The sequence below is a fragment of the Amia ocellicauda genome, unplaced genomic scaffold (assembly GCF_036373705.1).
Source record: "Amia ocellicauda isolate fAmiCal2 unplaced genomic scaffold, fAmiCal2.hap1 HAP1_SCAFFOLD_35, whole genome shotgun sequence".
Taxonomy (NCBI): Eukaryota; Metazoa; Chordata; class Actinopteri; order Amiiformes; family Amiidae; genus Amia; species Amia ocellicauda.
Genome location: NW_027102920.1, coordinates 73,921 through 146,009, shown reverse-complemented (window position 1 = coordinate 146,009; position 72,089 = coordinate 73,921). Strand labels below are relative to the sequence as shown.

General features: G+C 40.8%; 9 non-coding genes and 15 pseudogenes across 9 annotated transcripts; 23 read left to right on the top strand and 1 right to left on the bottom strand.

The window, feature by feature from the left end:
- Positions 1-473: 473 nt before the first annotated feature.
- LOC136733137 (uncharacterized) lies at positions 474-592 on the top strand (annotated as a pseudogene).
- A 224-nt stretch (positions 593-816) lies between these two features.
- Positions 817-935, top strand: LOC136732811 (uncharacterized; annotated as a pseudogene).
- Positions 936-1,161: 226 nt separating this feature from the next.
- Positions 1,162-1,280, top strand: LOC136733035 (5S ribosomal RNA). The gene has a single exon (XR_010810085.1). It is a non-coding gene; the product is annotated as a 5S ribosomal RNA (ribosomal RNA).
- A 221-nt stretch (positions 1,281-1,501) lies between these two features.
- LOC136732914 (uncharacterized) lies at positions 1,502-1,619 on the top strand (annotated as a pseudogene).
- A 544-nt stretch (positions 1,620-2,163) lies between these two features.
- LOC136733068 (uncharacterized) lies at positions 2,164-2,282 on the top strand (annotated as a pseudogene).
- A 214-nt stretch (positions 2,283-2,496) lies between these two features.
- LOC136732842 (uncharacterized) lies at positions 2,497-2,615 on the top strand (annotated as a pseudogene).
- Positions 2,616-2,833: 218 nt separating this feature from the next.
- LOC136732782 (uncharacterized) lies at positions 2,834-2,952 on the top strand (annotated as a pseudogene).
- A 208-nt stretch (positions 2,953-3,160) lies between these two features.
- Positions 3,161-3,279, top strand: LOC136732900 (uncharacterized; annotated as a pseudogene).
- A 214-nt stretch (positions 3,280-3,493) lies between these two features.
- Positions 3,494-3,612, top strand: LOC136732801 (uncharacterized; annotated as a pseudogene).
- A 544-nt stretch (positions 3,613-4,156) lies between these two features.
- LOC136733120 (uncharacterized) lies at positions 4,157-4,275 on the top strand (annotated as a pseudogene).
- Positions 4,276-4,499: 224 nt separating this feature from the next.
- On the top strand, positions 4,500-4,618 carry LOC136732724 (5S ribosomal RNA). Its single transcript, XR_010810005.1, has one exon. It is a non-coding gene; the product is annotated as a 5S ribosomal RNA (ribosomal RNA).
- A 210-nt stretch (positions 4,619-4,828) lies between these two features.
- LOC136732941 (uncharacterized) lies at positions 4,829-4,947 on the top strand (annotated as a pseudogene).
- A 221-nt stretch (positions 4,948-5,168) lies between these two features.
- LOC136733017 (uncharacterized) lies at positions 5,169-5,287 on the top strand (annotated as a pseudogene).
- Positions 5,288-5,497: 210 nt separating this feature from the next.
- Positions 5,498-5,616, top strand: LOC136732838 (5S ribosomal RNA). The gene has a single exon (XR_010810067.1). It is a non-coding gene; the product is annotated as a 5S ribosomal RNA (ribosomal RNA).
- Positions 5,617-5,831: 215 nt separating this feature from the next.
- On the top strand, positions 5,832-5,950 carry LOC136732944 (5S ribosomal RNA). Its single transcript, XR_010810077.1, has one exon. It is a non-coding gene; the product is annotated as a 5S ribosomal RNA (ribosomal RNA).
- Positions 5,951-6,161: 211 nt separating this feature from the next.
- LOC136733134 (uncharacterized) lies at positions 6,162-6,280 on the top strand (annotated as a pseudogene).
- Positions 6,281-6,498: 218 nt separating this feature from the next.
- LOC136732846 (uncharacterized) lies at positions 6,499-6,617 on the top strand (annotated as a pseudogene).
- Positions 6,618-6,835: 218 nt separating this feature from the next.
- LOC136732736 (5S ribosomal RNA) lies at positions 6,836-6,954 on the top strand. The gene has a single exon (XR_010810016.1). It is a non-coding gene; the product is annotated as a 5S ribosomal RNA (ribosomal RNA).
- A 223-nt stretch (positions 6,955-7,177) lies between these two features.
- Positions 7,178-7,296, top strand: LOC136732731 (5S ribosomal RNA). Its single transcript, XR_010810012.1, has one exon. It is a non-coding gene; the product is annotated as a 5S ribosomal RNA (ribosomal RNA).
- Positions 7,297-7,511: 215 nt separating this feature from the next.
- On the top strand, positions 7,512-7,630 carry LOC136732959 (uncharacterized; annotated as a pseudogene).
- Positions 7,631-7,841: 211 nt separating this feature from the next.
- LOC136732826 (5S ribosomal RNA) lies at positions 7,842-7,960 on the top strand. Its single transcript, XR_010810066.1, has one exon. It is a non-coding gene; the product is annotated as a 5S ribosomal RNA (ribosomal RNA).
- A 208-nt stretch (positions 7,961-8,168) lies between these two features.
- Positions 8,169-8,287, top strand: LOC136732878 (uncharacterized; annotated as a pseudogene).
- A 6,425-nt stretch (positions 8,288-14,712) lies between these two features.
- On the top strand, positions 14,713-14,827 carry LOC136732699 (U5 spliceosomal RNA). The gene has a single exon (XR_010809983.1). It is a non-coding gene; the product is annotated as a U5 spliceosomal RNA (small nuclear RNA).
- Positions 14,828-41,561: 26,734 nt separating this feature from the next.
- On the bottom strand, positions 41,562-41,676 carry LOC136732694 (U5 spliceosomal RNA). The gene has a single exon (XR_010809978.1). It is a non-coding gene; the product is annotated as a U5 spliceosomal RNA (small nuclear RNA).
- Positions 41,677-72,089: the final 30,413 nt, after the last annotated feature.

The following is a 72,089-nucleotide window of genomic DNA, read 5'->3' as shown; positions in this document are numbered from 1 at the left end:
TACACGTACCCGGCTACTTTCAAAACCCTTTGCTGCACTGATATTTTTCCCTCCATTTTTCTTTTTTCTTTTTTTTTTTGCTGGAAGTTCCGTCAATACCCGCCAGCCTTAAAGAGACATCATGCAGCCGGGCCTCTCGGCTTTCGGCCACACCGTCCTAAACGCGCATGATATCGTCAGATCTCGGAAGCTAAACGGGGCAGGACCTGGTCAGTACATGAATGTGACACCTCCTGGAAATACCTGGTGCTGCAAGCTTTTACGTCTCCTGGGTAACTTTATCGTAGCTCTTAATACTCTCTATCTGTCTGGAGGAGATATAATTGAAGTATTGTACACGTACCCAGCTACTGTCAACACCATTTGCTGCACTGATATTTTTCCATCCATTTTTCTTTTTTTTTTTTTTTTTTGCTGGAAGTTCCGTCAATACCCGCCAACCTTTAAGAGACATCATGCAGCCAGGCCTCTCGGCTTGCGGCCACACCATCCTAAACGCGCCCGATCTCGTCAGATCTCGGAAGCTAAACGGGGCAGGACCTGGTCTGTACATGAAAGTGAGACCTCCTGGAAATACCTAGTGCTGCAAGCTTTTACGTCTCCTGGGTAACTTTATCGTAGCTCTTAATACTCTCTCTCTGTCTGGAGGAGATATAATTGAAGTATTGTACACGTATCCAGCTATTGTCAACACCCTTTGCTGCACTGATATTTTTCCATCCATTTTTCTTTTTTCTTTTTTTCTTTTTTTTTTTTGCTGGAAGTTCCGTCAATACCCGCCAACCTTTAAGAGACATCATGCAGCCAGGCCTTTCGGCTTTTGGCCACACCATCCTGAACGCGCCCGATCTCGTCAGATCTCGGAAGCTAAACGGGGCAGGGCCTGGTCAGTACTTGGATGGGAGACCTCCTAGAAATACCAGGTGCTGCAAGCTTTTTATGACTCCTGGGTAACTTCATCGTAGCTCTTAATACTCTCTTTCTGTCTCCAGGAGATATAATTGAAGAATTGTACACGTACCCGGCTACTGTCAACACCCTTTGCTGCACTGATATTTTTCCATCCATTTTTCTTTTTTCTTTTTTTTATTTTTATTTTTTGCTGGAAGTTCCGTCAATACCCGCCAACCTTTAAGAGACATCATGCAGCCAGGCCTTTTGGCTTGTGGCCACACCGTCCTGAATGCGCCCGATCTCGTCAGATCTCGGAAGCTAAACGGGGCAGGGCCTGGTCAGTACTTGGATGGGAGACCTCCTAGAAATACCAGGTGCTGCAAGCTTTTTACGTCTCCTGGGTAACTTCATCGTAGCTCTTAATACTCTCTTTCTGTCTCCAGGAGATATAATTGAAGAATTGTACATGTACCCGGCTACTTTCAACACCCTGTGCTGCACTGATATTTTTCCCTTCATTTTTCTATTTATTTATTTTTTATTTTTTGCTGGAAGTTCCGTCAATACCCGCCAGCCTTTAAGAGACATCATGCAGCCAGGTCTCTTGGCTTGCGGCCACACCGTCCTGAACGCGCCCGATCTCATCAGATCTAGGAAGCTAACGAGGCAGGGCCTGGTCAGTACTTGGATGGGTGACCTCCTGGAAATACCAGGTGCTGCAAGCTTTTTACGTCTCCTAAGTAACTTTATCATAGGTCTTAATACTCTCTTTCAGTCTGTAGGAGATATCATTGAAGAATTGTACACGTACCCGGCTACTTTCAAAACCCTTTGCTGCACTGATATTTTTCCCTCCATTTTTCTTTTTTCTTTTTTTTTTGGCTGGAAGTTCCGTCAATACCCGCCAGCCTTAAAGAGACATCATGCAGCCGGGCCTCTCGGCTTTCGGCCACACCGTCCTGAATGCGCATGATATCGTCAGATCTCGGAAGCTAAACGGGGCAGGACCTTGTCAGTACTTGAATGTGAGACCTCCTGGAAATACCAGGTGCTGCAAGCTTTTACGTCTCCTGGGTAACTTTATCGTAGCTCTTAATACTCTCTTTCAGTCTGCAGGAGATATAATTGAAGAATTGTACACGTACCCGGCTACTTTCAACACCCTTTGCTGCACTGGTATATTTCCCTCTATTTTTCTTTTTTTTTTTTGCTGGCAGTTCCGTCAATACCCGCCAGCCTTTAAGAGACATCATGCAGCCAGGCATCTCGGCTTGCGGCCACACCATCCTGAACACGCCCGATCTCGTCAGATCTCGGAAGCTAAACGGGGTAGGACCTGGTCAGTACATGAAAGTGAGACCTCCTGGAAATACCTAGTGCTGCAAGCTTTTTCGTCTCCTGGGTAACTTTATCGTAGCTCTTAATACTCTCTCTCTGTCTGGAGGAGATATAATTGAAGTATTGTACACGTACCCAGCTACTGTCAACACCCTTTGCTGCACTGATATTTTTCCATCCATTTTTCTTTTTTTTTTTTTTTTTGCTGGAAGTTCCGTCAATACCCGCCAACCTTTAAGAGACATCATGCAGCCAGGCCTTTTGACTTGTGGCCACACCGTCCTGAATGCGCCCGATCTCGTCAGATCTCGGAAGCTAAACGGGGCAGGGCCTGGTCAGTACTTAGATGGGAGACCTCCTAGAAATACCAGGTGCTGTAAGCTTTTTACGTCTCCTGGGTAACTTCATCGTAGCTCTTAATACTCTCTTTCTGTCTCCAGGAGATATAATTGAAGAATTGTACACGTACCCGGCTACTTTCAACACCTTTTCCTGCACTGATATTTTTCCCTCCATTTTTCTTTTTTTTTTTTTTTTTTTTGCTGGAAATTCCGTCAATACCCGCTAGCCTTTAAGAGACATCATGCAGCCAGACATCTCGGCTTGCGGCCACACCATCCTGAACGCGCCCGATCTCGTCAGATCTCGGAAGCTAATCGGGGCAGGGCCTGGTCAGTACTTGGATGGGAGACCTCCTAGAAATACCAGGTGGTGCAAGCTTTTTACGTCTCCTGGGTAACTTCATCGTAGCTCTTAATACTCTCTTTCTGTCTCCAGGAGATATAATTGAAGAATTGTACACGTACCCGGCTACTTTCAACACCCTTTGCTGCACTGGTATATTTCCCTTTATTTTTCTTTTTTTTCTGCTGGCAGTTCCGTCAATACCTGCCAGCCTTTAAGAGACATCATGCAGCCAGGCATCTCGGCTTGCGGCCACACCATCCTGAACGCGCCCGATCTCGTCAGATCTCGGAAGCTAAACGGGGCAGGACCTGGTCAGTACATGAATGTGAGACCTCCTGGAAATACCTGGTGCTGCAAGCTTTTACGTCTCCTGGGTAACTTTATCGTAGCTCTTAATACTCTCTATCTGTCTGGAGGAGATATAATTGAAGTATTGTACACGTACCCAGCTACTGTCAACACCCTTTGCTGCACTGATATTTTTCCATCCATTTTTCTTTTTTTTTTTTTTTTTGCTGGAAGTTCCGTCAATACCCGCCAACCTTTAAGAGACATCATGCAGCCAGGCCTTTTGACTTGTGGCCTCACCGTCCTGAATGCGCCCGATCTCGTCAGATCTCGGAAGCTAAACGGGGCAGGGCCTGGTCAGTACTTGGATGGGAGACCTCCTAGAAATACCAGGTGCTGCAAGCTTTTTACGTCTCCTGGGTAACTTCATCGTAGCTCTTAATACTCTCTTTCTGTCTCCAGGAGATATTATTGAAGAATTGTACACGTACCCGGCTACTTTCAAAACCCTTTGCTGCACTGATATTTTTCCCTCCATTTTTCTTTTTTCTTTTTTTTTTGGCTGGAAGTTCCGTCAATACCCGCCAGCCTTAAAGAGACATCATGCAGCCGGGCCTCTCGGCTTTCGGCCACACCGTCCTGAATGCGCATGATATCGTCAGATCTCGGAAGCTAAACGGGGCAGGACCTTGTCAGTACTTGAATGTGAGACCTCCTGGAAATACCAGGTGCTGCAAGCTTTTACGTCTCCTGGGTAACTTTATCGTAGCTCTTAATACTCTCTTTCAGTCTGCAGGAGATATAATTGAAGAATTGTACACGTACCCGGCTACTTTCAACACCCTTTGCTGCACTGGTATATTTCCCTCTATTTTTCTTTTTTTTTTTTGCTGGCAGTTCCGTCAATACCCGCCAGCCTTTAAGAGACATCATGCAGCCAGGCATCTCGGCTTGCGGCCACACCATCCTGAACACGCCCGATCTCGTCAGATCTCGGAAGCTAAACGGGGCAGGACCTGGTCAGTACATGAATGTGAAACCTCCTGGAAATACCTAGTGCTACAAGCTTTTACGTCTCCTGGGTAACTTTATCGTAGCTCTTAATACTCTCTCTCTGTCTGGAGGAGATATAATTGAAGTATTGTACACGTATCCAGCTACTGTCAACACCCTTTGCTGCACTGATATTTTTCCATCCATTTTTCTTTTTTCTTTTTTTCTTTTTTTTTTTTGCTGGAAGTTCCGTCAATACCCGCCAACCTTTAAGAGACATCATGCAGCCAGGCCTTTCGGCTTGTGGCCACACCGTCCTGAATGCGCCCGATCTCGTTAGATCTCGGAAGCTAAACGGGGCAGGGCCTGGTCAGTACTTGGATGGGAGACCTCCTAGAAATACCAGGTGCTGCAAGCTTTTTACGTCTCCTGGGTAACTTCATCGTAGCTCTTAATACTCTCTTTCTGTCTCCAGGAGATATAATTGAAGAATTGTACACGTACCCGGCTACTTTCAACCCCCGTTGCTGCACTGGTATATTTCCCTCTATTTTTCTTTTTTTTTTTTGCTGGCAGTTCCGTCAATACCCGCCAGCCTTTAAGAGACATCATGCAGCCAGGCCTTTGGACTTGTGGCCACACCGTCCTGAATGCGCCCGATCTCGTCAGATCTCGGAAGCTAAACCGGGCAGGGCCTGGTCAGTACTTGGATGGGAGACCTCCTAGAAATACCAGCTGCTGCAAGCTTTTTACGTCTCCTGGGTAACTTCATCGTAGCTCTTAATACTCTCTTTCTGTCTCCAGGAGATATAATTGAAGAATTGTACACTTACCCGGCTACTTTCAACACCCTTTCCTGCACTGATATTTTTCCCTGCATTTTTCTATTTTTTTTTTATTTTTTTTTTGCTGGAAATTCCGTCAATACCCGCCAGCCTTTAAGAGACATCATGCAGCCAGACATCTCGGCTTGCGGCCACACCGTCCTGAACGCGCCCGATCTTGTCAGATCTCGGAAGCTAAACGGGGCAGGACCTGGTCAGTACTTAAATGTGAGACCTCCTGGAAATACCAGGTGCTGCCAGCTTTTTACATCTCCTGGGGAACTTCATCGTAGCTCTTAATACTCTCTTTATGTCTGGAGAAGATATAATTGAAGAATTGTACACGTACCCGGCTACTTTCAACACCCTTTGCTGCACTGGTATTTTTCCCTCTATTTTTCTTTTTTTTTTTCGCTGGCAGTTCCGTCAATACCCGCCAGCCTTTAAGAGACATCATGCAGCCAGGCATCTCGGCTTGCGGCCACACCATCCTGAACGCGCCCGATCTCGTCAGATCTCGGAAGCTAAACGGGGCAGGGCCTGGTCAGTACTTGGATGGGAGACCTCCTAGAAATACCAGGTGCTGCAAGCTTTTTACGTCTCCTGGGTAACTTCATCGTAGCTCTTAATACTCTCTATCTGTCTCCAGGAGATATAATTAAAGTATTGTACACGTACCCAGCTACTGTCAACACCCTTTGCTGCACTGATATTTTTCCATCCATTTTTCTTTTTTTTTTTTTTTTTGCTGGAAGTTCCGTCAATACCCGCCAACCTTTAACAGACATCATGCAGCCAGGCCTCTCGGCTTGCGGCCACACCGTCCTGAATGCGCCCGATCTCGTCAGATCTCGGAAGCTAAACGGGGCAGGGCCTGGTCAGTACTTGGATGGGAGACCTCCTAGTAATACCAGGTGCTGCAAGCCTTTTACGTCTCCTGGGTAACTTCATCGTAGCTCTTAATACTCTCTTTCTGTCTCCAGGAGATATAATTGAAGAATTGTACACGTACTAGGCTACTTTCAACACCCTTTGCTGCACTGATATTTTTCCCTCTATTTTTCTTTTTTTTTTTTTGCTGGCAGTTCCGTCAATACCCGCCAGCCTTTAAGAGACATGATGCAGCCAGGCATCTCGGCTTGCGGCCACACCATCCTGAACGCGCCCGATCTTGTCAGATCTCGGATGCTAAACGGGGCAGGACCTGGTCAGTACATGAATGTGAGACCTCCTGGAAATACCTCGTGCTGCAAGCTTTTACGTCTCCTGGGTAACTTTATCGTAGCTCTTAATACTCTCTATCTGTCTGGAGGAGATATAATTGAAGAATTGTACATGTACCCGGCTACTTTCAACACCCTTTGCTGCACTGATATTTTTCCCTCCCTTTTTCTATTTTTTTTTTTTTTTTTTTGCTGGAAGTTCCGTCAATACTTGCCAGCCTTTAAGAGACATCATGCAGCCAGGTCTCTTGGCTTGTGGCCACACCGTCCTGAACGCGCCCGATCTCGTAAGATCTCGGACGCTAAACGGGGCAGGACCTGGTCAGTACTTGGATGGGAGACCTCCTGGAAATACCTGGTGTTGCAAGCTTTTACGTCTCCTGGGTAACTTTATCGCAGCTCTTAATTCTCTCTTTCTGTCTGGAGGAGATATAATTGAAGAATTGTACATGTACCCGGCTACTTTCAACACCCTTTGCTGCACTGATATTTTTCCCTCCATTTTTCTATTTTTTTTTTTTTTTTTTTTGCTGGAAGTTCCGTCAATACCCTCCAGCCTTTAAGAGACATCATGCAGCCAGGCCTCTTGCTTGCGGCCACACCGTCCTGAATGCGCCCGATCTCGTCAGATCTCGGAAGCTGAACGGGGCAGGGCCTGGTCAGTACTTGGATGGGTGACCTCCTAGAAATACCAGGTGCTGCAAGCTTTTTTCGTCACTTGGGTAACTTCATCATAGCTCTTTATACTCTCTTTCTGTCTGGAGGAGATATAATTGAAGAATTGTACACGTACCCGGCTACTTTCAACACCCTTTCCTGCACTGATATTTTTCCCTCCATTTTTCTATTTTTTTTTTTTTTTTTTTTTTTGCTGGAAATTCCGTCAATACCCGCCAGCCTTTAAGAGACATCATGCAGCCAGGCGTCTCGGCTTGTGGCCACACCGTCCTGAATGCGCCCGATCTCGTCAGATCTTGGAAGCTAAACGGGGCAGGGCCTGGTCAGTACTTAGATGGGAGACCTCCTGGAAATACCAGGTGCTGCAAGCTTTTTACATCACTTGGGTAATTTCATCGTAGCTCTTAATACTCTCTTTCTGTCTGGAGGAGATATAATTGAAGAATTGTACACGTACCCGGCTACTTTCAACATCCTTTGCTGCACTGATATTTTTCCCTCCATTCTTCTTTTTTCTTTTTTATTTTGCTGGAAGTTCCGTCAATACCCTCCAGCCTTTAAGAGACATCATGCAGCCAGGCCTCTTGCTTGCGACCACACCGTCCAGAGCGCGACCGATCTCATCAGATCCCGGAAGCTAAACGGGGCAGGGCCTGGTTAGTACTTGGATGGGAGACCTCCTAGAAATACCAGGTGCTGCAAGCTTTTTACGTCTCCTGGGTAACTTTATCGTAGCTCTTAATACTCTCTTTCTGTCTGGAGGAGATATAATTGAAGAATTGTACACGTACCCGGCTACTTTCAACACCCTTTGCTGCACTGATATTTTTCCATCCATTTTTCTTTTTTTTTTTTTGCTGGAAGTTCCGTCAATACCCGCCAACCTTTAAGAGACATCATGCAGCCAGGCCTTTCGGCTTGCGGCCACACCATCCTGAACGCGCCCGATCTCGTCAGATCTCGGAAGCTAAACGGGGCAGGGCCTGGTCAGTACTTGGATGGGAGACCTCCTAGAAATACCAGGTGCTGCAAGCTTTTTACGTCTCCTGGGTAACTTAATCGTAGCTCTTAATACTCTCTTTCTGTCTCCAGGAGATATAATTGAAGAATTGTACACGTACCCGGCTACTTTCAACACCCTTTGCTGCACTGGTATATTTCCCTTTATTTTTCTTTTTTTTCTGCTGGCAGTTCCGTCAATACCCGCCAGCCTTTAAGAGACATCATGCAGCCAGGCATCTCGGCTTGCGGCCACACCGTCCTGAACGTGCCCGATCTCGTCAGACCTTGGAAACTAAACGGGCCAGGGCCTGGTTAGTACTTGGATGGGTGACCTCCAGGAAATACCAGGTGATGCAAGCTTTTTACGTCTCCTTGGTAACTTCATCGTAGCTCTTAATACTCTTTATCTGTCTGGAGGAGATATAATTGAAGTATTGTACACTTTGTCTTAGGGACAGTCTGGCTAGCAGTGACTGAGTGGTTGACAGACGACAAGCAACGGAATGTACGTGCTCTGTGATGTCATAGCAGTCAGCTGAGAGAGGCTCGTGATGTCATCGCTGAGCTGTCTGTCTGTCTGTCTCTCTCTCTCTCTTTCTCTCTCTCTCTCTCTCTCTCTCTTCCTCTCAATTCAATTCATTTGTATTGTCAAAGCAATTGGACATACATACATACATATATATATATATATATATATATATACATACATACATACATCCATACATGCTAGAAAGTCATTACTATGTTATCTTAAAGGCTAACTAAGCAGAACATATATCATTATAGAACAGAGTTCATAGGTCATACCGTTTGACAATGTCTCCAAGGTTCTCATCATAAATAACAAACAGAAATCAAACTATCTTCTGGGCTGACCTTCTAGCTTGACCGTATCTTTCTTAAGTATACAAGAGAGAAAAACAGGTGTAAGAAAATAATTTCTAATTTTCCTTCTACACATATATACATACATACATACATATGTAGCGTTATGTTGGGTGTATTTGGATAAGAGCATTTGGGCTCTGAGCTGAAGCACTGATCTAAAGAAGACCTCTCCCCCCCCAAAGTTATCAGATTTCCTTAGCTCATCAGCTTGGAACTGGTTTGCATCAAAGTGACAGTTTTGGGGAGGATGGCACCGAGAAGAGGCCAAATAGTTTGGAATTCTGCTATGAGATGTCTGGAGAAAGGGGCCTGTAGGTGATAAAAACTCTTTGAAGTGGATGAGAGCCGAAATCCCGACATAGAGCTACGAACCCAGGCCAACCGGCATTTCCAAAAGATGGCATGGATTGACATCAGTCATAAATAAAGCCTCCCTCCAATAGGACACTGGGGGCTGAAACCGAAATCCAATCTCAAGAACTCAGGGACCAATCACCTACTGATCTGACAGACTATAAGGAACAGCGGACAGTCTTTCTCTCTCTCTCTCTCTCACCTGAACCAGAAACTCGCTGCCACAGCTCAACCTGTAGCTCTGTTGCCAGAACCAGAATCAGAAACCAACCAAGTCTTTGCCGGCAACAGAAGAGTTAAACTGGGAGAAGGAGATTGAGCCGTACGAAGAATTCTTTTAAAGGACTTTATTAAATAAATAACTTCACAGACCCACCTGATCAGTGGAGTTTTACAGCTGGACAATTGACTAAGTCGACTGAATACGAAAGTGTCAGTCACTTAAATAGCTATTTGAGTTTTAAGAAACTTGACCCTTGGAACAAACAGGGCCCTGCTTTCCTCAAAGACTTCGTCTTCAAGTAACTACGGTGGAACCATGCTTACAAAGAAGATTTTGTGCACAACCTTGGAGCCTTCAAACCAATGGAAAATCTGTTTGGAAAAGACTCTACATTCGCGAAACCCCAACTTCCAGGTGCATCGACTGAGTGGAAGTTCTTGCACAAAGCCGAACCGGACTGCCTTTGTTCCAAACCACACGGACCTCGTGCCGTGTGCTGTTATCTGAGCCCGAAGCCAGAGAGGCCTCTCTGCGACGAAGTTCACATAAGTTTAACAGTTTGGAGTTTGTGATTCATGACATTTGAGAAATCAATTAGAAATGTTAATCTGTGATTCATAACTCTAGAATGTGTAATATCATTTAGTTTTCTTAAATATAAATGTGAGTTGCATTAAACTGTTTTGTTGATAATTTTAGAAATAAAATCTGTCAACGCCGAGAAATATCTTCTCATTCCTGTTTAACTGTTTAGTCTGAAATTGACACAAGTTAATAGACATTAGATTATTGGTGGCCCTGCCTATCCTTAATCATTGAATAATAATCAGTTAAGGGAAATTGTGGTAACAAATAGGATCTTTCTTGGCACCTAAACGTAAATGAGACTGATATATATATAACGAGAAGTTACCTGACATAAATACTAACCTGCGTAGTTATTTAATGTCTGACTAATAATACTAACGAGAGACTCACCTTCGTCTTACTAACCGGTATTGTAGTCAATGTGTTTATAACCTTTTTTGTTTAACGATTTGTTAAACGGAATGTACGTGCTCTGTGATGTCATAGCAGTAAGCTGAGAGAGGCTCGTCATGTCATCGCTGAGCTGGCTGGCTGGCTCTCTGTGTGTGTGTGTGTGTGTGTGTGTGTGTGTGTGTCTCTGTCTGTCTGTCTCTCTCTCTCTCTCTTACTCTCTCTCTCTCCCTCTCAATTCAATTCATTTGTATTGTCAAAGCAATTGGACATGCATACATACATACATACATATATATGGAAAATAAACAATATGTGTACATCTCTTTCTGCATTAGTGGTGCCCTCACAGATGTGCAAGTTACATGACAGACAGACAGACAGACACACACACACTTTCACACACAGACAGACAGACACAGACACACACAGACACACACACACATACTTTGACAGACAGACAGACAGACACACGCATATTATGGGTCTTTGTTGGGTAGTGAAATGGGTAGCATCAGTCGCAGTGTGGGTAATGTCAGGGAGCCAATCATAGTCCCCGTTATTTGCATATTGCGCAAAGCATTCTGGGAAAAGCAACTAAACACGTTTAGTCATGTATTTGTCCATAGTTTACACATGAGATGAAAGAGACAGTATGACGTGTTGAGCACCTAGGATTCCTCATGTGTATGTGAGGGGCAGAGGAACCGGATCCCAAGTGTGCGTCCCAGGTGCTATAGGTTTCAAAGCATGCAGGGGAATAGGCACCCCACCCTGACACCTATAGAAGACTGGATAGGGAGATATAAATAGCAATGGGGAGACTCTTGTACTTGGTGTGGCTCTATCCATATAGTGGGGCCAGCAGGTGCAGCAATAGAAGCTCAGCCTGGGGAGACTGGATTTAGCATTTCCTCTCCATTTTGATAACTATCCATAATCATTTCTGCAAAATACTTCTATGATACCTATGTATGTTTTTTACTTGTACTATATTATACTATCAAGTATCAGTGTACACATACAATGTGACCTGTTACATTAATACAGAGGCCACGGAAGGCCAGATCACTAATAGCCACTGTCCCCTGATATTACACTTTTTTACAATCACTTTGGCACTCATTTCAGAATCTTGATGTCATTTTTCAAAACTCTAGACACTAAACTCACACCCGATGATCAAAATGCACATTTTTCAAAACTCTAACACTTTTTTACAATTGCTTGGATACAATACACATCAACCTCAGATCATTTGTTCATTGAACTAAAATGACACAACTTAACATCAAAGTATTACCATTTCAAAATGCAATTCACACATTACATCTGAGATCACTGTCTATTCATTTCATTACAAAGATCTAACTATCAATTGATACAGCTGCTCAAAATGATAAGTGACTGTTGCATTACTCTTAATGCATAATTTTATGGAAACTGACAAACAATATTCCATGTTTCGATCATGAAAGTTTCAGGATAATGAGATCCATTGACATCAATAAACGAGGAGCATGAACCAGTTGGACTACATTATCTATGGATGTAATATTTCATCATCATTCATCATCATGTAGCACTTTTCCACACCATGTTTGCAGTGTGGAAGGAAAGTTAGAAATTTTTTCTCTAATACCTGTTTTTCTCTCTTGTATACTTAAGAAAGATAAGGTCAAGCTAGAAGGTCAGGCCAGAAGGTAGTTTGATTTCTGTTTGTTATTTACGATGAGAATCTTGGAGACAATGTCAAACAGTATGATTGAAGTGCCTGCTCCCTAATCCATGTGTTGATCTATGAACTCTGTCCTATAATGATATGAATTCTGCTTAGCTAACTTTTAAGATAACATAGTAATGACTTTCTGATTATAACCAGCTCTTTGATTTTTGTGTATAAAAGCTCTGACTGTTAAAATGAAGGCAGAGCGACTTTGGGATCTACTTGAGTCACTGTTCCTCTCCACGCTGCGTGTATTAAAGGCATTGCAACTAACGCTCCAACCTGGTTGAAGATGATTGTTCTTCCACATCAGATTTGACATTACTGTATGTATGCAGGCCCTTGTAATTGCTTTTCCAATACTGCCAACTGGTTATTGATGATTGATTTCACATTGTGGTACGAGTATCGAGTGAAATGAGTGCTATCCACCCCAGCAACACAGTGATAACATGGAGCCGGCAAGTCATCCAGGTCACAATAGAGGTCAAGCAGTGGGAGGAGGAAGACGTGGTGGTCAAAGGAATGGAAGGGGACATGCACCCCTTCTGAGAGGTGGTCGTGGGCCTCGTCATAGAGGAGGGCTTAGGCCTCACCAGAGAGGCAGCCATGGGCCTCATTTGAGAGGTGTTGGGGGAACGTGGTAGAGGACAAGGCCACGGACCAGACAGCGGCAGCAACAGCAAATAGTGTCCAGTGAAATCCGAGAAATAGTTGTAGAGCATGTTGTAAATCATGGCATGACCATGACTGAGGCAGCTACAATGATTCAATCAAACCTCAGAATCAACTCAGGATCAACTGTAGCCTCAATCATCAGAAATTTCCGTACTGAGAAGCGGCAAGTCTTCAGCATGCACTAAACATTAGGCTACTCTCAATTGTCAAATGACTGTATACTGCATACCAATGTGTAGCACAGAGTATAGTGTGCCTTTTGAAAGAAATGCAGACAGAGTGAAGCAGCTGATGACTGAGTATGTTCAGGTATGTTCAGTTTCAAGATGCCTCTTGTGAAAAATGGTTGTGAGAACCTGAACCTGAACACAGGGCTGATGGAAATTCAGAAGTACAGTAATCAATCCTTTGTTTTACACTAAGCCAGTTGAGGAACACTGCAGTTGACATTTTACTGTAGTTTTGTTCTTTTTTGTAGCTAATTATTGTTGCATGGCTTCAAAGAAACCTATGGTGTGATTTGATTGTATTGCATCAATACATTTCAGATTTTGTTCAATGATTCCACTGTGTCTGTAGTATTCTCTCTACTAGTCCTTTTACAGTGATGTATTTATGTGTAGTACCATAATGAAACATGTATCACATATTTTGTACTACAATATTTAATGATTGTACGAACAACTACACAGTGAAACTATCGGTATCTTCTGTGTGGGTGATCTAAATAAATGTTACTATGGTATTTCATGATAAATGAATTATTTGAACCAACAAGTCTGCAAGTGCAAGGTTTCTTTAAAGATATGAATGCACAATGCAATGTTTTGAACATTGGACAGCCTGTGTTACAAGTGATGACCGTTTTGAGTTTTGTGTCTAGAGTTTTGAAAAATGACATCAAGGTTCTGAAATTAGTGACAAAGTGATTGTAAAAAACTGTATATTCATCCTATTTAATGTGCTCTTTTAAAATGTACTTTTCTTTTTTATGTTGCCATTTCTGTTCTACCAATGTTTCAGTTGTTAGCCAAAGATTGACAGAGTACATCTCATACACACAGGCCAGACAGCAAGGATTTCTTTTTGAAATTCAATTACAAATGCTGCATGAACTCATCAATACGATTAGAGCTCCTGAAAGCAATATAACTAACTCACTCTACAGCATCTCATTAGCAGTGAAAAGAAACCAAGAAAGTTGGGACAGTCGACTGTTTACCACTATGTAACATCACCTTTTCTTTTAATAACACTTATTAAGCACTTGGGCACTGAAGACACCACTTGGTTAAGTTTAGCAAGTGGGATTTCCCCCCATTCATCCATTATGCATTTCCTCAGCTGCGCAACTGCACAGGGCCTTCGTTGTCTTAATTTGCACTTCATAGTGCGCCACACATTCTCAATTCGGAGACAGGTCAGGACTGCAGGCAGGCCATGCTAGCACCCGCACTCTCTGCCTACGCAACCATGCGCTTGTAATCTGGGCAGAATGTGGTTTGGCGTTATCCTGCTGAAAAATGCAGGGATGTCCCTGGAAAAGACGATGTCTGGATGGCAGCATATGTTGCTCCAAAATGTGTACATCTCTTTCTGCAAAAATGGTGCCCTCACAGATGTGCGAGTTACATGACAGACAGACACTCATACACACTGTCACACCCACACACACACACACACACTTTCACAGACAGACACACGCACACACACTCACTTTCACACAGAGACAGACACACAAACACAGAGACAGACACACACACACTCACTTTCACACAGACACACACACACATACATACATACATACATACATATATAAGGAAAAGAAACAATACATTTAAAAATCACAAAAATATGTAATAAAGTACAGAAAATCTAAATGTAATAAAATGTGATCTTTAATACACACAAATATGTATGGCTGGTCGGATGCGTCTTGGACTCGGGTTCCTCTTCATTACGTATAATGCTTTTGCCTTTTGCTATAGCTTTCCGTGGAGGGGATCGTGGGTGAGTTTGTACCATTCTTGGGAGGCTCTGCCTTGTTGGGGCGGAGCTGTGATCCAGGTGAACAGCAGATCGGACATAGGTGGGCATGTGGGCGGAGGAGGAAGGCCGGTCAAGCAAATAAGCTTGCTAAGGTACGCAGCAGCAGCAAGCAGCCCCACCATCCAGTCAGCCAGCCAGTCTGGCTGGCAGTGACTGAGTGGTTGACAGACGGCAAGCAACGGAATGTACGTGCTCTGTGATGTCATAGGAGTCACCTGAGAGAGATGTTTGTGATGTCATCGCTGAGCTGGCTGGCTCTGTGTGTCTTGCTGGCTGTGTGTGTGTGTGTGAGAGAGAGAGAGACTTTTTGACTTTTATCAGACTTCATTGCCTGTTTGCAACACGCAATAATTCATACAAAAGAAAATAAATAAATAAATAAAAAATAGTGTTCCCCTTTGTTTGTCTCCCCCCAACAAGCATTAACTCCGCCACTGATCTGTACACTTTTAAAGAAAGCAACCCAATACACACAACAAAACAACCATCAAATACTAAACCCTATAAATGAATTACATAATAAAAACCAACTCCCCGTCATACAATTCACAAAGGGCATCATTAATACACCAGACCTGTTCAAAACTCTCCAAATCATTCATCAGCCTGTAATAGTTAAACTCTAGTCTGACTCTGCACTTGACCAGCATGGCAAACACTCTCACTGCATCCTCACTGCCCTCCCCACACACTCTGTTCTTCCTAGTCTTATAGACGGCCATTTTAGCCTGGCCCAGCAAGAAGTTTACCAGCTGGTCCACATGTTTGGTCTTTCTGGTGTATCGCGCCCCTAAAATAAAAACCTTTGTGTTAAAAATCAGGTTAAGATCAGTAAAAAGACGAGTTAAAAGACTAAAAATGGGTGACAACCGAGAGCAAGTGCTGAAACAGTGAAACACGGTCTCTCTCTGAGCACAGAATGGGCAGGCGTCGGACACAGCAGGGTTAAGAACAGTAATAAAAGAATTGACAGCAATAATGGTGTGTAACACCCTCCACTGCAGATTGCCAGCTCTCTTATTGAGGGGGGCTTGTACAGGCTTCTCCAGGCAGGCGCAGTGTCTTCCCCCAGCCCCAGCCTGTAAAGTAATTTTAGGAATCACAAAGAAACAGTTGAAAGTGCTAAATAAGTATTTTGATGCACCATATTAATTTAGGAAATTTACATGTTGTTTTTCATCAGCTTCTGTATCTGATGGCTCCACATCACTGGCTGGATTGACAGCAACGACACTCTAAAAAAAGAAGTGTTAAGTTTGAGCATTCAGGACTTGTTTTGAAGATCCTGAATATCACTGGTCCACAATTTATCTGTGAAACTATGGGTTAATCTCCATATACAAAATACTTTTCACACACACTTTAAATTTACAACTAAATTTACATGTTGATGTCTTTCGTCAGCTTCTGTATTTGATGGCTCAATATAACTGGTTGCATTAACAGCAACGGCACACTACAAGAAAATAACATTATATTTAAACATTCAGGACTGGTTTAGCATCACCTCGAATATCCCTAGCCCTTGAGGTCGATTGTTATTGTGGTCTTCAAGACCAGTGCTTCTCAACCTTAGTCCTGGAGGAGGCCCACTGTCTGCTGATTTTCATTACAACAACATTGTAGGTTATATCAGTGACTGTGGTCCTAAAGTACCCCTATGCCTGCTGTTTTTTTTCCAGTTGAGCTCTTAATTACCTAATTGGCTTAACTGAAGCCATTTAACCCTTTTCCCAGGTCTTTGGTTGTTGATGAGTTACAAAGAGCTGGATTGTGGCCCGCCATGACTGGAAGTGAAGAACACTCACTCTAGGCCTTTAACTTAATGTTCATATGTAGGGGCCTATCCATCTGATTTGTTTTTGCACATTTATTAACAGAAAAATTTATGGTACGTGAAATCATCTGAGCTGAAAAATATAATGTTCCACCAATAATAAAATAAATGTATTAATTAAAATTATAGAGATAATAGAATGTTCACAGATTATTAGTTCAGAAAATAAAATGTTTTTTTATATCTTAAATAGAATTAACACTCAAATCAGTTGTAGGGTAAACAAGGTCTATTTTTTGGATTGATTTTATAATTATACATGTATGGCTGCATGAAGCTTACCTGAGAATCTGATATTTTAGTAACTTTGTTGCTTCTTGTTGGGTAGTCCACGTTTGCCGCCGTTCTTTTTCTGTAAATGTAAATCAAAAGGCAATAATTACATACTGTAATTAAAATACAAAAAGTATAAACATTGTATTATTATTTTTGTATCCTGTTTCTCCATCTCGATGCTGTTCTTTTTGGAATTGCATATCTAGGTTTACTTAAATACTGTTTATAAGATTGTAAACTCATCATCCAAATTTCTTCATTTGCCAAACTTTATGTAGTGCGCTTGCAGTTTCAGAAGATGAAAAAAAACTGTAACAGATGGGATATGTAGTACTTTATACTCGAGTGGTCTATGCGATTACACCCTGTTGGTGTTATTAAGAACGCCAAGTACCAGAATGCAGAGCGGGACTGTTTTTTGTGCCGTGACTTGTCGGGGGAAAAAGGCGCAGAAAAAACAGACGAGAAGGTGAAGGTAGTATGGCGGTGATGCACGCGTTGGTGAAGTGGGAAAGTGGGGTCGACAAAGACTCTTACAGCGTGATTCCCACTGCTTGCTTTCGCAATTTTGATTTATTCAGCATTGCTGATGATGACGAAGAGACGACTCGAAACTTCAGAGCAGAGTGGAGAGACACGAACAAACCTCCAAAAGGTGGATGGCCTGTCCATGAAGCGCAGATCATTATGACTGGTAACAATGTTTATTTAAAAAAAAAAAAACATTAAAGTCTTTACATGCTATTTGATATATACAATCACAGTATATTTGAAATGAATGTTTAAGTTATTAATGTGTTGTACGTCTAACATACTCTTATAACATGGTAGGTGGTGGTGAGGGCGCTAAAAACTCGTCATACTTGACTGGCATTTGTAAGAACGATTTATTGTGTGTTGTGCTTTACAATAAAATCCCCCAAATCACAAAATAAATTAAACCAGATATAATTTAACTTCAGTTTTGATTCAGTGTTGGCTGTTCATCTTAATTTGTATGGTCAAAGCACAGTATTTTTATGACAAATAAATATAATCCCCAAATATCTGTGGACATAATGCAGGGTTTTATTTATTTTATTTTTATTTTAGGAAAAGAAGGCGAACTAAGAAGAAAACTTAATGACCTAACAAAAATGCCCTGTCCTAAAATGAAGAGAGTACCTAAACCAAACAAAAAACTTCAAATTTCAGATGATAGTGACCTTGATGAACCACAGTTACCGGTGAGATAATTACTGCAAATATTAAATAAATGTATTGCAGGATTGTTTTTTTTTAATCATATTCATATATATATATATATATATATTTTCATTTTAAACTCTTTTCCTCTCTGAATACAGCACAAAATAAGAAAGAAAACCGATGGAGCTTCAAGAATTAGATCCCGTCATATTCTACAGACATTTAAAGAGTCCAGTGAAGTTGAGCTACAGCAAAAAGTTAAGCAGCTCGAAAAGGAAAACACAAGACTTAAAAATGAAAACCAATGTCTTCGAAACCGTATGGTTGATGGTAAGTTTTTTTATTTATAGCAAATAATTCCTTACCTTGATAAATGTTATTCTTCAGTAATTTAGATTCCAGAGTAATGTATTATAGTTGATCATACTGAAGTAATCTAGAACCACAATACAGACTCTTAATGTGCACTGTCTAATAGTTTAATAATACTGATTATTAAATAAAGTTTTTCAACATAACTTCATAATCCTACATTAATGACTATATGCATTACATTAGACCTGGTAATTCTTGTATTTTATCTTTTTTATTTTTTTTGTAGCTAATGTTAATGACCCACAAAAAGGTCAGTTTGCCAATAACATAGAGCAAGTCTCTCAAGTATAATTGCAGGCATTGATGGTTTTGTTTTCACTTTGCATTAAATATATTACTAGAAATGATTATCATTTAATACTAAGGTTTTTTTCTCCAGAGATTCCAGACCTTTTGGACAATCTGAAAAAAATTGTAACAAAAGCCACATTTATCAGCAATGAAGACAAAAGTCTGTCACCATCAAGTGGTTCTGACAGCCCCACAGCAAATTGTTCTGAATCTGACAAAGAATCACCAAAACAGGTATAACACTCTTGGTCTACAATATTACAAAGACAAGGTAAAAATATATATATTGAAAACAAATATTGGTTGTAAACAATCTAATGATGCTACATTATCAGTTATATTCATAGTTATAGTTGATAATAAGAATGTAATTGAATTATGGGTGTCACAGATTCACTGACTTTATTATGTCTGTAAATTAATAAACTTAGAATTGAGACATACTGTGGTCTTTAATAACACATTTCTGTAACAAAATCACAGCCTTACTGATAATGTATTCCACTTAACATAATATAAGAATAGTTTGGGGATAAACTTGTTTTTTATTTACCATTGTCTTTTAGGTGGAAATATTCCCAGGCACTGGAGTTTACATTGACAAACTGTCCTGGATCCTTGCAGAGAGGTGCAGCACGAATACGTCATATGCAAGAACCCTGACGGTTGCTGTCTTTGACTTTCCAACATTACTAAAGAGCAATCTTCGTGGTGGTGGCAGCAAGAGAGATCCAACTTCGGAGACATTAAGATCCTCATTGATGTTATTGAGGATCATATACAGCTGCCTTCGGAAGGACACGACGTGTTTCAGTTGCGGGGCTTTGCAGCCCAGCGGGACCCTCTTAATGCCGGACATCAGCTGCCCGAGCCGGTGCGGATGAACGGAGGGACGTTAGACAGCGTTACCTTCCGGGCAGGAGCAGCGAGCGGCAACACCGGGGTGAAAGTGTCGTCTAACACTGTGCCATTAGCCACTAGCTGATTGAGCAGATCAGTGGTTTTTAAGAAGATAACAATGGCAGCAGACTTGATATTTTCACACCCTGCTACCTCCCCAACCGCTAACACACACTGCTCTAGGGGGCAGAACTGCACCGGAGCGATCTTGACTCCATGGCGTCGGGTCAGTTTTTCAAAAGACGCATTCAGGGGGTCCGACCCCCCGACCCGGGAAGAACTACCGGTACTCCCCCCTCCCCTCCCCTGTTCCCCCACAATAAGAAAAGCACTGAAAACAGAAGACAAAATAAACAAACTGAAAAAAGTAAAGCAACAAAAAAACGCAGCCAAAGGACAGAGCTCTCAGCAGCACTCCCGCTCACTGCAGACCCCTCCCACACACTCCCAGCTGAGAGAGAGAGAGAGAGAGAGAGAGAGTGTTAGTGTCTGTCTGTCTCTCTCTCTCTGTAGATGCATCATAGGGAACATATGTAACAATCTCTCTTTTTGTTTACCAAAAATGAGAATGAACGTATTTCAAGTGGGTGTTGCCTTGGTTGGAAACGTTTTAAGATTATTTATGAAGTGTAAAGTGGATTTGTCTCAGTTCTCCGTAGTTTTCAATGTATGTGCCATTCAGTAGCGTTCATGTTACAGATGTGCCCTATGCAGTGGTAGGGTCAATAAAATGTCAGTAAAACTTTATTTTAGCAATTATGGAGGGGAAGAACTGCAAATAGCGGGTCCCCACTAATTATCTAACTTACCAACAACGTTTAAAATTAGGTCTTGCGAAGCTGCCAAATAATGCTGTATAATCGTATGTGTCTTCATACACCGGCTGCTATAGTCTGATAGCTTTGATTATATATACATATTTTCTCGTGAACCACAAATGCTATTTGCTTGATTTTTACAGAGTATGTTATAAATACCATTGTTATGAAGCCTGACAAATTGTATGCTGTAATTATGAATATTTTCAAATCATTTGTTTGTTTTTCCTAACATGTTACAAATGTTCCCTATGTGAAAGATGCATTATATCTTAATAACGTCTAAACAATTAAAGATATACAGATTATTATTTTCGGTAAAGTTATAACACATTGCTATTAACTATGTGTGTCAGTAAAAGTTTAAAAAATCCTAATAATTTTTTATTGATCCTGCAAAATAGGTGTTTAGGGAACATTTGTAACATTAGGGTTACGATTTGCCATAGACGCGGAATGAGTTTGATTGTGATGTTAAATGGGGTTTAAAGACGCAGTCGCCTCGGTGCTGATTACTATTGCTGTGTTTCTCCACTTCTACTCCATGCTTGGGAATGCCCACATCCAGTGACGTCAAAACCGTTGGAAAAGCGGGCCGGTTCAAAAAAGATCAGCTGGATCCCAGGCCGAGCAGCAGCTCCGGCTCCAGCACCGGCACCATGTCGCTGGAAAAGCGCTAAGTGAGCTCACAGTGAGCTCAGTGTAATGTCTGCTCTGGTGAGCTCACAGTGTGACCTAGTCGTTAGTTCACGTCTTCACTGGGTAGTCCATGACAACTTAATTGACTCAATTCTTGGGCTTAATTGGTCAAAATGACCATTGGTTGAAGGTACTCAGGGACTGATGTGTAGAGAGACTTATTAAACCTGCAGGATTGTGGTTTTCCCAGAACAGAATTAACCAGTGTAGCGTTATGTTGGGTGTATTCTGATAAGAGCATTTTAGCTCTGAGCTGAAGCACTGATCTAAAGAAGACCTCTCCCCCCCAAATTTATCAGATTTCCTTAACTCATCAGCATGTGAACTGGTTTACATCAAAGTGACAGTCTTGGGAGGATGGCACCAAGAATGGGCCAAATAGCTTGGAATCCCTGCTGTGAGATGTCTGGGGAAGGGGGCCTGTAGGAAATAAAAACTCTTTGAAATGGACGAGAGCCGAAATCCCGACACAGAGCTACGAACCCGTGCCAACCGGCATTTCCAATAGATGGCATGGATTGACATCAGTCATAAATCAAGCCCCCCTCCAATAGGACACTGGGGGCTGAAGCCGAAATCCAATCTCACAAACTAAAGAACCAATCACCTATTGATCTGACAGGCGTATAAAGGGTAACGCACGGCATCTCTCTCTCTCTCTCACCTAAACCAGTAACTCGCTGCCACAGCTCAACTTGTATCTCTGTTGCCAGAACCGGAACCAGAGACCAACTAAGTCTTTACCAGCAACAGAAGGGTTAAACTGGGAGAAGGAGATTGAGCCGTACGAATAATTCTTTTAAAGGACTTTATTAAATAAAGAAATTTACAGACTGCGCTGCCCGCCTGTGCCCAGCCATCCAGCTGGACAATTGACTAAGTCGACTGAATACGAAAGTCATTTAAATAGCTATTTGAGTCTTAAGAAACTTGACCCTTGGAACGAACAGGGCCCTGCTTTCCTCAAAGACTTTGTCTTCAAGTAACTATGGTGGAACCCTGCTTACAAAGAAGATTTTGTGCACAACCTTGGAGCCTTCAAACCAGTGGAAAATCTGTTTGGAAAAGACTCTACATTCGCGAAACCCCAACTTCCAGGTGCATCGACTGAGTGGAAGTTCTTGGACAAAGCCGAACCGGACTGCCTTTGTTCCAAACCACACGGACCTCGTGCCGTGTGCTGTTATCTGAGCCCGAAGCCAGAGAGGCCTCTCTGTGACGAAGTTCACATAAGTTTAACAGTTTGGAGTTTGTGATTCATGACATTTGAGAAATCAATTAGAAATGTTAATCTGTGATTCATAACTCTAGAATGTGTTATATCATTTAGTTTTCTTAAATATAAATGTGTGTTGCATTCAACTGTTTTGTTGATAATTTTAGAAATAAAATCTGTCAACGCCGAGAAATATCTTCTCATTCCTGTTTAACTGTTTAGTCTGAAATTGACACAAGTTAATAGACACCAGATTATAGGTGGCCCTGCCTATCCTTAATCATTGAATAATAATCAGTTAAGGGAAATTGTGGTAACAAGTAATGATAGGATCTTTCTCTCCACCTAAACGTTAATGAGACTGATATATATATAACGAGAAGTTACCTGACATAAATACTAACCTGCATAGTTATTGAATGTCTGACTAACAATACTAATGAGAGACTCACCTTCGTCTTACTAACCGGTATTGTAGTCAATGTGTTTATAACCTTTTTTGTTTAATGATTTGTGTGTTATCATATGCGATCCCATGGTCTTTGATTTGGTCACGGAAGTGATTTGTCTTTGATTTGTTGATCTAGAGTTGAATTTTAATTAGTTTTTCCCTTTTGTATAATTAATGTAGTGCTACATTTAGTCTTCGTTTTTGAATAAATTTGACAATTTATATCTTTGGAATTGGTGTCTGCGTCCAATTATTACAGAAATTGAGTTCTACAAGATTCCAGGATTCGTGATAAGGTGATACTATAAATTCACTTCTTTAATTGAATTTTATAAGTGTACCTTACGCTACACCTTTGACCACCACGTCTTCCTCCTCCCACTGCTTGACCTCTATTGTGACCTGGATCACCTGCCGGCTCCATGTTATCGCTGTGTTGTTAAGGTGGATAGCACTCATTTCACTCGATACTCGTACCACAATGTGAAATCAATCATCAATAACCAGTTGACAGTATTGGAAAAGCAATTACAAGGGCCTGCATACATACAGTAATGTCAAATCTGATGTGGAAGAACAATTCCTTTATCCCTCTGTTCTCCACCAGGGTTGTGCTGTTCGCCTCGATTGGCAAGTTTGCAGTGTGAGGAGTGGATCCATGTCGTCGTTCCTAGGCACTTCACAGCTGTGTGGGTGGTCAGGAGCACCTGGTAGGGCCCTGTCCACCTGGGCTGTTGGGAGGACTTTCTCTTGTGTGCTTTGATATACACAGTCACCTTGCTGGAAGGGGTGGTAAACCTGCTGGGATGGTTCAGTCTGGGCGGCTTTCATCTGTGAATGGACAGCTTCGAAAGCACGTGTTAGTCCCATACAAAAAGACAACATAGCATCATCCATCAAGTGGATGTCCATTTCCCTTACAGACAATGGAGGAGTGATGGAGAGTCTCATAAGTCATCCCATAATAATCTCACACGGAGAAAGACCTGTTTTTCTCAATTTGCTGACGATTTCATTGTCATTAGGACTATAGGAAGGGGATCTGGACGTTTGAGTCCTGTTTGTTTGCATATATTAGACAGCTTATTCTTTAATATCCCATTTTGTTTCTCCACTGCTCCAGCTGACTGAGCCTGATGGGGCAGTGAAAATGTTGTTTACCTCGCAGGGCTTTGCATAGTTCCTGCACTATTGTCCCAGTGAAGTGAGTGTTCCTATCACTGGAAATTTCCCTGGAATGCGAAATCTACATATAACATCCCTTAACTGTATTTTTGCTACTTTTACTACTTCAGCCTTCCTACGGGATAGGCTTCAACCCATTTAGAACACCTATATATTATTACAAGTATATATTCATATCCACAACATTTAAGCTTTTGAACACAATCTATTTGCATATTGCAGGATTATGAGCTTGACAAATGTGGCAAGTTCTACAATATTGCTAAGCTGTTACTATAAAACCTGGGGCAAACCAATTTAAAAGACTGATGCACACATCCCCCCTTTGCCCGTGTGGCCAACACCATGCGCCACATGGGCAAACCAGGGAAAGAGTGCCTGTGAGGCAACCAATGCATTAGCAAATGTTTGAGCTCTCTTATGGAAGGTGCAGTGGCCAGTTGCAATTTCCTGGAGCTTTTACAGTGCATCTCAAATTAAATTTCATCCAGCCCCAGGTCATAAAAGTCAAACCCTAGTTACGACATACATAACACATACATTTTGTTGCTTCAAAGAGAATACAAAAGTCAGCAAAACATTCTTTTTTACAAATTCAGTTTGTAAACTGTATTGTACATATATTTGTTGCGTTTTGATTTATAAACATTATACATTGTACAAATCTTAAGTGAAGGGCAATGGACTGATTCTGACTTCATGGCTGTCATTCTATTCATTTGAATAATGTGACATCTCCACTAATAGTACATTATAAATTAAACTATCAATAGAAGAATATGTGCTACTGCGGACGTCATCTGAGCAGTTTCACAATATATTGTAGATTCCTATAATCTGGAAAACCTTTAATTATAGTATTTTAACTTATTTCTCCACTGAGTCAAGCATCACTTCAGCGTAGTGGACCTCAGCATTGGTCTGTTCAAGTTGCTGTGAGGCTGTCTTTAAAGCCGCGCCCTCGGCCTACTGTGTCTCAACAAGAACACCAGCATCTTCTCCATATGGGTCAGACATCGGTTCCTTCAGGACACGATTCATAATATGCATATCTGCCATGTGGAATAAATCAGTCTGAAGACACAATGTGTGGTTCACACAACATCAGAGATCGTCCTTATAAAAGGCATCTCTATCACATTAGTTGACATTCGCACAATCTATAAGGTTTCTAGTAAAGGGACAATTCAAAATAATAATAATCTTGATTCCAATTTATCTCATTTATCAAATTATTTCAGTACAGCACTCAGCTGTCGTCAGCAGCATCATATCTCCTGTGTTTATTGAATCAGCTTTACTTCCTAGTGTAGATACTCTTTTTGTGTGGAGTTGTCAAAGTTTCAAAACAATGTGCTTATCTTTGTCCTTTTATCTAACTTAAATACCTGAGAACATTACAATAACTATTACAGCAGCTCCTTCAACACCATAGTTAATAGTAGTTGGGTAAATGATGGCAGTTATTAATCTTTGTTTCTCAATTCATTTTTTACCAATAAACCATAATTTGAAATTATTTCCATACTCCTATTATTCCTATTTTCATTATTATTAGTTTTATGCGGTTGTCATCTAGTATGTGATGTATTCGTCTGTATCAACATCAATATTATTATCATTATTAATACAAGCAGTGTAAATTACCATTCATTACACTCTTGCTCTGTTTGTAATAAGTTATGAACCCTTACACGTACTTACAGTCTCTGCCTTGTCTCTGACTTCTCTCTCTCTCTCTCTCTCTCTCTCTCTCTCTCTCTCTCTCTCTCTCTCTCTCTCTCTCTCTCTCTCTCTCTCTCTCTCTCTCTCATCTCAGGCTGCTTGTCTGCTCAGGCGAACAGGGGGAGCAGAGGAGCACATACGGCCCTTGCCCCCTGCCCCCCTCTTCCTAATTGATAGGGTATTTCTGTTTGTGAAAGGACTATTTCCAAACAGTTTTATAACTTGCCATGACTATGTTTCATTAAATTAGTTATGTTACACCTTTAGTTATACCTGTAGTAACTTCATTATTTTCCCTCATATTCCAGTCAATCACCATCAGAGTCTCTCGTGGCAGTACATTTGTCTCACACAGAACAAACTCTCCTTTCTCAACCGCTTTCAATTTTGGATAACATCGCACTGCATCCCAACAGCTGTTCTTTCTCCTATTCCTAATTTCTTACAAGAAAATGCAAGTTATATTTGATCGATTTGTATTATTACTATTTATATACATTTCACTACATTATTGTAGTTAATGAATGTATTTAATCTTTGGAAAATAAGCCTTTTCATTGATCTCAATAATGATGTCCAGGTACTTCAGGAAAGCACATTTTCAAAAAATGTGTCCAGTCAATGATTTCCCCAACTAAGAACCTGCGTGGGCACTAAGACTGTCCTCCTGCGCGGCTCATGTCTTTATTGTGTCACTTCCTCCTATTGAAGTCCAATCTACACCAGTACAGGTTCAGAAGAACTGTTCCCGAATCCAGATTGAACTGATCAATAGTTAATTTCTTACCTACACATTGTATTTAGGGATCTATTTCTAGGGATTTAAAAACTCTTCATTGTGGAACTCATAGCTTCCAAATGAGCACATCGTTAATTTCCTGGAGTATCTGGTTATCTATTTATCAATATGTAAGAAACCTTCACCGAATGTTTGTGGTTGCCTCGGATTCCTATTTCTAAATTTGGCTCTAATTCCATTTCTAACATGTTACTTTTAACTTCTGTATTCGTAAGACCTATTTAAATAACTTAATTTTGTATTATTATTTCTGTTTGCAATAGCATTCTGTGTACAGTTAAATGCTGACTTTCTTGTAGGTCTGTTATTACAACATATTTAACTGGCGTTTTTTAGCTATCATTCTGTAACTATTTGTGACTTATGACTCTCTTAGTCATATTCTGGACTATACAGTACATGAAAAAGTCAAAATATGGACATTTACCTTGCGCAAACTGAAAACGTACAAACATACAAAGAGACACATATTAATTTATATCCATAGTAAATTCAGATACCATGGTTTTGGTTGGCATGTTATATTGACCTGCAGTGTCTCAAACTACCCTTATTTATTACTTATCTAGTAATTTTCCTTCAGTATCTTGAGGACTGTCATTTATACTGAAAAACATATATATATATTTTTAATTTGTCTTCGGGGCATTCAGATTGAATTATGCCTGTTGTCTTTTCTTTCTTTTCTCTAACAAATGTTTTAAGATAGCTAGCTTTGGTTTCTCATTTCTTAATGCTTTGTATTCCTATTTTGCAAAACCGTTTTTAGGTGCTCAAGTCTATCTGAATCAAAAGTCCCATCTTCTGGAAACCTTAATTTTCTGTCACCTATTGTCCAGTCAAACGCACCGCTTCACTCCATAGTTATCATACATGTACCTTACATGTGTACCTTTAAGTGGCGGGTCGCCCGTCTTACTAGAGCTGTTCCCACACAGTAACACGTTTTCCCATTTTCTATGTATCGTTTTGTACACAACAACCAAGGCGTGCAAGCCCGCAAAATAACAATAAACGACAGGGGAGAAAACATAGCAAAAAACAAGAAAACACAAATAATACTAAATCCTATATAGGAATAACAACAAACATGCTTTTCAATGTTTGCATTTATAGAACTTGTATATAACTTAATGACTTTTCTTCATTTACCATAAACACTATAAACTTCTATAAACTATAAACACGTTATTTTATATTATCACCGGCGTATCAGATATTGAACAATTAATTAGCGCTCCTTTTTTTTTTTTTTTCTAATAGTAGGTCAAACCCACTTAAGCCTGCGGGAACCCAGACAGGAAAACACAGTCCTGTTCCTTCACAAACAAGAAGACACAGTCAAGTCTATGGTAACCCTAAGAAACCATGCTCCTCGGTTATTGGTGTCAATGGATCTCATTATCCTGAAACTTTCATGATCGAAACATGGAATACTGTTTGTCAGTTTCCATAAAACTATGCATTAAGAGTAATGCAACAGTCACTTATCATTTTGAGCAGCTGTATCAATTGATAGTTAGATCTTTGTAATGAAATGAATAGACAGTGATCTCAGATGTAATGTGTGAATTGCATTTTGAAATGGTAATACTTTGATGTTAAGTTGTGTCATTTTAGTTCAATGAACAAATGATCTGAGGTTGATGTGTATTGTATCCAAGCAATTGTAAAAAAGTGTTAGAGTTTTGAAAAATGTGCATTTTGATCATCGGGTGTGAGTTTAGTGTCTAGAGTTTTGAAAAATGACATCAAGGTTCTGAAATGAGTGCCAAAGTGATTGTAAAAAAGTGTAATATCAGGGGACAGTGGCTATTAGTGATCTGGCCTTCCGTGGCCTCTGTATTAATGTAACAGGTCACATTGTATGTGTACACTGATACTTGATAGTATAATATAGTACAAGTAAAAAACATACATAGGTATCATAGAAGTATTTTGCAGAAATGATTATGGATAGTTATCAAAATGGAGAGGAAATGCTAAATCCAGTCTCCCCAGGCTGAGCTTCTATTGCTGCACCTGCTGGCCCCACTATATGGATAGAGCCACACCAAGTACAAGAGTCTCCCCATTGCTATTTATATCTCCCTATCCAGTCTTCTATATGTGTCAGGGTGGGGTGCCTATTCCCCTGCATGCTTTGAAACCTATAGCACCTGGGACGCACACTTGGGATCCGGTTCCTCTGCCCCTCACATACACATGAGGAATCCTAGGTGCTCAATACGTCATACTGTCTCTTTCATCTCATGTGTAAACTATGGACAAATACATGACTAAACGTGTTTAGTTGCTTTTCCCAGAATGCTTTGCGCCACGATATGCAAATAACGGGGACTATGATTGGCTCCCTGACATTACCCACACTGCGACTGATGCTACCCATTTCACTACCCAACAAAGACCCATAATATGCGTGTGTCTGTCTGTCTGTCTGTCTGTCTGTGTGTGAAAGTGAGTGTGTGAAAGTGTGTGTGAGTGTCTGTCTGTCTGTCTGTCTTTGAAAGTGTGTGTGAGTGTCTGTCTGTCATGTAACTTGCACATCTGTTAGGGCACCATATGCAGAGATGTACACATATTGTTCCTTTTCCATATACACTCACCTAAAGGATTATTAGGAACACCATACTAATACTGTGTTTGACCCCCTTTCGCCTTCAGAACTGCCTTAATTCTACGTGGCATTGATTCAACAAGGTGCTGAAAGCATTCTTTAGAAATGTTGGCCCATATTGATAGGATAGCATCTTGCAGTTGATGGAGATTTGTGGGATGCACATCCAGGGCACGAAGCTCCCGTTCCACCTGTAGCGTAAGGTACACTTATAAATTTCAATTAAAGAAGTGAATTTATAGTATCACCTTATCACGAATCCTGGAATCTTGTAGAACTCAATTTCTGTAATAATTGGACGCAGACACCAATTCCAAAGATATAAATTGTCAAATTTATTCAAAACAAAGACTAAATGTAGCACTACACTAATTATACAAAAGGGAAAAACTAATTAAAATTCAACTCTAGATCAACAAATCAAAGACAAATCACTTCCGTGACCAAATCAAAGACCATGGGATCGCATATGATAACACAAATCTTAAACAAAAGAGGTTATAAACACATTGACTACAATACCAGTTAGTAAGATGAAGGTGAGTCTCTTGTTAGTATTATTAGTCAGACATTAAATAACTACGCAGGTTAGTATTTATGTCAGGTAACTTCTCGTTATATATATATCAGTCTCATTAACGTTTAGGTACAGAGAAAGATCCTATCATTACTTGTTACCACAATTTCCCTTAACTGATTATTATTCAATGATTAAGGATAGGCAGGGCCACCAATAATCTAATGTCTATTAACTTGTGTCAATTTCAGACTAAACAGTTAAACAGGAATGAGAAGATATTTCTCGGCGTTGACAGATTTTATTTCTAAAATTATCAACAAAACAGTTTAATGCAACACACATTTATATTTAAGAAAACTAAATGATATTACACATTCTAGAGTTATGAATCACAGATTAACATTTCTAATTGATTTCTCAAATGTCATGAATCATGAACTCCAAACTGTTAAACTTATCTGAACTTCGTCGCAGAGAGGCCTCTCTGCCTTCGGGCTCAGATAACAGCACACGGCACGAGGTCTGTGTGGTTTGGAACAAAGGCAGTCCGGTTCGGCTTTGTCCAAGAACTTCCACTCAGTCGATGCACCTGGAAGTTGGGGTTTCGCGAAAGTAGAGTCGTTTCCAAACAGATTTTCCACTGGTTTGAAGGCTCCAAGGTTGTGCACAAAATCTTCTTTGTAAGCAGGTTTCCACCGTAGTTACTTGAAGACAAAGTCTTTGAGGAAAGCAGGGCCCTGTTTGTTCCAAGGGTCAAGTTTCTTAAAACTCAAATAGCTATTTAAATGACTGACACTTTCGTATTCAGTCGACTTAGTCATTTGTCCAGCTGTAAAACTCCACTGATCAGGTGGGCACAGGCGGGCAGCGCAGTCTGTAAAGTTCTTTATTTAATAAAGTCCTTTAAAAGAATTCTTTGTACGGCTCAATCTCCTTCTCCCAGTTTAACTCTTCTGTTGCCGGCAAAGACTTGGTTGGTTTCTGGTTCCGGTTCGGGCAACAGAGCTACAGGTTGAGCTGTGGCAGCGAGTTACTGGTTCAGGTGAGAGAGAGAGAGAAAGAAAGGCCGTGTTTGTCCTTTATAGTCTGTCAGATCAATAGGTGATTGGTTCCTGAGTTCTTGAGATTGGATTTCGGTTTCAGCCCCCAGTGTCCTATTGGAGGGGGGCTTGATTTATGACTGATGTCAATCCATGCCATCTTTTGGAAATGCCGGTTGGCCTGGGTTCGTAGCTCTATGTCGGGATTTCGGCTCTCATCCACTTCAAAGAGTTTTTATCACCTACAGGCCCCTTTCTCCAGACATCTCATAGCAGAATAACAAACTATTTGGCCTCTTCTCGGTGCCATCCTCCCCAAAACTGTCACTTTGATGCAAACCAGTTCCAAGCTGATGAGCTAAGGAAATCTGATAACTTTGGGGGGGAGAGGTCTTCTTTAGATCCGTGCTTCAGCTCAGAGCCCAAATACTCTTATCCAAATACACCCAACATAACGCTACATACCCCCTTTCTTGAATGGGACTGAGGTCGACTAGGACGTTATCCCCTTCAAGACAAAATAAGACGTTAAGCATTTATCTCAAAGTTATGTAACAGAATTCAACAGTGGACTTCACCATTCATGACCCCGAGAAATCAAAGAAAACAAACTAATAGTTCATTATTTAAGCAGAATGTATTCCAATCAAATTGACAATCCTATACTAGCACATATACAGGTTACATATTATAACACAAGTACATTAAAACAAAAAAACAATTGGTATTACTCAGTATTGAGTATGGTTACTGACGGTAACCAATAGGTGGAAGTTGATTAACAGAGGGAGGTGACTGGGAATTCAGGTGTTATTCAGGCACCTGACCTTCACTATGTCTATAATAGTTGGTAGGGACCTGGGTTCGAATGGTTGGCTTACATGGTAAGCCGGTGCCCCCTTTAGGGACATGCACAAAAAATGGTCTCATTGGGAAGTTGTACCTTGGTGGCTGTATCATATCTGTCATTCAATTCCACCGGCTTTGGTGATTCAACTTGAGCCCACAACCTGTTCAATAGATCCTGACCAATGATCAACTTCTCTGTTTCAAATTTGGAAATATAAACTGGATGAACCAACTTAATCTTCCCAAAGGTGAACTCTAACAATGCCTTTTGAGTGAGCTGTGCCTTAGTCTCTGTGTAACTTGTAATGTTCACACTACAAGCTTCCACTTTCAGTCGTTGGTCTGAGGTTTCCATAATTTGTTTCAGGTTGCCCATTGTGGTGGCAGACATTAAACAAATTTCAGCCCCAGTGTCCAACAAGGCTCCTCACTCCCACACATTCTCAATGGTCACTTCTATGTAAACTTGCTTGGCTCTGCCTCTCTGTGTCAGATCACCCAGTAACATCACCAAAGGTTCAGCTTGCCTGCAGGCAACTTCCCCCACTGGGAGGTCCCAGTGGGCTGATGTGTCAGAGAAACCCCCCTGCTGTTCCTCACATCCAATCAAAAACACAGAGGCGGGGACAGGGGGTGGTTCCAGAGCTAGTCATTCCTTAGGTGGCGAGTCCGGCCCTTTACCCTGGCTACTAACTTCCAGTTTGGGAAGAGGGGGCAAAGGGAGCAGAGCTAAGCGTAGCAGTAGCTCAGAAACTGCAACATTGCTCAGAGACTGAGTTAACCCACCTAGGCTAGGAGCAGATTTCTTTTTTTTATTGTAAGCCTGGGTGTCTTGGATTCCATCCTTGGGAGGTTCTTTCCTTCTTTGAATCTCTGTCCCCTCTAACTCCAGTGGAGAAATAGGGCTCTCAGAGCGCCTTGCCAGTACTTGGGTGCTTGAATCTTTACGATCAGAAGTGCTATTGTACTTGCTTTCACAAGCTTTCTGTGCCATTTTTTCGAATTTCAGCTATGTTCATATACATTGCGTCTGCATGTAATATGATCATTTCCTTAATCGTTGGGAACAAATTAGCAACAAACAACCCTTTAAAGCTCACCTCTTCCTCGGCCCCGGGTCGATCTTGACCCGCAAAATAGGTTTTCCTAAGCTTTTCATAGTAATCACGGGGGGACTCATGCTTACCCTGTTTGATCTGGTGTGCGGCAGTCACTGCTGCCACTGGATCAATGAACCTGGAATAGTCCCTAACTAATGCTCTGCACAAGCGTTGAAACCTATCGCAGACCATGGACCCTTGCCTCTCCATCCAAGAATGGACTTGGCGAGAGGTAGTTTTGCGGATTAGGAGAACCTTTTCCTTCTCCGTAGCCTCAGGATAGAAACTCAAAGCATACTTAATGTCCTTAATATACGCTTCCACATTTCCTTCCTTGTCTGCTGGGTTAAAGGTTTCACAATCTTTAGCCAGTTCTCTCAACTGGCGCATGTTAACCTTTCGGTCTGGACTCTCGGGAGAGGAAGTTCGTCTGTGCGACGAGCTTCTTACCCTGGGTGGAGAAAGACTACAGGGAGGGGTACGATCAGGACGAGGCAACCCGGGGCCTAAATGTGGAGACGGTGTGCGACTCCGTGCATTGGCCGGTTCCGGCTGTTCCTTTATGCTGTCAGGTGTCAGCTTTGCAGCCCACCAAGAGGCAGCTTTCAGGGCCCCTATTTGTTGCTTGAGACGCTCATTTTCAACTTCAGTTGATTTGAGTTCTCCCCTAAGCACCTGATTTACTCTCCTCATTTCTTCACTGTCCCTTTTTAAATGTATGACCTCGCCTTCGAGTATCTCCATTTTTACAGTGCCCAAATCTTTCTCCCTGACTGTTTTGCAAAGACGCATTTCCAAAACATCCCGGTCCTTCAAAACTATCCTTTCATTTTCAACCGCTTTACATCTGTCATTTTGCAGACCTTTTACTTGGATCAGAGTTGTTTCCAATTCAACTTGACATTGTCTTAAATCATTTCCTAATTGCTCTCTCTGTTCAATTAAGTCCTCTTTTTCAGCATTCAACACAATGACTTGTTTTCCACAAGTATCTAGCTTTCCTTCAAATTCTAAAACCATTCCATGCCGTTTGGCTCTTTCTTCTTTCGCTTTAGCATACTTTTCTCCTAGCTTTTTCAGTTTTTCAAACTTGCTTATGATCCAGTTCACTACCCTTGAGCTCGCAAGTGCTAAGCTAGCCATAACTTTCATCACCTCTATCGACTCTTTTTCGAGTTGCGTCGTAGTGTCGTTTACCAACTGAGTTCGACGCGACTCTACTTCAAAGTCCAAACTGCCTAGGCGTCCAAGGAATTCAGGAATCTCTGTTCCTGGTACCTTAACAATCAATGCTTCACATGGGGACATTTGGGTAATCATTGTTTTGGCTATTCAGTAACAACCCAACAGAACAGTACTCGATTAATCACCTAATGACTCTAATGCCAACGCTTAGGATATCAACAATTTATCACAAGTAACTAAAACAGACTTAATCTTTTGTGACTTTGGATTTATGACTGATGTCAATCCATGCCATCTTTTGGAAATGCCGGTTGGCCTGGGTTCGTAGCTCTATGTCGGGATTTCGGCTCTCATCCACTTCAAAGAGTTTTTATCACCCACAGGCCCCTTTCTCCAGACATCTCATAGCAGAATAACAAACTATTTGGCCTCTTCTCGGTGCCATCCTCCCCAAAACTGTCACTTTGATGCAAACCAGTTCCAAGCTGATGAGCTAAGGAAATCTGATAACTTTGGGGGGGAGAGGTCTTCTTTAGATCCGTGCTTCAGCTCAGAGCCCAAATACTCTTATCCAAATACACCCAACATAACGTTACACACCACATCCCAAAGATGCTCTATTGGGTTGAGATCTGGTGACTGTGGGGGCCAGTTTAGTACAGTGAACTCATTGTCATGTTCAAGAAACCAATTTGAAATGATTCGACCTTTGTGACATGGTGCATTATCCTGCTGGAAGTAGCCATCAGAGGATGGGAACATGGTGGTCATAAAGGGATGGACATGGTCAGAAACAACGGGCCGTGGCATTTAAACGATGCCCAATTGGCACTAAGGGGCCTAAAGTGTGCCAAGAAAACATCCCCCACACCATTACACCACCACCACCAGCCTGCACAGTGGTAACAAGGCATGATGGATCCATGTTCTCATTCTGTTTACGCCAAATTCTGACTCTGAAATCGAGACTCATCAGACCAGGCAACATTTTTCCAGTCTTCAACTGTCCAATTTTGGTGAGCTTGTGCAAATTGTAGCCTCTTTTTCCTATTTGTAGTGGAGATGAGTGGTACCCAGTGGGGTCTTCTGCTGTTGTAGCCCATCCGCCTCAAGGTTGTACGTGTTGTGGCATCACAAATGCCTTGCTGCATACCTCGGTTGTAGCGAGTGGTTATTTCAGTCAAAGTTGCTCTTCTATCAGCTTGAATCGAGTCGGCCCATTCTCCTCTGAGCTCTAGCATCAACAAGGCATTTTCGCCCACAGGACTGCCGCATACTGGATGTTTTTCCCTTTTCACACCATTCTTTGTAAACCCTAGAAATGGTTGTGCGTGAAAATCCCAGTAATTGAGCAGATTGTGAAATACTCAGACCGGCCCGTCTGGCACCAACAACCATGCCACGCTCAAAATTGCTTAAATCACCTTTCATTCCCATTCAGACATTCAGTTTGGAGTTCAGGAGATTGTCTTGACCAGGACCACACCCCTAAATGCATTGAAGCAACTGCCATGTGATTGGTTGGTTAGATAATTGCATTAATGAGAAATTGAACAGGTGTTCCTAATAATCCTTTACGTGAGTGTATATGTATGTATGCATGTATGCATGTCCAATTGCTTTGACAATTCAAATGCACTGAATTGAGAGAGAGAGAGAGAGAGAGAGAGTTGTAGTCCAGACCACTGCAAAATTCCTGCTGAAGTGATCTGGATCACCACACAATGGCCCAAGGACCACTGCAAACTTGGATTTCAATGTATTTGTGTAATCTGTGTTGCAATAGCACCTACCATGTTCCTTTGTGGTGATCTGGTTAATTCTGATCTGGGAAAACCACAATCCTGCAGGTTTAATAAGTCTCTCTACACATCAGTCCCTGAGTACCTTCAACCAATGGTCATTTTGACCAATTAAGCCCAAGATTTGAGTCAATTAAGTTGTCAAGGACTACCCAGTGAAGACGTGAACTCACGACTAGGTCACACTGTGAGCTCACCAGAGCAGACATTACACTGAGCTCACTGTGAGCTCACTTAGCGCTTTTCCAGCGACATGGTGCCGGTGCTGGAGCCGGAGCCGCTGCCCTTAGCCGGTGGCTAACCCACCTCTATGTTACAAATGTTCCCTAAACACTTATTTTGCAAGATCAATAAAAATCCTTTAGGAAATTTAAACTTTTACTGACACACATAGTTAATAGCAATGTATTATAACTTTACCAAAAATAATAATCTGTATATCTTTAATTGTTTAGACGTTATTAAGATATAATGCATCTTTCACATAGGGAACATTTGTAACATGTTAGGAAAAACAAACAAATGATTTGAAAATATTCATAATTACAGCATACAATTTGTCAGGCTTCATAAGAATGGTATTTATAACATACTCTGTAAAAATCAAGCAAATAGCATTTGTGGTTCACGAGAAAATATATATATATAATCAAAGCTATCAGACTATAGCAGCCGGTGTATGAAGACACATACGATTATACAGCATTATTTGGCAGCTTCGCAAGACCTAATTTTAAACGTTGTTGGTAAGTTAGATAATTAGTGGGGACCCTCTATTTGCAGTTCTTCCCCTCCATAATTGCTAAAATAAAGTTTTACTGACATTTTATTGACCCTACCACTGCATAGGGCACATCTGTAACATGAACGCTACTGAATGGCACATACATTGAAAACTACGGAGAACTGAGACAAATCCACTTTACACTTCATAAATAATCTTAAAACGTTTCCAACCAAGGCAACACCCACTTGAAATACGTTCATTCTCATTTTTGGTAAACAAAAAGAGAGATTGTTACATATGTTCCCTATGATGCATCTACAGAGAGAGAGAGACAGACAGACACTAACTCTCTCTCTCTCTCTCTCTCTCTCTCTCTCTCTCTCAGCTGGGAGTGTGTGGGAGGGGTCTGCAGTGAGCGGGAGTGCTGCTGAGAGCTCTGTCCTTTGGCTGCGTTTTTTTGTTGCTTTACTTTTTTCAGTTTGTTTATTTTGTCTTCTGTTTTCAGTGCTTTTCTTATTGTGGGGGAACAGGGGAGGGGAGGGGGGAGTACCGGTAGTTCTTCCCGGGTCGGGGGGTCGGACCCCCTGAATGCGTCTTTTGAAAAACTGACCCGACGCCATGGAGTCAAGATCGCTCCGGTGCAGTTCTGCCCCCTAGAGCAGTGTGTGTTAGCGGTTGGGGAGGTAGCAGGGTGTGAAAATATCAAGTCTGCTGCCATTGTTATCTTCTTAAAAACCACTGATCTGCTCAATCAGCTAGTGGCTAATGGCACAGTGTTAGACGACACTTTCACCCCGGTGTTGCCGCTCGCTGCTCCTGCCCGGAAGGTAACGCTGTCTAACGTCCCTCCGTTCATCCGCACCGGCTCGGGCAGCTGATGTCCGGCATTAAGAGGGTCCCGCTGGGCTGCAAAGCCCCGCAACTGAAACACGTCGTGTCCTTCCGAAGGCAGCTGTATATGATCCTCAATAACATCAATGAGGATCTTAATGTCATTTTTAAATTTAAGATCGACAATACCGACTACGTCGTGTTCGCTACTTCGGAGTCCATGAAGTGTTTCAGGTGTGGGAGCGAGGGGCATGTCGTGAGGAACTGTCCCGAGCAGGACAGGGAGCGGGAGGAGGAGCGGGGCGACGCGGGGAGGAATAGAGACACCGGCCCGCAGCCACAGATGCAGCGGGCAGACAGAGATCGAGCCCCGGCGGAGGAGACAGTCGCCGGTCGGACCGATGGTACCACTGATGCCGTGACGGGGGAAGAGCTGCCCGGAGGCGATGACGCACAGCTGGGGGACGGGGTCGAGGCAGCGGGGGATAGTGACGACCGAGACGCCGGGGGGAGATGGTGTTGAGGCGGTGCACGGGGCGCTGGTTAGTGACGAGGAACAACCTCAGCAGCCAGCAGACGGGCGGACAGACACACAGGGTGTAGCCGAGGAGGAGGCAGGGCCAGGCTCGGCGGTACAAGCCGAGGCGCCGGGTGGAAAAAACGCACTAAGAAGGTGCTGGGAGGGAGCACGGACGGTGTTGGTAAATAGTGGCAGTAAAAGAAGTGGTGGCACAGTAGTGAAGCTGGGGTAGCGAGCGGCTTGGTGGGGAAAGGTCCGGCTACACGCTGGAGCATCGCGGCTCGGAGTGACAGTGAGGGCGGCTTCACGGATTCCTCTCTCGCCTCCTCGTCCTCGGTGAGTCAGAGCTGCAGTGAAGGATATCAGGAGGTTTTTAGAGAAAACGAAGGGAAAGAGGTCTGTTGTAGTGGAGCAGTTTTTCCCAGATCGTGCACGCCTGCTGGCCTCTATTAAGTTTTTACAGAAACCCTGACCTATCAATTTGTACAACACTCACTGAAAACCATGGTTGGGGTCAATTCCTGTTTTTCAATTCCAATTCCTCCTACAAATCAATTCAAAATTGCAATTACTTTTTGCATTCACAGAATATTCTTTATTGGAATTGAATTGAAAAGGGAATTAAAAATTGAATTGGAATTGACCCCAACCCTGTTGAAAACAAAACAAAAAATACAGATCTGGTTCTTCAAATCTTCACTCTGGTTTCATTCTGTGTCGTAGTTCATTTATCTTGCTGTTAATTGCACCACCAATTACACTCTTTGGGGTACTGGGCAATTTTTTCAAGGTAGCCCCTAAAAAACATGTATCACATAGATTTAATGACTTGCACATAGATATATAAAAATCTTTTAATAAACATACCACATATCTTTGAGAAGGGTTCATTAGTTACATATTGCCACAGTAAATCAACATTTTTGTGTGTGGGTGTATTTAAACGTTTTGGTGTATGCTCTTAAACTTGTCTTACACTAGTTCATAGTAAAATCTGTACTTGGCGAAGCAGCTATGCAAAGGCAGTCTTTTCTCCATTAATACCTTGCTTAAGCATTACATTGATGTGGCACAACTGGACTGAAATGTGAAGTATTTGCTCAAAAGTCAAATTTAAATGAGACATGAAAGTTTATATTGTCAAGGATCCCATGGCACTATTCATTATTATTATGTATTAATATGTCTGAAGCATTAATCCAAGGTGATTTACAAGGTGTTGTTGAAAGAGTGACGTGGCTGAATTCTAAGTCAGGCTTCCCTCAATCAGGTCTAACAAATTTGTTATGACTCCACCTTTACTGCTGTGTAGTAATCTGCTGGTACAAAATGGCTGCACCCCAGAGGGTGGTGGGTGAAGTGAGTCTGTAGAGCACTTTGGGATCTTTCCAGCTGCTACATGTAAGGTATTATTATTTATTAATAAATTAACTCTAGTCTCTGAAACTAAAACAAAGGCCAAAGGAACATTTCAAATGCTAACCCTTTGTGTTCTATACAGTTAAAAAGGAGAGTTAGAAATTTTGTACAACAGCATTTACATACCATATATGGCTTCCACCTTTAAGCGATCCAGAGGTGTCTTTTTCTCCGAAGTTGGATCTCTCTTGCTGCCACCACCACGAAGATTGCTCTTTAATAATGTTGGAAAGTCAAAGACAGCAACCGTCAGGGTTCTTGCATATGACGTATTCGTGCTGCACCTCTCTGCAAGGATCCAGGACAGTTTGTCAATGTAAACTCCAGTGCCTGGGAATATTTCCACCTAAAAGACAATGGTAAATAAAAAACAAGTTTATCCCCAAACTATTCTTATATTATGTTAAGTGGAATACATTATCAGTAAGGCTGTGATTTTGTTACAGAAATGTGTTATTAAAGACCACAGTATGTCTCAATTCTAAGTTTATTAATTTACAGACATAATAAAGTCAGTGAATCTGTGACACCCATAATTCAATTACATTCTTATTATCAACTATAACTATGAATATAACTGATAATGTAGCATCATTAGATTGTTTACAACCAATATTTGTTTTCAATATATATATTTTTACCTTGTCTTTGTAATATTGTAGACCAAGAGTGTTATACCTGTTTTGGTGATTCTTTGTCAGATTCAGAACAATTTGCTGTGGGGCTGTCAGAACCACTTGATGGTGACACACTTTTGTCTTCATTGCTGATAAATGTGGCTTTTGTTACAATTTTTTTCAGATTGTCCAAAAGGTCTGGAATCTCTGGAGAAAAAAACCTTAGTATTAAATGATAATCATTTCTAGTAATATATTTAATACAAAGTGAAAACAAAACCATCAATGCCTGCAATTATACTTGAGAGACTTGCTCTATGTTATTGGCAAACTGACCTTTTTGTGGGTCATTAACATTAGCTACGAAAAAAATAGAAGAGATAAAATACAAGAATTACCAGGTCTAATGTAATGCATATAGTCATTAATGTAGGATTATGAAGTTATGTTGAAAAACTTTATTTAATAATCAGTATTATTAAACTATTAGACAGTGCACATTAAGAGTCTGTATTGTGGTTCTAGATTACTTCAGTATGATCAACTATAATACATTACTCTGGAATCTAAATTACTGAAGAATAACATTTATCAAGGTAAGGAATTATTTGCTATAAATAAAAAAACTTACCATCAACCATACGGTTTCGAAGACATTGGTTTTCATTTTTAAGTCTTGTGTTTTCCTTTTCGAGCTGCTTAACGTTTTGCTGTAGCTCAACTTCACTGGACTCTTTAAATGTCTGTAGAATATGACGGGATCTAATTCTTGAAGCTCCATCGGTTTTCTTTCTTATTTTGTGCTGTATTCAGAGAGAAAAAGAGTTTAAAATGAATATATATATATATATATATATATATGAAAATGATTTAAAAAAAAACAATCCTGCAATACATTTATTTAATATTTGCAGTAATTATCCCATCAGTTACAGTTTTTTTTCATCTTCTGAAACTGCAATTTAGCACTTTCAACTGTTTCTTAGTGATTCCTAGAATTACTAACCGGTATTGTAGTCAATGTGTTTATAACCTTTTTTGTTTAACGATTTGTGTGTTATCCTATGTGATCCCATGGTCTTTGATTTGGTCACGGAAGTGATTTGTCTTTGATTTGTTGATCTAGAGTTGAATTTTAATTAGTTTTTCCCTTTTGTATAATTAGTGTAGTGCTACATTTAGTCTTTGTTTTTAAATAAATTTGACAATTTATATCTTTGGAATTGGTGTCTGCGTCCAATGATTACAGAAATTGAGTTCTACAAGACTCCAGGATTCGTGATAAGGTGATACTATGAATTCACTTCTTTAATTGAAATTTAAAAGTGTACCTTACGCTACATATATATATGTATGTATGTATGTCCAATTGCTTTGACAATACAAATGAATAGAATTGAGAGGGAGAGAGAGAGAGAGAGACAGACAGACAGACTGACAAACAGAAAAACAGACAGACATAGACACACACACACACACACACACACAGAGCCAGCCAGCCAGCCAGCTCAGCGATGACATCACGAGCCTCTCTCAGCTGACTGCTATGACATCACAGAGCACGTACATTCCGTTGCTTGCCGTCTGTCAACCACTCAGTCACTGCCAGCCAGACTGGCTGGCTGGCTGGATGGGGGGGCTGCTTGCTGCTGCTGCGTACCTTAGCAAGCTTATTTGCTTGACCGGCCTTCCTACTCCTCTGCCCACATGCCCACCTATGCCCGATCTGCTGTTCACCTGGATCACAGCTCCGCCCCAACAAGGCAGATCCTCCCAAAAATGGTACAAACTCACCCACGATCCCCTCCACGGAAAGCTTTAGCAAAAGGCAAAAGCGTTATACGTAATGAAGAGGAACCCGAGTCCAAGACGCATCCGACCAGCCATACATATTTGTGTGTATTAAAGATCACATTTTCTTACATTTAGTTTTTCTGTACTTTATTACATCTTATTGTGATTTATAAATGTATTGTTTCTTTTCCATATGTATGTATGTATGTATGCGTGTGTGTGTGTGTGCCTGTCTCTGTGTGAAAGTGTGTGTGTGTGGGTGTGAGTGTCTGTCTGTCTGTCTGTCATGTAACTCGCACATCTGTGAGGGCACCATTTTTGCAGAAGAGATGTACACATTTTGGAGCAACACATGCTGCCATCCAGACATCATCTTTTCCAGTGACGTCCCTGCATTTTCAAAAAGATCACATTTTATTACATTTTGTTTATCTGTACTTTATTACATCTTATTGTGATTTATACTTGTAAGGTTTCTTTTCCATATATATGTATGTACAGTGGGGGAAAAAAGTATTTGATCCCCTGCTGATTTTGTACGTTTGCCCACTGACAAAGAAATGATCAGTCTATAATTTTAATGGTAGGTGTATTTTAACAGTGAGAGACAGAATAACAGCCACAAAATCCAGAAAAATGCATTTCAAAAAAGTTATAAATTGATTTGCATGTTAATGAGGGAAATAAGTATTTGACCCATTTTCAATGCCCTGGCTTAGGGAAGGAGGTTCTCACCCATGATTTGATGGTACATGGCCCCGTCCATCGTCCCTTTGATGCGGTGCAGTTGTCCTGTCCCCTTAGCAGAAAAACAGCCCCAAAGCATAATGTTTCCACCTCCTTGTTTGATGGTGGGAATGGTGTTCTTGGGGTCATTCCTCCTCCTCCAAACACGGCGAGTTGAGTTGATGGCAAAGAGCTTGATTTTGGTCTCATCTGAGACCACTTTCACCCAGTTCTCCTCTGAATCATTCAGATGTTCATTGGCAAACTTCAGACGGGCCTGTACATGTGCTTTCTTGAGCAGGGGGACCTTGCGGGCGCTGCAGGATTTCAGTCCTTCATGGCGTAGTGTGTTACCAATTGTTTTCTTGGTGACTATGGTCCCAGCTACCTTGAGATCATTAACAAGATCCTCCCATGTAGTTCTGGGCTGATTCCTCACCGTTCTCATGATCATTGAAACTCCACGAGGTGAGATCTTGCATGGAGCCCCAGACTGAGGGAGACTGACAGTTATTTTGTGTTTCTTCCATTTGCGAATAATCGCACCAACTGTTGTCACCTTCTCACCAAGCTGCTTGGTGATGGTCTTGTAGCCCATTCCAGCCTTGTGTAGGTCTACAATCTTGTCCCTGACATCCTTGGACAGCTCTTTGGTCTTGGCCATGGTGGAGAGTTTGGAATCTGATTGATTGATTGCTTCTGTGGACAGGTGTCTTTTATACAGGTAACGAGCTGAGATTAGGAGCACTCCCTTTAAGAGAGTGCACCTAATCTCAGCTCGTTACCTGTATGAAAGACACCTGGGAGCCAGAAATCTTGCTGATTGATAGGGGATCAAATACTTATTTCCCTCATTAACATGCAAATCAATTTATAACTTTTTTGAAATGCGTTTTTCTGGATTATTTGGCTGTTATTCTGTCTCTCACTGTTAAAATACACCTACCATTAAAATTATAGACTGATCATTTCTTTGTGAGTGGGAAAACGCACAAAATCAGCAGGGGATCAAATACTTTTTTCCCTCACTGTATGTATGTATGTATGTATGTATGTAAGTGTGTGTGTGTCTGTCTCTGTGTGAAAGTGTGTGTGTGTGTGTGTGTGTGTCTGTGAAAGTGTGTGTGTGTGTGCGTGTGTCTGTCTGTGAAAGTGTGTGTGTGTGTGTGGGTGTGACAGTGTGTATGAGTGTCTGTCTGTCATGTAACTCGCACATCTGTGAGGGCACCATTTTTGCAGAAAGAGATGTACACATTTTGGAGCAACATATGCTGCCATCGAGACATCATCTTTTCCAGGGACGTCCCTGCATTTTTCAGCAGGATAACGCCAAACCACATTCTGCCCAGATTACAAGCGCATGGTTGCGTAGGCAGAGAGTGCGGGTGCTAGCATGGCCTGCCTGCAGTCCTGACCTGTCTCCGAATTGAGAATGTGTGGCGCACTATGAAGTGCAAATTAAGACAACGAAGGCCCTGTGCAGTTGCGCAGCTGAGGAAATGCATAATGGATGAATGGGGGGAAATCCCACTTGCTAAACTTAACCAAGTGGTGTCTTCAGTGCCCAAGTGCTTAATAAGTGTTATTAAAAGAAAAGGTGATGTTACATAGTGGTAAACAGTCGACTGTCCCAACTTTCTTGGTTTCTTTTCACTGCTAATGAGATGCTGTAGAGTGAGTTTTCAGGAGCTCTAATCGTATTGATGAATTCATGCAGCATTTGTAATTGAATTTCAAAAAGAAATCCTTGCTGTCTGGCCTGTGTGTATGAGATGTACTCTGTCAATCTTTGGCTAACAACTGAAACATTGGTAGAACAGAAATGGCAACATAAAAAAGAAAAGTACATTTTAAAAGAGCACATTAAATAGGATGAATATACAGTTTTTTACAATCACTTTGTCACTAATTTCAGAACCTTGATGTCATTTTTCAAAACTAGACACAAAACTCAAAACGGTCATCACTTGTAACACTGCACAATACAATGTTTTGAACATTGGACAGCCTTTCATATCTTTAAAGAAACCTTGCACTTGCAGACTTGTTGGTTCAAATAACTCATTTATCATGAAATACCATAGTAACATAGTAACACAGAAGATACCGATAGTTTCACTGTGTAGTTGTTCGTACAATCATTAAATATTGTAGTACAAAATATGTGATACATGTTTCATTATGGTACTACACATAAATACATCACTGTAAAAGGACTAGTAGAGAGAATACTACAGACACAGTGGAATCATTGAACAAAATCTGAAATGTATTGATGCAATACAATCAAATCACACCATAGGTTTCTTTGAAGCCATGCAACAATAATTAGCTACAAAAAAGAACAAAACTACAGTAAAATGTCAACTGCAGTGTTCCTCACCTGGCTTAGTGTAAAAAGCAAAACAAAGGATTGATTACTGTACTTCTGAATTTCCATCAGCCCTGTGTTCAGGTTCAGGTTCTCACAACCATTTTTCACAAGAGGCATCTTGAAACTGAACATACCTGAACATACTCAGTCATCAGCTGCTTCACTCTGTCTGCATTTCTTTCAAAAGGCACACTATACTCTGTGCTACACATTGGTATGCAGTATACAGTCATTTGACAATTGAGAGTAGCCTAATGTTTAGTGCATGCTGAAGACTTGCCGCTTCTCAGTACGGAAATTTCTGATGATTGAGGCCACAGTTGATCCTGAGTTGATTCTGAGGTTTGATTGAATCATTGTAGCTGCCTCAGTCATGGTCATGCCATGATTTACAACATGCTCTACAACTATTTCTCGGATTTCACTGGACACTATTTGCTGTTGCTGCCGCTGTCTGGTCCGTGGCCTTGTCCTCTACCACGTTCCCCCAACACCTCTCAAATGAGGCCCATGGCTGCCTCTCTGGTGAGGCCTAAGCCCTCCTCTATGACGAGGCCCACGACCACCTCTCAGAAGGGGTGCATGTCCCCTTCCATTCCTTTGACCACCACGTCTTCCTCCTCCCACTGCTTGACCTCTATTGTGACCTGGATGACTTGCCGGCTCCATGTTATCACTGTGTTGCTGGGGTGGATAGCACTCATTTCACTCGATACTCGTACCACAATGTGAAATCAATCATCAATAACCAGTTGGCAGTATTGGAAAAGCAATTACAAGGGCCTGCATACATACAGTAATGTCAAATCTGATGTGGAAGAACAATCATCTTCAACCAGGTTGGAGCGTTAGTTGCAATGCCTTTAATACACGCAGCGTGGAGAGGAACAGTGACTCAAGTAGATCCCAAAGTCGCTCTGCCTTCATTTTAACAGTCAGAGCTTTTATACACAAAAATCAAAGAGCTGGTTATAATCAGAAAGTCATTACTATGTTATCTTAAAAGTTAGCTAAGCAGAATTTATATCATTATAGGACAGAGTTCATAGATCAACACATGGATTAGGGAGCAGGCACTTCAATCATACTGTTTGACATTGTCTCCAAGATTCTCATCGTAAATAACAAGCAGAAATCAAACTACCTTCTGGCCTGACCTTCTAGCTTGACCTTATCTTTCTTAAGTATACAAGAGAGAAAAACAGGTATTAGAGAAAGAATTTCTAACTTTCCTTCCACACTGAAAACATGGTGTGGAAAAGTGCTACATGATGATGAATGATGATGAAATATTACATCCATAGATAATGTAGTCCAACTGGTTCATGCTCCTCGGTTATTGGTGTCAATGGATCTCATTATCCTGAAACTTTCATGATCGAAACATGGAATATTGTTTGTCAGTTTCCATAAAATTATGCATTAAGAGTAATGCAACAGTCACTTATCATTTTGAGCAGCTGTATCAATTGATAGTTAGATCTTTGTAATGAAATGAATAGACAGTGATCTCAGATGTAATGTGTGAATTGCATTTTGAAATGGTAATACTTTGATGTAAGTTGTGTCATTTTAGTTCAATGAACAAATGATCTGAGGTTGATGTGTATTGTATCCAAGCAATTGTAAAAAAGTGTTAGAGTTTTGAAAAATGTGCATTTTGATCATCGGGTGTGAGTTTAGTGTCTAGAGTTTTGAAAAATGACATCAAGGTTCTGAAATGAGTGCCAAAGTGATTGTAAAAAAGTGTAATATCAGGGGACAGTGGCTATTAGTGATCTGGCCTTCCGTGGCCTCTGTATTAATGTAACAGGTCACATTGTATGTGTACACTGATACTTGATAGTATAATATAGTACAAGTAAAAAACATACATAGGTATCATAGAAGTATTTTGCAGAAATGATTATGAATAGTTATCAAAATGGAGAGGAAATGCTAAATCCAGTCTCCCCAGGCTGAGCTTCTATTGCTGCACCTGCTAAGTGGCTGCTGGCCCCACTATATGGATAGAGCCACACCAAGTACAAGAGTCTCCCCATTGCTATTTATATCTCCCTATCCAGTCTTCTATATGTGTCAGGGTGGGGTGCCTATTCCCCTGCATGCTTTGAAACCTATAGCACCTGGGACGCACACTTGGGATCCGGTTCCTCTGCCCCTCACATACACATGAGGAATCCCAGGTGCTCAATACGTCATACTGTCTCTTTCATCTCATGTGTAAACTATGGACAAATACATGACTAAACGTGTTTAGTTGCTTTTCCCAGAATGCTTTGCGCCACGATATGCAAATAACGGGGACTATGATTGGCTCCCTGACATTACCCACACTGCGACTGATGCTACCCATTTCACTACCCAACAAAGACCCATAATATGCGTGTGTCTGTCTGTCTGTCTGTCTGTCTGTCTGTCAAAGTATGTGTGTGTGTGTCTGTGTGTGTCTGTGTCTGTCTGTCTGTCTGTGTGTGAAAGTGTGTCTGTGTGTGTCTGTCTGTCTGTCATGTAACTTGCACATCTGTGAGGGCACCACTAATGCCGAAAGAGATGTACACATATTGTTTATTTTCCATATATATGTATGTATGTATGTATGCATGTCCAATTGCTTTGACAATACAAATGAATTGAATTGAGAGGGAGAGAGAGAGAGAGAGAGACAGACAGACAGACAGACAGAGAGACACACATACACACACACACACACACACACACACACAGAGAGCCAGCCAGCCAGCCAGCCAGCTCAGTGATGACATGACGAGCCTCTCTCAGCTTACTGCTATGACAGCACAGAGCACGTACATTCCGTTTAACAAATCGTTAAACAAAAAAGGTTATAAACACATTGACTACAATACCGGTTAGTAAGACGAAGGTGAGTCTCTCGTTAGTATTATTAGTCAGACATTAAATAACTACGCAGGTTAGTATTTATGTCAGGTAACTTCTCGTTATATATATATCAGTCTCATTTACGTTTAGGTGCCGAGAAAGATCCTATTTGTTACCACAATTTCCCTTAACTGATTATTATTCAATGATTAAGGATAGGCAGGGCCACCAATAATCTAATGTCTATTAACTTGTGTCAATTTCAGACTAAACAGTTAAACAGGAATGAGAAGATATTTCTCGGCGTTGACAGATTTTATTTCTAAAATTATCAACAAAACAGTTTAATGCAACACACATTTATATTTAAGAAAACTAAATGATATTACACATTCTAGAGTTATGAATCACAGATTAACATTTCTAATTGATTTCTCAAATGTCATGAATCACAAACTCCAAACTGTTAAACTTATGTGAACTTCGTCGCAGAGATGCCTCTCTGGCTTCGGGCTCAGATAACAGCACACGGCACGAGGTCCGTGTGGTTTGGAACAAAGGCAGTCCGGTTCGGCTTTGTCCAAGAACTTCCACTCAGTCGATGCACCTGGAAGTTGGGGTTTCGGGAATGTAGAGTCTTTTCCAAACAGATTTTCCACTGGTTTGAATGCTCCAAGGTTGTGCACAAAATCTTCTTTGTAAGCAGGGTTCCACCGTAGTTACTTGAAGACGAAGTCTTTGAGGAAAGCAGGGCCCTGTTTGTTCCAAGGGTCAAGTTTCTTAAGACTCAAATAGCTATTTAAGTGACTGACACTTTCGTATTCAGTCGACTTAGTCAATTGTCCAGCTGTAAAACTCCACTGATCAGGTGGGTCTGTAAAGTTATTTATTTAATAAAGTCCTTTAAAAGAATTCTTCGTACGGCTCAATCTCCTTCTCCCAGTTTAACTCTTCTGTTGCCGGCAAAGACTTGGTTGGTTTCTGATTCCGGTTCTGGCAACAGAGCTACAGGTTGAGCTGTGGCAGCGAGTTTCTGGTTCAGGTGAGAGAAAGAGAGAGAGAAAGACTGTTCCTTAAAGTCTGTCAGATCAGTAGGTGATTGGTCCCTGAGTTCTTGAGATTGGATTTCGGTTTCAGCCCCCAGTGTCCTATTGGAGGGGGGCTTGATTTATGACTGATGTCAATCCATGCCATCTTTTGGAAATGCCGGTTGGCCCGGGTTCGTAGCTCTATGTCGGGATTTCGGCTCTCATCCACTTCAAAGAGTTTTTATCACCTACAGGCCCCTTTCTCCAGACATCTCATAGCAGAATTCCAAACTATTTGGCCTCTTCTCGGTGCCATCCTCCCCAAAACTGTCACTTTGATGCAAACCAGTTCCAAGCTGATGAGCTAAGGAAATCTGATAACTTTGGGGGGGGAGAGGTTTTCTTTAGATCCGTGCTTCAGCTCAGAGCCCAAATGCTCTTATCCAAATACACCCAACATAACGCTACATATGTATGTATGTATGTATATATGTGTAGAAGGAAAATTAGAAATTATTTTCTTACACCTGTTTTTCTCTCTTGTATACTTAAGAAAGATACGGTCAAACTAGAAGGTCAGCCCAGAAGATAGTTTGATTTCTGTTTGTTATTTACGATGAGAACCTTGGAGACAATGTCAAACGGTTTGACCTACGTGCCTGTTCCCTAAAACCATGTGTTGACCTATGAACTCTGTTCTATAATGATATATGTTCTGCTTAGTTAGCCTTTAAGATAACATAGTGATGACTTTCTAGCATGTATGGATGTATGTATGTATGTCCAATTGCTTTGACAATACAAATGAATTGAATTGAGAGGAAGAGAGAGAGAGAGAGAGAGAGAGAGAGAGAGAGAGAGAGAGAGAGAGAGAGAGAGAGACAGACAGACAGACAGACAGCTCAGCGATGACATCACGAGCCTCTCTCAGCTGACTGCTATGACATCACAGAGCACGTACATTCCGTTGCTTGCCGTCTGTCAACCACTCAGTCACTGCTAGCCAGACTGGCTGGCTGGCTGGATGGGGGGGCTGCTTGCTGCTGCTGCGTACCTTAGCAAGCTTATTTGCTTGACCGGCCTTCCTACTCCTCTGCCCACATGCCCACCTATGCCCGATCTGCTGTTCACCTGGATCACAGCTCCGCCCCAACAAGGCAGATCTTCCCAAAAATGGTACAAACTGATCCACGTTCCCCTCCACGGAAAGCTTTAGCCCAAAATAAGGGACCCATTCTGTAACAACATAATGGATGCCCACCCAACCTGTGACAAAACTTAGAAAAAAGAAAAACGGTCAGTCCTCCTGGGGGAGGGACACACAGCCACCCTGGCTGCCCAATATGTCAGCGCCTACCACAGCCTGAGGGACACAGTGACACACGAGCACCGGCTGTAAATATAATGTAAATACTCATTTGTAATGCATGTCATTGTATTTCAAAAAAGGAATCTGGAAATAGTAAACCAATTTTCTTTATTTGTATGTATTTAAGATCACATTTTATTACATTTTCTTTTTCTGTACTTGATAACATCTTATTGTGATTCAAAATTCTATTATTTATTTTCCGTATGTATGTATGTATGTATGTATGTATGTGTGGAAGGAAAGTTAGAAATTCTTTTCTCACACCTGTTAATCTCTCTTGTATACTTAAGAAAGATAAGGTCAAGCTGGAAGGTCAGGCCAGAAGGTAGTTTGATTTCTGTTTGTTATTTACGATGAGAACCTTGGAGACTGTCACGGTCTCCCCTGCTTCTACCTTAGTTCACCACCAGAGGTCTCCCTCTCCCAAATACTAGTTTAGTGCTTCTCTTGTCCTTTGTCCAGTCAAACCAGTCTTTCCACATTCTTCCCTACCAGGTGCACCTGTTCTGTTCTCCTCTCCTATCATTGGTCAATCCTTCATTCACCTCGTTCAATCCCTCTCTCCTTCACAGTACACAGTACCCCTCTGTTTCCTAGATTCATCGCGAAGTCTTGCATTCTCTCCTGAATCAATTCTAAGCCTTGTTTCTTGATTGCCTTCCCGTGTATTTTTGACCTCTTGCTTCCTTCTCTCGTTTACCCCTTTCGGATCTCTCTACTAGCCTGTTCGCTTGATCGTTTGACCTGGACTGTCCCTGTTTATGCTCTCTCGTTTTGCCCTTATTGGATTATCTGCTTCAACTCTAAAGCCTGCACTTGGATCCTTTCCTTTTCCTAAAAAAACCTGTGATTCTTATATGTTCAAACCGAATATTGTAAGGGACATATATGCTGCAAAAAACACATATATAAATTGCATAATATTAATGTATTTTTAATCATATATGTCCTACATACAACTAAAGGCATATAGTTTTTGATGAAGTAAAAACATAGGAAAATAGTGCAAATTTAATATGAATGTCCAGCATATGAAGACATGTATAAAACACAGTGCAGTTTAGCAGTATAAGGCTGTACTTAACTCATGCTCTTGCCTTGTCCTAAGTGGAGCCCTATGCCTATAATCAAACATGGTCATATACTGTATAATCAACCTTAGATCAACTGCTCTTTCAAATCCTGTAGGAAAATGAACAGTCCGCATAAAGGTCAGTGATATTTTGACAGCAGATCCTCGAACCAGTTTCTGCACTGTACAATTTCCAAATTTGCCAACTGCATATAAGTGATATTGGTCATCACTGACACAGAGAAAGTGTGAAACCGTGAAAATACTGCCATCTTTCAATATCACAACCGAGTTGTTCCTTTTCTTTGTCTTTGTGTATGTTTGGCTTTGAATGACCTCTCCGTTGATAACTATTCTGTTGTAGTACCTGCCAATAGAGGTCCCAGGTACATCTAGCAATGCATGCAATGCATTCATATTATTTTCAGACACTGGCCTAATCTTTGGCACTCCAAGTGCAAGTCATATCTAGTATAATTCTTTACATGACGTTTACCAGAGGTCATTTCTGTGTAGAATGATTTAATTTCAGGTGAAACATCAATGGATGAGCAGGCCTTAGCTATGCGTGGCAATGCCCGAGACCATGCTACTCTTTTGCAAAGCTGCTGAGGCACTGCATTACTGCTTTTGACTTGCTTGAGCAAGTAGCCATTATAGCTCTCAAACATGAAAGCAGACTGGGCCCAGAGAGGACCCAAATTCTCAACACTCTTAGTCAAATGCAGAAGTGAATGCATATTGTAGGTCACCTGATCTTCGCCATACAAAGACTGAACTGATTTAACATAAAGCTCAAGAGCCTCATGAGCATGGTCAATATCCTCTTGGCTAATGTCTGAACCTAGCAAAATGCTCACACCCTCCACAAGTAGAGCCCAGTGGCAAAGATACCTGTTTGGAAGTATCCCCTCCAGGACTGGCAAACTGTAATATAAAAGCCAGTTCTGTCATTCGTGAGCTTTCCAAAACCTTAGCTCAACAATAGACCATGGGATTCTGGAAAAAATGCTTAGAGGCTTGATTGCTAAAAGATTTACATCCACTGTTACAGTGTTCAAACCAACATACCATGGTTTACTATAGCTTTTGGAATCAAACCATAAAGTGGCTATTTGCCGGCAAACCCCCAGCAACACACAATGCATGTAATCAGGGACCATGCCATTGATCAGGTCAAAATCTGGCAAGTCCACAATTGGAGATGGCCCTTTTATGCCCAAAATGCTCTGTTCATTATTTTTGGCAATCTCACCTATTTGCACAGTTGTGTCATGATCTCTAAGGAACACCTGGATGAAGACAGTGCCCACACCCATACTCTCCATTAAACTGCTTGAAATTTTGCAGTAAAGGTCGTGCAACAGCATCACATATGGCACATAATGCATAGACCTTTGTCGTTTTGATTGAGTGATCTACTGGATCCTGCCACTGAAGACCTGTTTGTCCAAGACTTTTGCATTCCTCCACAAAAGGTTTGAGGAAGCTAGTCATTTGTGGTTTTGATGACCCAAACCACAAGGCACATAGTATGACATTTGTATCTCTTTCCTCTGGGGGTAATTCATTAACAGAGCATAGTAAGGGCCATATGCTGTATTTAGATGACTGGAACACTGGCACTCCATCACAATTGAAAGACAGGGAAAAGAATGAATCACTAACTGATTTCAGATATTTGTACAACTTCCCATCTGAAAAATCTGTTATTCCATCTGTTTTGGTCATTGTAAATATTTGGAATAGGCTCATTCTCCAAAAGAGCTTGAAGTTGATTCCTCAAAGGTATACAAATAAAAAATTGACCCAGCTCTAAACTTTGTCTCACAGATGGTATTCTGATTTGTCTACATAATCTTTAAACTCCTTCTCTAGCATGTACTTGCTACTTGGGATGCTTGCAGCATCCCCACTACATAACCTTAACAGCTTCAGTAGGTCCTCCATTAAAGCCTCTGTTACATTGTGCTTCATGGAAAATGCGAGGATGTTCAGCCAACTGGCATCTGTGACATGGTCATTTGAGGGACCTGAAGACACCAGGTTTGATTGGTTGGTATTCTGTAACAAATGGGAAAGAATCCAAATTTGAGTGATCATAAGCAAAGTGTGTACCAAAAGAAACCTGTTTTACTCTAAATGTTGATATTCTTGTTCAACAATATGGCAAGCTGTTTTGACTGTTATTAATTCCCAGGATGTTCATCAAGATTAAAGCTAGTGTTCACAACCCACCCCACCATCTACCTGTATGCTCCTTTCACTTTTACAGACACAATAATACATTACATTTTAGCATTGCTGTTGTGCTTAGATTTATATTGGTGTCTTGAGATGGAAGCCATCTCCATAGGCTACAGATGAATATATTATTATGACATAAAATTATTAGCCATGCATAATATTTTACTGACAGTACTAATGCCAGGCTGCTAATTTATAGAATGCCTGTAAACCTAAAATGGGCGACATATCCTGCTGAGGGACACTAACATTGAGACGCTATGGCGAGCAGTGAAAGCATTGCTCTCATTTCTTGGTTTCATGTCGAAAGGGTGTTTGTTGTGAATATTTAGATATGGTGACTTCGTTCATTGTTCAGTTCACGGGCAGCATTTAAAAACAACATGACCAGCTGTAGTGGGAAATCTACTCGCCTTCAGATATGTTTGTCAATGCATTTTACAACATTTTAAACACATTTTTAAAACCTTAAAACTTAACATAACTTAAACTAAACATTATTTGTACAATTATGTTCAACAATAAGTATAATGCCTATTTATGAATATATTATAGTTTATCATATTTAATACACACATTTCTAGGGCCTATAAATTATCAATATGACCAAAACTTTGCTGGAAAAACAAGTTTTGCCTTGTTTTCCACCTGGTCCGAGTACGACGAGGAATCATTCTTTCTTCTTGGCAACTGTTAAAGCAACACAATTTTCGTTTCGCCATTTTGCATAATAGAAAACACATCGCTACATGTAGGCAAGTGCATTAGGGCCATAAGACCATACAATATGCCGATTGGTTGATGTTTGAACTGCTGCGCGGGATCCAATAGAAATCCAGATCACTGACTCATTGAAGCAGCCAGACAGCGGTAACACGGGCCGTTGCTTTAAGTTTCAACAGAGGTTTCAGATCGATTAAACATGGATTTCTAACGTCACCCCGAAGGAAAGAATAATTGTATCTTGTTGTAATTATTACTCAGGGATTTGTGTTGATTCAGGTTGGTTCATTTAGTAATTTATAAGCAAAGTAGTTGGTTTGTTCAATAAGACAACAGTTGCAAGAGTTAAGGTTACCTTGCTAGGAGCTAACTGAGCCAGCAACAACTTTGATATTGCCCTTGCTTCGTGTATTTAGGTAACGTGAACTGGATTCATGTATTTGTTGGTTTATGTTGAATGGGTATTATACCGTTAACATTAGACTACATTTACTTTTTTACTGTCAAGCGATTCAGTTTTGAATCTATTTCATTACACAAATCTACCTACGTTGGTCAGGGGCGGGTGGGTTAATTGAGTTAAAATATTTGAATCGCGTTAGTTTCTCACAACTAACGTCAATGAATCAGATTACCGCGTTAAATCGACAGCCCTCATTATCGATTGTACTAATCTTTCACAGATCTGCAGCTAACTTGCATGCAGCTGACATTTAGCTGGCCTAGCATTATGTCTGTGTCTGGCAAACTGGTCTTACAAAGCAAAAATGATGCCCATGACGCTACAATCAGACTCACAAGACACAAAACTGTGACCTTCCCATGTGAGATCTGATGAAACAGCCGTGATCTAAATTCACTAAAAGCCAAACTCTTCTAAAGCCCAAGGTGTGATGAGAAAGTTTGCAGTGGTCCAATGGGTCAGTGGGGAGGATGCTGGGATGTATAGCGAGGTGGAAACCGAAGCCATACGTAAATATGATGACACCAAGATGGATGACGATGGATACCCGCAAACTGACTGTTCAGCTGCTGTGGGATGGCAGAAAGGGAAAAAGCCCAAACATGGCTGGCCAGTGTACGCTGCCTCTATCAAGTTTGTGAGCAGTAAGTAGACCTATCTAATGCATTTAATTTGTTTTTACACTGTCGGGGCCAATACATAATGTGAAGCTGTTATGATACACGGATATACGGATTCAGATGAAACTGATGTTGAGAATACACCGGTAAGACTGTTTGTATTCCACTGTCACCGAATGAATGTCATGCATATAATCACACACCATTTACTTAAGTACCAATTCACATAATAATACATTTGAACTTAAAAAACAAAGAAATCTGGTATTAAAGCTAGGCTAAGTCCTACTGTTATTTAGAACAGTAAAACCAGCAGTGACAAAAAGTCTATGCAAGGGAAGTCAATCACCTTCATTTATATAGCGCTTTTAACAATATGAATTGTTTGAAAGCAGCTTTCCAGTGATAAGAAATGAAAGTGACAGAGATTGTTTTGGCTTTACAGCAGCTCTAGAATAAAGTTATTGTCCAGCTCAAGTTAGTTTTGATTGATTGACTTGCATGCGAAGATCATTAGTTATTAACGACAACGTTGTAACAGAAAACCCTTAACGCGCTCCGGCCGCCCATCCGCACAAAACAGAGCCTGGTGGCTCAACAACGCGCTCCCGGAAATAGGTTCCAAGGTGCGAGCGATTATCCGCTATCTGTGCGCAAACATACGCAACCTCTGCGCAAACACCGACAACAAAGTAACCTTCTTGTTTTTGCACCTGACTATGTCCAAAATATGCATGTCATTAAGAACTGTGATAACACTGTATTTGAATAGTCCAGAATGATGCATTAGTTAAGCATAAGTACACTAGTAATTCTGATTAGTAAGGACATATTACCCATTATTTAACTTGTATTAAACATTTGAAGGATCAACATTCTTTCATATTAACAACTTAGCAAACCATATTATTTGTGTGTAGTAATGTACCTCACCATCTATTATGTTAACTGGACTATGTTTAGTTATCTTCTACTCATTGATTAGCATATTCTGTCTTGATAATCTCTGAATTGTGTTCAGGGGACGGGGTTTATGTCAATTCTAGGGTTAGTGATGTCACTAACCCAGCCGTTTGTTGTAGTCCTTAAAAAACGATTTCTTTAACAGCAAATATCTCCCTTTGCTTTGAACTTTGAGCTTCGTAACTTTGCAGATGTTGTTTATGCTCAAACAGCAACATTACACACTAACTAAAGTTAGAAAAGTGAAATCATATTCAAGCACCCCGTTAAAGCTCTGATTTCAGAGAGAAGAGCTGCTATTTGATTTGCGCTCATTTCATTCCTAAAGTTTACACACATTCATTTCACACGGACATTATTGCCTAGTGATTTCAGACATTTAAGTTTCGTGATATGATCCCCTGGCTCACCTGTTATCCATCAAACACAAGCTGTGACTGTCTCAGCCTTAGCCGCATATTATTCGGCAAAATTATTCGTTATTGGTTTTGAAGCCATTATCCGTGCCTTTCCGAATAAGGTATTGTGCTTCGGGACACCCCTAGTGTAAATCTTTACAACAGGGAGTCCAATTCTCTTTAGTACTGTGTTGTTGGCAGTTTAGCCATAATTATTGCCTTATTCTAGGCCAATAAACATAAATATCACTGAATTAGTGCAATAATTAATGTGAATATAACTTTCACTTTAGAACAGGCGGTCAAATTGTCTTTCTTACAATATTTGAGCAATTTATAACTGTAAAACCAGCACTAATTAAACATAGTTACTAGCTTCATATTGTTCAGTTAATTTAATAGATACATTATGTATAAGGTACACTTATAAATTTCAATTAAAGAAGTGAATTTATAGTATTACCTTATCACGAATCCTGGAGTCTTGTAGAACTCAATTTCTGTAATAATTGGACGCAGACAGATATAAATTGTCAAATTTATTCAAAAACAAAGACTAAATGTAGCACTACACTAATTATACAAAAGGGAAAAACTAATTAAAATTCAACTCTAGATCAACAAATCAAAGACAAATCACTTCCGTGACCAAATCAAAGACCATGGGATCGCATATGATAACACACAAATCTTTAAACAAAAAAGGTTATAAACACATTGACTACAATACCGGTTAGTAAGACGAAGGTGAGTCTCTCGTTAGTATTGTTAGTCAGACATTAAATAACTACGCAGGTTAGTATTTATGTCAGGTAACTTCTCGTTATATATATATATATATCAGTCTCATTAACGTTTAGGTACAGAGAAAGATCCTATCATTACTTGTTACCACAATTTCCCTTAACTGATTATTATTCAATGATTAAGGATAGGCAGGGCCACCTATAATCTGGTGTCTATTAACTTGTGTCAATTTCAGACTAAACAGTTAAACAGGAATGAGAAGATATTTCTCGGCGTTGACAGATTTTATTTCTAAAATTATCAACAAAACAGTTGAATGCAACACACATTTATATTTAAGAAAACTAAATGATATTACACATTCTAGAGTTATGAATCACAGATTAACATTTCTAATTGATTTCTTAAATGTCATGAATCACAAACTCCAAACTGTTAAACTTATCTGAACTTCGTCGCAGAGAGGCCTCTCTGGCTTCGGGCTCAGATAACAGCACACGGCACGAGGTCCGTGTGGTTTGGAACAAAGGCAGTCCGGTTCGGCTTTGTCCAAGAACTTCCACTCAGTCGATGCACCTGGAAGTTGGGGTTTCGCGAATGTAGAGTCTTTTCCAAACAGACTTTCCATTGGTTTGAAGGCTCCAAGGTTGTGCACAAAATCTTCTTTGTAAGCAGGGTTCCACTGTAGTTACTTGAAGACAAAGTCTTTGAGGAAAGCAGGGCCCTGTTTGTTCCAAGGGTCAAGTTTCTTAAGACTCAAATAGCTATTTAAATGACTGACACTTTCGTATTCAGTCGACTTAGTCAATTGTCCAGCTGTAAAACTCCACTGATCAGGTGGGTCTGTAAAGTTATTTATTAAATAAAGTCCTTTAAAAGAATTCTTCGTACGGCTCAATCTCCTTCTCCCAGTTTAATTCTTCTGTTGCCGGCAAAGACTTGGTTGGTTTCTGGTTCCGGTTCTGGCAACAGAGCTACAGGTTGCGAGTTTCTAAGAGAGAGAGACCGTGCGCTGTTCTTTATAGTCTGTCAGATCAATAGGTGATTGGTTCTTGATTTTTTTAGATTGGATTTCGGTTTCAGCCCCCAGTGTCCTATTGGAGGGGGGCTTGATTTATGACTGATGTCAATCCATGCCATCTTTTGGAAATGCCGGTTGGCCCGGGTTCGTAGCTCTATGTCGGGATTTCGGCTCTCGTCCACTTCAAAGAGTTTTTATTACCTACAGGCCCCTTTCTCCTATCTCATAGCAGGATTCCAAACTATTTGGCCTATTCTCGGTGCCATCCTCCCCAAAACTGTCACTTTGATGTAAACCAGTTCCAAGCTGATGAGTTAAGGAACTCTGATAACTTTTGGTGGGGGGAGAAGTCTTCTTTAGATCAGTGCTTCAGCTCAGAGCTAAAATGCTCTTATCAAAATACACCCAACATAACACTACAATAATATATGGTTTGCTAAGTTGTAAATAATTGCTAAAATGCATTTACTGTGCATTCGGTTAATCATTAATTACTAGGTTTATGTTTATTCATTGCATGAATGTGGATCCTTCAAATGTTTAATAAATAATGACTAATATGTAAAGTTAAAAATTAATTACGAGTGTGTTTGTGCTTAACTAATGCATACTTCTGGCCCCTTAAAATAAAGTGTTATCAGATCTCCTTTGAGATATGACTCCCTCCCCTTCAGGTTCTGCAACGTTGAATAAATAAACTTAGATAGCCGCGACTGTTTCCCAAAAATGTATTGTTTCAAATATGCCGTTTAACAGCATTTGTTAGGGGTGTAACGTTACGGTACACAAAACTGACAGTTCGGTACGTACCTCGGTTTTGAAGTCTCGGTTCGTTATGGGTTCGGTACAGCGGGGGGGGGGAACTAAACATTAATTCCGTTGTGCATGTTTCTAAGCTATGCAAAAGAGATTTCACTTCTTTCTCAGTCTGTCTGGTGATGCATAGCCCACATAGGGCACGTGCAACACATAACACAACATTTAGAAAGTGGGTGACACTTATTTTGTTACATATAAGAGCGACACTACTCCAGACACTCCCTTGCTCATGATCTAAAGTTAGACAGAGATGCTGTGCTTGGCTGGAGTCACCTATCAGACAGGCCTCACACTTATCAACTAATTCACGGCCAATACAATGTTGTAACACTAGCGCAATAATGCCCTTTATGGTGTGTGTCATCACTAGTGTTACATGATCATCATAGTTTTTACAATTATATCTCGGAACTTCCCTGTCTGAATCAAAACTCTTGTGGGTTCTAGCAAGGCAAGAACAGAAGCATGCAATGTTCAATCTTGTTCGGGGTCTTAAAGAGTTGACAGAGGAATCCATATCACTGGTGTCTGGTACTCCACTATTCTAATGAAGAGAAAAGAAAATAACACTTAAAACTGTAATGTGTGTCGGTCAGTAAAGAAGTACACAACTATACACAGTTGTAGGACCTCTATATTTACCTCTCTTTCCATTGATGGTCCAACTCCATCATCAGTGTCTGAGGTTTTATCCTCCCTGCCATGTTCATGGTCCTTGTCATCATCTTCAGACTCATCACCAGTGTTGACACCTTCGTCTTCATCATACATTGGGAGAGCATCCCTGGGGCTCGGAGGAGGAGCGCTGACACTATTCTTTTGATAAACATACAAAGAAGAAAACATGCATTTAAATTCACTTTGCATTGAAATTTATATATACACACATACGGCCTAACAGCATGTAAACACCGGCATACGTTTAAAATTAATAATAATATTCTAAACACGTTTTTAAAGTAAAATAAAGTGTTACCTCTTTTGGGTCCCTGTCTTCCGACCATCTTAATTTTGTGTTAGGTGCCCCCACATCTTCATCAGCAGCGTGGTCGCTAGGGGGTGTCTTCTTAGCTGGTGTAGCCATAGTGCGCTATGGGGGTTTCCACCAGTTACCGCAGACCTGTTCTGTCCCGAACGGGTGACATGTTTTCTGTGTTTACCAGCATGCTCTTTATACTGTAAATGGTGGCCGGCGGCTCTACAGAGGAGGCGGGGTGTGGGTGGGGTTGGGGGCGTGTGTGGGGACACGTGGGTAAATGGGGGGCAGTGGCTCTACAGAGGAGGAGGAGTGTGGGCGGAGTTGGGTGCGTGTATGGGTGCCACGTGGGTACAGTCATTTGTACCCATTAGGCTCGTGTCCATAACAAATATGTGATAACAATTTATCTCTCCAAATGGTCACCTCACCCAGTGTGTACACGTTGTTTTGAACGTGAGACCATGACCATAGCACGCATAGATACAGATGTCTGTTGGAGATCAACTTTATCGGAGTGAAATAGACACCCCAACATACCGCCCCAACTGAATTCTGTAATAAGAACAACATTTTTGGCGGTTTCCTGGTATGTTATGTGGAATACAATTTTGTGTGATTCTTAGAAAAATTATGAAATACCATTTTGCCCCCCCATAAATAAGCCGCTCCAAGCAGTTAATTTTACACATCCAATATAATATATGAAGGGACACACTCTTCATAATGGCATCTGACTGGGGTCCATTTGATGAGGAAGAGCTAGTAAATGCGTTATCATGTATTGATGGTAAGAATGTTTTTTATAGTAATAGAGTTGGGTTTAAAAGTGTTAGTATATCATGCATAGTTCATGGTTTGTATAATTTAAGGTGAAACACCGGCCTTGGAGAGAACCAAGATATTACAGCACAGAATAACAGAGCCGAGACTGTCGGGCCGAGCACCCCGCAGGGGACCACGGAGAGTGGAACTCACAACCCCCAACGCCTACGTCCCGAACAGCGCCTTCCAAACCGCAGGAGACACGTGTTCTGAAGGTGGGCCAAAGCAATGTGTTTAATGGCCAGTTTTATTCAGATTTCATGGTATGCCATAGAACAAGTTGTTACATATTATGAATTAATTACATCTTCTAAAACATAATATCGTGTACATTTATGTGACCAATGTTTGTTTTTTGATTTGACAGTTGTTTAACCCACATAACTACACACTCCCCCACCCACCCCAAGTCACAGAGCAAACTTTGAATGGAGGTGTGTAACATTCACCGTTTTTACCAATGTTATTAATAATAATAATAATAATAATAATATATTTTGTATTTGTTCGAAATGTAGTGAAAAGTCACTGTATAAAGTGTAATTGACATGTTTGTTTTATTATAGCTAAAAATGCGGCACAGCCTGCATTGCCCTGCTTGAGAGGCGTGTCAAGTGGAAAACAGCTGAAGAGATCCGATCGTGCTGATAAAGGGAGGTCCGTTCTACAGCGGGGGAGACAGCCACCAGTCACACAAAGGGGAAACACAGCGCCCAGAAAAGCCCTGAGTAAGACAAACCGGGTGGCACACGACACCACCGATGTGGGGGTGCAATGTGTGAAAGTGAACCGACCGAGCTCCGCTACTGTAAAAAGAGGTAAACGGGGTAAAAGCACGGTTAAAGCCACCACTAGTGGGGATACTGAGATGAAATGTGATCAATCACCCTGTGTTGACATACAGACCCCTGGTGATTGTAGGGCCCTGGTGTTTAGCAAGATATGCAGTCAGCTTGTGGAGGCGTTAAACACCGCTCAGTGCAAAATACATGTTTTGACAAATTTGTTAAAACAAATAGGGAATTGACCCGTTTCTGATGAGAGTTTGATGAATCTGTAATTCACACTGTGAATCAATCAGTCTCTGCAAGATCGAGAAGGGTTGTTACAAAAAACAACCAATTCTGAAAACAACAATTGACAAACAATGAAAAAGGAGAAGCACAAAAACTGTCAGTCTGCTTGTGTAATTAGGGGGGTAATGCGAAATAAAATTAATGCTGCGAAAAGAATGCTGCGTAGGCTTAAATTTAGAACAAATGTGTCACAATTAGCACGGTCACAGACACTGTTGCACACTCTCCAGACGGGAGGCCATCCGGTAAACTTGGAAATTCAGGAATATATAGATCAGGATGTATCTAAGGAACTAGCATCGGTAGCTAATAACAATGATAATCAGTTCGGGGGTGGTGATGCTGCAATGTTAGAGATGAATAATGAAAATGATGAACAAATGGCTGAGGGTGGCGTTGGCGGGGACCCTCCTCGGGGGTTTTTGGAGATTATTCGTTGCTATGACCGAGAAATTAATAGGTTTCGGGCTATGGAGTTTTATGAAGAATTCAGGTTTGTGAACCTGGATCTGGTACAATCTTATATGAATGCTGTCCGTATTGTGCATGGAGCTGTGCAAGGATTGCTAAATGAAATATCACACAATGTGGGTCCTAATGATTTTGTACAGCTGAGACCGAGCTCGGGGTCATTAAATAATCCTTTCTAATCGAGGAGGCGAAATGTGGGGGAGCTGGACGCTGCAGATTTCTTAGAGAGCATAGCTAATTTACTACAAAGTCACAACAAAATTCTATCACATGTGAGTTTGCGAATAACGGTCACTGTGATTAGAAATATGCAAGGTGGTGGTGGTGCGCGGAGGCGCTTAAAAGGTATTTTATTTAGTAAAATAATAGACATAAACCAAGGTAACAATTTATGTTTTGCTGCCAGTGTGTACCGCCTGTGGAAGGGTAAAGAATGCACAGATTCCGAAATGTTATATGGTGCCAAACGAATGCATAGCCAGCTAGGGTTTTCAATTCAGAAAAAAAAATGTTTATCAGATATTCAGGCATTTGAAAGACTATTGGGGGTCATTATCAAAGTATTGTACCATGAAAACGGATGGGAATATTTTACTACGGGGCCTACACCTATAAATTCTAAGTATCCGTTGCTCTTATCCTGTATCAAGTGTTGCTCATTGCTTCGCTGTCCTCGTCCTGTACCCTCAGTGTTTTCAGAGCCCGTTCTTGATCTTGTAGAAATATATTGCAGAAGAGCAGAACTACAATCACACTTTTTCAATGCTATTGCTGTTTTCTACCTCCCTGGTGAGGTACCAATGCGGGAAGTTTGTGAGAGTATTTCTAAAATGTGTATGATCCAATACACACAGTTATTTAAAAAGCTGACGTCTTGTACATGCTCACCAGAACCAAGCCTAATTAAATAACACATTTAATATTAAATAAGTACATGTGCAGTAGCCACTTGGACAATTACAGATCCCCAGGTCAAAACACAACAGAAAGACATGGAAGATCGTATTTTCAAATCACACCTGTGGCCCCCCTAACTGTAATTTGGTATTAGTGGGTCAAAGGATTTATTTAGTTCAAGTCATAATAAGATTATATTTTGAAAGGAAACACTACAGGATGTAATATTTAAAATGACTGTGAATACCTTTCATTAACATTGTTTTAAAGGCTGGGACCAATATGGTGGAATATCTCCAACACACGGACATTGAGAGACTCGACCCCTTTGTGCTGCTGCTCAGAGACCAACTCTCAGTTGTCTCTGAGTAGGCTATGGATCAACTTCCTTTCCTAATATGAAGGAGACAATGGATACAAAACCTATAGGCAACTATGAAAAACAGGTGATTATTGTTATTCTTCTCATTATAAACTACTTAATACATCTCTCCCATAAAGTACAACAGGATAGTGGTGACGTCATTCAGGATTGGATTGCCATTGGTCAAAAGCCCTCTGAGAGAAATTGTGTGGCGACACTCCACACTCTTAGAAGAAATTGTTCTGCACAGAACCATAAAGGGTTCCTCGAGTAATCGCTCTGGTGGATCCCTTTATGGTTCTATGTAGAACCCCTTCAAAGGGGTTACATGAAGAACCCCCAAACATAGCGTTCTACACAGAACCATTCGTTTTAAAATGTTATATATAGAACCCATTCAAAAGGGGGACACGTGCTATACCTGAATTTGTTTTCCAAATACAATCTTTAAAAAATGTATGAGTTCATATATACAAACACACATACACAACGTAGAAATCGCACTACTAGTGAAGTAACTTCATTTACATTATATGCCACAACTCCTCAATTTGGAACGCAAAAACAAGACATCTGATGTAAAAGTGTAAACTAATTACGAACAGCACTTTTGATTTTTATCTTCAATTCAGGGGCTACTTATTCGAACAGTAAACTGTATTCTCTCTTCAGAGTGACTGGAATGTTTTTGCCTACATTCAACTTAAATATGAAAGTTTCCAAAAACGGCATAGTTTTCTTTAAGGCTATTCAATGCCAAACACAAAATTCTCTCTGCTTTCAGTGCTTGTCCTTCAGCACAATTACACAGGTTCATGATGTTCTCATTTCAATACATTGTTTTCTTATTTAAACTATTTGACTTTGAGCTTACATTGAGAATAAAATCACGTTTGCAAATAAAACCTGGCCAAGAAAGGAAGCAGCACTACAATAAAACAATACACAGAATACAAAGCAGTTCCTTCAAAAGTGAAAGTGATAAAGAGTGATGTCTGTCAGTAAATTACGTTGAGATCTATTGCATAATCTACAACACCTTATACATCAAACCCAATTTACTAATATTATTGTTATGCATTAATTTGTCACATCTGCCTTTGTTGGTTAGGATAACAGTACAGGATCATCAATATGTACTGAAACGAAACCTGTCCTAGTAAGGTCGTGTCCTAACTGGATTTGACAGAGGAGCGTGTAGCTGCCACCACCTTTGGTTTACCGGACGGTCCGGTCGAATAACCCTGGAAGCTAAAATTAGTGATGTAAAGGGAGAGTGAAAAGCCAAGAGGAAGTATATAACCAAGTCTTTTTAATAACCAATTTAATACGCTGGGTACACAATGTGCAATTTAGGCAAATAGAATAACAATCACAGTATCACTAAACAATCCATAAAAAGTCAATATCCATTAAACAGTTAAGTTAATTTCTCCCTCAAATACATACGACCAATTATTATAATAAAACCGCAATTGACCTTCATTAAAGAAATACTAAAATAAACCATACAATAAACACCAATGTAAGTGAAAAGAAACCACAATATACACATCAGATAAACCATACAATAAACACACCAATATAAGTTACCACAATTACAACAGCAATTTCAACTATAAAAGCACACAATACAAACTCTTCAATGTAAAGCCAAAATTCACAACAAGCCAAAAAAAAAAAAAAAAACGGGTTAATTGCTGTTTTAGATCAATTGATTGGAATATAGCTAATAGGATCAGCACAATCCAATCAATCAATCACTCACTTGGCCCTGTTACACAGACTGATTAATAGCAGTATGTTTAAGTCTAACCATAAATTCATAAATTAAAGCAAAGACATTGTTACTATTGGCAAGGACTTGTATAAAACCAAGTTTAAACAATGAAAACATGTAATCAAATACACATAATCCCACAAACAAACACATATAGATTTAAAATAGAGTCAGAGAGCTCCCGTCAACTGAACAGCTCCCCAGTGGCTCCAGAGGTTCAGCTCCAGGCTGGATCTAAACATTTAACTGTATATAGAGTGCATATAGAGTGCATAAGGCATCACAAATTATAAATAAATTATATATTCTATTATGAGAATAATGTTAAAGTAATACACAATATACACTAAATAATAAAAATAAAGTAATAATAAAGTAAATAAATAGTAATGGTGTCGTCTAAGACCCAGAAGGACAAGGATTTGTTTGTTAAAAATCATATTATGGACAAATTCTATAAAGTCAAATTAAAGGGAAATGAAAGGCTGAAATCCACAGGAGCAGCACTCTGGTGCAGCCCTGACAGCCTGATGTAAAATCCAGGCAGGAGAATGTAAACAGAATAGTGATATATTATAGTCTTATTTTCAGAAAATGTTTGGGGCCAGCATAAAATACCTGAAATAAATTAGACCTTGGATTTAAGATGAGTGAAGTAGTCAAAGGGTACGAATTTGAAGGATACTATAGAAATATAAAATGACAAGCATTGAAGAAGTGAGCTAAATTAACATTGAACCATTTAAAGGAGAAAATAAAAATAAAATACTATTTTACAACCCAGAAATACAAAATAAAATGTTGAAAATTGAATTTGAGCTAATTTCTGAAATGGGAATCTGAGGAAACAGTAAAATATGGTGAAGATATGAATACATAGATGTAGAACCGTCTCGGAAATCAGTGGAGAAATCGTGGAGATAAAGCAAATAGAACTTTAATCGAGCCGCTCGGAAGCCCCACGTCAGGAATAATTCCTTCAGTGAGAACTTAATGTTTACCAACATGAGTGCAGCTTTATAGGAAAATGACGTAACATCTTATGGCCGTTCATCCAATCAGAAGATACAGGTCCGGGTCCGTTTTATGATCTGTCCTCCCGTGAAGAGGTGATGGATCCAAAGCAGATGTCCGTCTTTGATGTGCACTAGGAAGATGCGATCCCACGGTCAATCAGTCAGACAGTGACAGTGACAGTGACAGTGTCAATCGCTCGTTAACAGAAACAATTCCTGCCTATCTGGAGAAACGATTAAGTCATAAACAAATTCTCAGCAGACATCTGTAGGCTATTTCGGCACTGTGTGATCTTTCATTACTGACAGGAGTTTCTAACAAACCAACCTTGTTGACCCTTTACTTGTGCTGCTAAATCTAATCTGCTCAGTCTGTATACAAACTACTTCTAATGCTAGTATTAATATAAAACATTATATAATTATCACAAAACACTTTCTTCAACTTCCTATACAGAGTCTTCAATAGATAACCAGATACTCCAGGAAATTAAATGGTCGTTTGGTAGCTGTGAGTTCCACAATGAAGAGTTTTTGAAATTCCCAGATATAAGATCCCTAAATACAATGTGTAGGTAAGAAATTAACTATTGATCAGTTCAACCTAGTTTCGGGAACAGTTCTTCTGAACATGTACCGGTGTAGATTGGACTTCAATAGGAGGAAGTTGACACAATAAGGACATATGAGCCGCGCAGGTGGACAGTCTTAGTGCCCACGCAAACTCTTCATTGGGGAAATCATTGACTGGACACATTTTTTGAAACTTTGTTTTCCTGAGGTACCTGGGAATCATTATTGAAATCAATTAAAAGGCTTATTTTCTAAAAGATATTTTGTTAAGTAAATATTTTAGTTAAAATAATGGAGTGAAATGTGTGTATAAATAGTAATAATACATGTCAATAAATATAACTTGAATTTTCTTGTAAGAAATTAGGAAAAGGAGAAAGAACAGCTTTTAGGATACAGAGCAATTTAGTGGGTCTGAGCGATGTTGAGGAAGGTTTGAGGAAGTTGACGAGGGGTTTAAGAGTTGATAAGGCTTGGGAAGCTGGAAAAAGGGAGTTTGATATGTGTGAAAGACATGTGCTGCCACTTTCAGCATGAGAGTTGTGAAGGTGGTTGAATGGAATATGAGGGAAAATAAGGAAGTTACTGAAGGTATAACTTAATGTAAAATAAATAAATCATTGAATGAGATATAGTTTAAAGTCTAAAGGCATGATATTGTATGGAAATAGTCCTTTCACTAACAGAAATACCCTATCAATTAGGAAGGGATTCACCCCCCAGGAAGGAGGGGGGGTCAGTGAAAGTGTCTGTGAGCTCAGCTGGGAAATTGAGAATAGTTACATTACTAATGCTAATAATATTGATGTTGATAGTCTTTGGCAAGATGGGCAAGATGGGCACTGCCTGTGGTATCTGTTCCAACAGAGCTCTCGATTGCTTAATTGAACCTTAATCAGAGCATTTTCATTATTTTTAACTGTAGAGGGTTTAAGTTAAGCATAGAATTGTATGAATAACATATTAAAGAACCAACTATTTTTTACACAATTTGAAAAGTACAATCTAAGCCGGTTGTTCATTCAATGGAGTCATTGAGTGTCCGGTTGAACAGAAAGCAGCAGGTCGGGGCCTAACCGATGAGCCGCTGCCCTCTGCTCAAACCTGCAGCTCGCCAGGCAGGCGAGTAGATCCAACACAATTCATATTAAAGATGCGACTCGGGTCCGAGACCGACAGCAGCCAATGAGAGTCGAGCACATCCACGAAAACAAGTTACATTATTTTGAGTTTTTGATTTTGACTTTCATAAGTATTGATTCAAATACCTCAAATAACAATAGTTGTTTTGGGGCATCATGATGCAAAAGACCTAAATTCCGTGAAATCCTGCCTGTCGTTAAATGTGAGCAGCCCACCATTTTAAATATCGTCTGGGATTTAAAGAATCGCGTTAGCGTGGGTCTAGCTTTAATTTCAACACTTGTCAAGACACTTTTGGACTTTTGCACTTTTTTTACACAACATGAAATGAAAGCTTTTACTTTGCAGAACAATCTGAAGCAGAGTGACCATGATTTCACTTCGCTGTAAAATCATGGTTGCTCTGCGTCAGATTGTTGTGCAGAGTAAAAGTGTGGAAGTGGAAACAGTGTAGCTCATTGCCAGAGCCAGGGATCGGACCTGGGGCTTCATACCTTCAGTCTGACGCGCTCCCGACTGAGCTACTCGGGCAACTCCGGAAAGACCCGGAAGAGCGCTATTAACTGTGCGCTGTTTCTGCTGTCACTCATCTCCTGCAACAGGCCCGTAGCCAGCCTAGTGGAAGGGGGGTTCTTTTTTTCAAAAAGTGGACCTTTTTGCAGTTTTTCCCCTCATTTTGTATTCAATTATGAGGTTTAAATACTTCATTTTGGTTACTTTTTATGCACTAATTTGTGCTGGATTAGCTTGTCTGCTGGTATCTTAACGAGGACGCTTTTTGATGCACCGAAAATATTTACTACAATGTTGTCAAATTGCTTACCAAGATCATGTACCACCTTTTTCAGTCCAAACACACGCATGCACGCACGCAGACACACAGACACACGCACACACACACACACACACACACACACGTGAATGGAGCGCCGACACATCACACATATTCAGGGTAAAAATCTTCTGAATCGGTCACTGTAGCTAGCTAGTCCCACTGGATGGATAATGGTCAGAATTTACTGTGTTCTTCCTTGACCCATGCTACACCCCTCCACTGAGTTTCGTGAAAATCGGTCTTGTAGTTTTTGTGTAATCTGACAGACACAGACACACACGAGTAAAAACATTAGCTACCTTCTGCGTGGAGTTGACGACTGTTTGCTAGCACGTAGTTAGCGTTATCTATCTCAACTGTTAGATTAGGTAGTAAATATAACAACCTTACCCTGTTTGGCAGTGTTTTTGAACATATGTTCAATATTCTGCGACAATGACGCTGCTGCCTGCTTTCTCTCCCGTCTCTCCTGCTCTTTTCACCCCATACTCACTATCCAGCTTGATGTCGTTTGCATAACGTCAGTTGCTGCGCACAGGGCCAATTTGGTGCCCTAGGCAAGATTTTAAGTGGTGCCCCCTGCATCGCAGGGTCATTGTGTTCATACACTCACAGACTGCATAGCTTTATGTCTTTGAGATCTTCTTTATTTTAGAAACAAAACCCCCACACAAACAGTATAAAAACAGTATTAAAGAAACAAGTGACATAAAATGAATTATAAATACAGTATTATAAAAGTATTGCACGAAAAAACGATATTACAGACACCTTAGTGCAATATGCATAATGTAGCAATGTTCTACAGCAGGGGTAGTCAATTATGTTGTGTCAGGGTCCACATTTCTTGGTCAAGGTATAGTCAAGGTCCAGACATGGACTAAATCTGTGAATTAGTCATTTACCCCGTTGCTTATATTTAGTACATTCATTTCACAAAGTACAAAAATCAACTGGTTAAATAAATGTATATATTTGTATTAAAACGGTTTCAGACCACTTACATTTTAATTTGTTAAAGATTATTGTAGTCATATAGATAAACATAATAGAAACTTTCAAGCATTTTGTGTCTTATTAGATTAAAGTCTGTACCATTTCCCTTTGTCCCACTGTGCACTGCACAAAATTAGTGTTGAAAAATGAGGGCGAAGACGATTGAGTAATTCAGGGTGCGGGTTCTGGGGAAGATGTTAACAACTGGAGACAAGTCAAAAAACAGCTCAAAATCTCCATGAAATCAGGCAGATTTGGACTCAAACATATCTTTGCTTCACAACCACACATCAGCAGCGGAAAATCCCATATCAAGCAACATTATATATGCAAACTGGACGCGGTGCCGGTGGGTGTGATGGAAACGTGTCGCTGCTGAAACGCGTCTGCACTGAAATCCGCTGCGTCCGCCGCTGCCGGACGAGTTTCTAGGTGAACACAAGCTATGGCACCGTGACCCCCGGTCGTGTGCGCACTTTTATATTTTAGAGGCGAGGTTGACAATGTCCAATTTTAGCTGCTTATGTATAGAAATCAGCAAAACCCAATAGCTGTGTTTGTGTTGTTTTTGACAGTACAAAGTGCCGCTGTTGCCCAGTGCAACTCACTGACTGACTCCCTAACAGCAGCTCTATACAGGACATCCCATATTAACACTCACATCCTATTGGCTAATAACCAGGAATTGCTGTGACTTGGTTCCACACAATAACAAGCACTGAGTGCAACAAACCTCCGTACAAATGTTCACTCTTTCGGGCGCCCCTAGCATTTGCCTGTTCCGATAGGGCCGGCCTTGGCTTCGCATGTAATACTCCTGTAAAGGATCATTTTAATGAAGACAAAAAAACGGACTTTGGCTACAGGCATGTGCAATGCCGTGTTTATGTGAGAGCTGTGACGCGCTGTAGCAGCAACTACATGTTTTCTACATCTCATCTCTAATGTGAGACAATAAATACATGCATGTGCAAATAGTGCTACATGTTCAATGAATCGCCAACATTGGAATCGGCAGGGACATGTATCTATGTATTTAATATTGGTTTAGTTATTTATTCCTGTAGTGTAAAATAAAAACCGCAAGAGTAGAAAAAGCATTTTTGCACGACCACGGTGTATCTCTGCGCTCGATCATTGTAGCAGTGAATGACGTCATACAAGCCCGCTGTGTCAATCACAGCCAGTGGGCGGTGTCCAGTGCGCTTATTGGCCGACATTATACTTCAGCGTTTAGTGTCACCGTCTCACAAACACTGAAACCCCAGAGGAGATGAGATGTAGTAAACATGTAGTTGCTGCTACAGCGCGTCACAGCTCTCACATAAACACGGCATTGCAGGAGATGAGTGACGGCAGAAACAGCGCACAGTTAATAGCGCCCTTCCGCGCCGATGCTCCGTTGCCGGAGTAGCTCAGCTGGAGAGCAGCAGGGTGACGATCCGGAGGATCCGGGTTCGAGGTCTGGCCCGGCAATGTGTGACTTGACATCCAGCCAATGTTTTTTTATTTGCAGGACGATGTCAAGCAGCGACCATGATTGCACTGCGCTGTATAAGTCATGCTCGCACTGTCCCGGGCCTTTGCTTTTGTATGCAGGATAATCCATGCCAGAATTAAAAATGAATACACAGAGAAAATCATCAATGAATCAATACATGTTGAAATAAATAAATGAATACATCAATAAATAAATAGACATTTAGACAATAGACATAGGTCAATATGCAGCGGCTCGTTTGGAAAACCGAGCTCAACATCCTTCCCCAACAAATAGGCCACGACTTGCCGCAGCCCTGTAGACGGGGCGTCCATTTTCCACATGAATTTACTAGCTAAGAGTTGTATTGTTGTGCAGAAGCTATTTTTGACTTTGTTCTGAATCGCACTGTCTGTTACACGTGGCTCGAAGCCCAATGTTTGCGCTACAATGTTAACGTTCATATTTCACACTTTCTATTTTTGTCTTTTTTTTAGCCCAAGTGTCCAGGCTTTTCGCGCATGTAGACGATGTGCAAAAAGAAGCGCACTTTCCCGCTCCAGCGCCGCGCTGTTATGTCATGCTGTAAATATAGTAGTACTGTGATGAGCCAGTCGGCTCTGTCACTGATTGAATTGG